The sequence below is a fragment of the Pongo abelii genome, chromosome 1 (genome assembly GCF_028885655.2).
Source record: "Pongo abelii isolate AG06213 chromosome 1, NHGRI_mPonAbe1-v2.0_pri, whole genome shotgun sequence".
NCBI classification, from domain to species: Eukaryota; Metazoa; Chordata; class Mammalia; order Primates; family Hominidae; genus Pongo; species Pongo abelii.
Window position 1 is genome coordinate 85,851,957 of NC_071985.2, and position 72,089 is coordinate 85,924,045.

At 39.2% G+C, this 72,089-nt stretch overlaps 2 pseudogenes; both read right to left on the minus strand.

Moving 5' to 3' along the window:
• Positions 1 to 10,721: 10,721 nt before the first annotated feature.
• On the minus strand, positions 10,722 to 11,416 carry LOC100940078 (high mobility group protein B3-like; annotated as a pseudogene).
• Positions 11,417 to 27,477: 16,061 nt separating this feature from the next.
• On the minus strand, positions 27,478 to 28,347 carry LOC100444165 (nicotinamide/nicotinic acid mononucleotide adenylyltransferase 1-like; annotated as a pseudogene).
• Positions 28,348 to 72,089: the final 43,742 nt, after the last annotated feature.

Genomic DNA, 72,089 nt, shown 5'->3' on the forward strand with positions numbered 1-72,089 from the left:
GTGAATGCACCAATCGACACTATATCTAGCTGCTCTGGTTGGGCCTTGGAGAACCTGTGTGTTGAAACTCTGTATCTAACTAATCTGATGGGGAGGTAGAGAACCTTTGTATCTAGCTCAGGGATTGTAAACGCACCAATCAGCGCCCTGTCAAAACAGGCCACTCTGCTGTACCAATCAGCAGGATGTGGGTGGGGCCAGATAAGAGAATAAAAGCAGGCTGCCCCAGCCAGCATTGGCAACCCACTGGGGTCCCCTTCCACACTGTGGAAGCTTTGTTCTTTTGCTCTTTGCAATAAATCTTGCTACTGCTCACTCTTTGGGTCCACACTGCTTTTATAAGCTGTAACACTCACCACGAAGATCTGCAGCTTCACTCCTGAAGCCAGCGAGACCACGAGCCCACCGAGAGGAACGAACAACTCCAGACGCGCTGACTTAAGAGCTGTAACACTCACCGCGAAGGTCTGCAGCTTCACTCCTGAGCCAGCAAGACTACGAACCCACCAGAAGGAAGAAACTCCGAATATATCCGAACATCAGAAGGAACAAACTCCAGCAGCGCCACCTTAAGAGCTGTAACACTCACCGCGAGGGTCTGCGGCTTCATTCTTGAAGTCAGTGAGACCAAGAACCCACCAATTCCGGACACGCTATTTACATTCAGTGTAAGGCCCAGAGATTTTAGACGAATTGCTTTGCTCTCAGGCCTCAGTAGGGTCTGTATGCTCTTCTCTCCCTTTCCCAGCTCTTCTACAGCAGCTGCTGCACATATTCCATGTGAGGTCAGGAGTCCCTGGAGACTTTCACTTGATTCTCCTGCCCTGTCCTAAGACTTCAGAAGACTCCCTTTGGACTTTTTTTTTTTTTTTTTTTTTTTTTTGAGACAGATTCTCACTCTGTCGCCCAGGCTGGAGTGCAGTGGCAAAATCTCGGCTCACTGCAAGCTCCACCTCCCGGGTTCACGCCATTCTCCTGCCTCAGCCTTTCAAGTAGCTGGGACTACAGGCGCCCGCCACCACACCCAGCTAATTTTTTTTTTTTCGTGTTTTTAGTAGAGATGGGGTTTCACCGTGTTAGCCAGGATGGTCTCGAACTCCTGACCTCGTGATCCGCCCGCCTCGGCCTCCCAAAGTGCTGAGATTACAGGCGTGAGCCACCGTGCCCGGCCCCCTTTGGATTTTTAACAGTTTGAAACTATTCATTCTGTCTTTACCTTTCTGATATCCTTCAGTACAACTTCACTGCTCCCCATAGTAACCCCTTACATCATTTATTTTAAAATTGACAAACCATTTCATGTTCTCTCCAAATAGGGCAAGGAGAGTACAGGAAAACTATTTTGAATATCCTGGGCATTGTGCTGAGCACTTCACACACAAGCGCGCGCACACACACACACACCTTATTTTATTTTTATAATGACAGTATTGTAATAACTGGTAATATTACCAGTGTTGTACTGATAATAATAACTATTATTTTCATCATTGTGCAGATAAAAATATCTAGAACTCAAAAAGGTGAGTTCATATATTTATTCAAACATAATTTTGAAGGCTTAATACAGTATTTTTAATGCCAAGATGGCCATTTAAACATTTTTTAAAATTGCAACAAATTTCACAATAGATTTAATGTGGTAGTAGCTCTCCACTACCAGAATGCTGTTATTGAATAATATCTAAATGTTGGGTTGGGAGAATAGGATATAGTGGTGAAAATGCCTCATGCAGACTTGTTGTCTTTATGGAGATGACAGACCAGCAATCACACAGATCATGGATAGCGGAAAAGGGATTCAAATATATACAAGTCTACTTCCAAAATTCCATCTTGACATTAAGCTATGACGCCCCCTTGGTTGCAGTACCCTAGTTGCCTGCATTGATTACATATCAATAGCTTCTGACTTCACGTTGAGTGCTGAGGTACTGAGTACACTTTTATTAATTTATTGACTTAAATTTTTTGTCTCAATCTCATCTAGCTTCAACTACTTCAATTATTCACGATTTCTACTCTTTTTTCTTGCTTCACTATGTTCCTAACTTAGCTTTTCCATCCTTGGGAAACATTCCTCACCCTAGGTACTATTTATTGTCTGTTTTTGGTGCAGCTATGCTCAGATCCTCTCCTCTCTTTCTAGTAGGAGACTGACTGTGACTCTGTGAGCAGGTACTGTCCATTAAATACTTTTTTAGTCTTTGTTTTTGGCTCATTGACTATTTTGTCCTGGTGGAGCCACTCAGCCCTAATCAGGCTTCTCTTTTGATATGTGGTTTATGCTGGAAAATTTGGCTTGAGCTCTGGCTTCCAGGAAGTTTGCCTAGTTGGCTATTGGAGGTAGCGCCAACCTCATTACATGTGATCTGCGCACATGCCTATGATCTGCCTCTTTTGTGTATTACCTGTATCTACAATTCTCCTACCATAACAGGTTAGGAGTAATAAATACGGTCACAACAACTGTACAATAAATACTCCTAGGTATTGTCTTTTGGGAGTGGTGACTTTAATGCATGGTGAATTCTTGGCAGTTTTTTTTTTCTTTTTAGAGTCTTCCAAAAGAGAAGGTACAAGATTGTTATTTCACATGTGCTGGAAACATGTACGTTCAGCCATCGTGTGCCTATGATTGTTCTTTTCCATTGCTTTGCCTTTTTGCTCTTTTTCACCTCCTTTTGTATCTGTAATACCTAACAAGGGTGCTTTACAGCTCGGATGCCTGCCACTGATGTCAAAGTTGTACTGTATCAATGACACATTGAGTTCTAATGTGGCCAAACACCGTGTTTAAGTTTAAAAGTACTTCTGACATGAATAAGGAGATGGTGTCCTTTAAACATGCCCACTGATAAAAGGGAAAATTCTACCTATCTTTGTGCTTCAAAACAAATTACATGACAAGGATGCTAAAGCAGTGCTGTCTTGTGATGCTGCATAATCTAGTACAGTTCTCATGAAGAATGTTGCAGTTTCAGCTGTCTTTTTCTGTGACTCGCATGATTCCATAGGCCCAGGCTGAAGGACAAACTAGCTGACAGGTATCATGTCGGTCAGAAAATCATGTCCTCTTAGGTATACCTGGATATCATAATTGTCCCAAATTTATGTACCTTACTCTCTCCTTTGGGGAAGGTTTTTCCCAGTTGATTTTTTGGGAGCTCATGCACTGCATACAAATTCTAGAAATACTCAATCCTATAGAGAGGCCACCATATGCGCGAATTCCAGAGTGAACATAGTTTAGACACAAAGTGAAACTCTGTCAACCTCCCTCCTCCACCTTTATAACTCTTTTAGTTGGTCAGAAGCTAATCAAGCCTTTTGTCTTCAAGTTTTGCCTTTTATCCAATGGGATAAGAAGAGCACAATATCTTTTTTAACGGAAGAAATGAGAAAATCTGCAAAGTAGACCAATAAGTTCTTTGCTGTAACTTCTTTGTGTCACTCCAAGTTACTTTGTGGGACTCTTATAACACTGGCTTTGTATTAGGTGATTACCATTCACATGTAGTGATCTGTATGTATTTGGAATTCATTAGTATCACATTTGGTGTGTATGTAGTGATCTGTACGTATTTGGAATTCATTAGTATCACATTTGGTGTGTTTGTAGTTCGTAGTTGGTCTTTATTTGTGCTATTTTCAGAAGCAGAACATCACTATATCCCCAGCATCTTGTAATGAGTTGCTTGCAAAAACAAGTGCCTTTTTTGTTGTGTATCTTCAAAAAAATCAATTAAGATGACTAGAATATAGATTAAAAGGATAAAGTCAGAGTTAATGTATTATGAGGCTAATATTTTCAACACTAAATGTAAAAAAGTAACCTATGTATAAGGTGTAAGGAAGGGATCCAGTTTCAGCTTTCTACATATGGCTAGCCAGTTTTCCCAGCACCATTTATTAAATAGGGAATCCTTTCCCCATTGCTTGTTTTTCTCAGGTTTGTCAAAGATCAGATAGTTGTAGATATGCGGCATTATTTCTGAGGGCTCTGTTCTGTTCCATTGATCTATATCTCTGTTTTGGTACCAGTACCATGCTGTTTTGGTTACTGTAGCCTTGTAGTACAGTTTGAAGTCAGGTAGTGTGATGCCTCCAGCTTTGTCCTTTTGGCTTAGGATTGACTTGGCGATGTGGGCTCTTTTTGGTTCCATATGAACTTTAAAGTAGTTTTTTCCAATTCTGTGAGGAAAGTCATTGGTAGCTTGATGGGGATGGCATTGAATCTGTAAATTACCTTGGGCAGTATGGCCATTTTCACGATATTGATTCTTCCTACCCATGAGTGTGGAATGTTCTTCCGTTTGTTTGTATCCTCTTTTATTTCCTTGAGCAGTGGTTTGTAGTTCTCCTTGAAGAGGTCCTTCACGTCCCTTGTAAGTTGGATTCCTAGCTATTTTATTCTCTTTGAAGGAATTGTGAATGGGATTTCACTCATGATTTGGCTCTCTGTTTGTCTGTTGTTGGTGTATAAGAATGCTTCTGATTTTTGTACATTGATTTCAAGATGGATTAAAGACTTAAACGTTAGACCTAAAACCATAAAAACCCTAGAAGAAAACCTAGGCATTACCATTCAGGACATAGGCATGGGCAAGGACATCATGTTGAAAACACCAAAAGCAATGGCAACAAAAGCCAAAATTGACAAATGGGATCTAATTAAACTCAAGAGCTTCTGCACAGCAAAAGAAACTACCATCAGAGTGAACAGGCAACCTACAAAATGGGAGAAAATTTTCGCAACCTACTCATCTGACAGAGGGCTTATATCCAGAATCTACAATGAACTCAAACAAATTTACAAGATAAAAACAAACAACCCCATCAAAAAGTGGGCGAAGGACATGAACAGACACTTCTCAAAAGAAGACATTTATGCAGCCAAAAGACACATGAAAAAATGCTCACCATCACTGGCCATCAGAGAAATGCAAATCAAAACCACAATGAGATACCATCTCACACCAGTTAGAATGGCACTCATTAAAAAGTCAGGAAACAACAGGTGCTGGAGAGGATGTGGAGAAATAGGAACACTTTTACACTGTTGGTGGGACTGTAAACTAGTTCAACCCTTGTGGAAGTCAGTGTGGCAATTCCTCAGGTATCTAGAACTAGAAATTCCATTTGACCCAGCCATCCCATTACTGGGTATATACCCAAAGGACTATAAATCATGCTGCTATAAAGACACATGCACACGTATGTTTATTGTGGCATTATTCACAATAGCAAAGACTTGGAACCAACCCAAATGTCCAACAATGATAGACTGGATTAAGAAAATGTGGCACATATACACCATGGAATACTATGCAGCCATAAAAAATGATGAGTTCATGTCCTTTGTAGGGACATGGATGAAATTGGAAATCATCATTCTCAGTAAACTATCGCAAGAACAAAAAACCAAACACCGCATATTCTCACTCATAGGTGGGAATTGAACAATGAGAACAGATGGACACAGGAAGGGGAACATCACACTCTGGGGCCTGTTGCAGGGTGGGGGGAGAGGGGAGGGATAGCATTGGGAGATATATCTAATGCTAGATGACGAGTTAATGGGTGCAGCGCACCAGCATGGCACATGTATACATATGTAACTAACCTGCACATTGCACACATGTACCCTAAAACCTAATGTATAATAGTAATAAATAAATAAATAAATAAATTAATTAAAAAAAAAGTAACGTATGGTTCGAAAGGCCAAGTAGTATGAAAAAATTGAGATAAGTTTAATGCTCATTGAATCAGAAACATTTGAAAAATGTGTTAACCGTATATATGAAAAAAATACATGAAATAAATATATAAAAATGAGAGAGAGAAATAATGGCATGATTTACAAAATAGCATTGCTACACACACTGTGGAATACAATGTACTCATTAAACTTTACTAGAGAATAGTCATAATGAAATCCGACCTTTTTATTCATAGGCAATAGAATCAATAAGCACCATTTTGTTAAAAAAATATACTAATGGTCCTATTAAAAATAATGACTTTATGCTTAAGTGCCCATTGATTACTTAAAAACTCACATATAAGCTAGAAGAATAATTAATAGAAGAATCATTTCAAAGTTCAATTTCCCAATTACAAAGTTTGTTTCTATATTTACCATAAGAGATAATATTGTCACAAGACACACAGCTGTAGTGTTCAATGTTTTTACTACCTCTGCTCTTCAGATCTTCCTGAGGTCGCTGCCTCTCACTGCTTCTGCACAAGTGTTTTGGGCCCCACATGCCAAGACAGAGCTGTGCCCTGTGACGCCACTGAAAGCCAGATTCTGCAGGACATGTCCTCATGTGCCCTTGGGAACATTTGCTTCTCAAATGGAATTAATGTTGCAGAGAGCTGTGTTTAACTCTTCCCAAATATGATCTGCCTTGACAGTCTAAAATTATTGTTGGGGGGATCCTGGATCATGCCCAATCGACTCATTCATAGCTATCAAGAGTTTCAGAGAAGGTATAAAAATGGAGGCAAACAGTTTAGCCCTACTAAGCAGTCTGCTTATAGTCAGTTTTTACTAAAAGGCCAAATAGCCTGTATCTGTTGTGACCCTTTATCTTGGGTGACAAGAAATGCCTAACACCCCAAAGATTACATTTTGCTACTATGTGCTATGTTGCTAATTTGAGGAAGAGTGAGAATCAAAATGCTTTGGATAATAAAATATCATTGTGTTGGCTTTGCTACTTTACATTCTGCACTTCCAAGAAATATCTGTCTTCGTTTTACCATTCTGAAAGTAAACAGGGAGATTCTCCCTTTGCCATCTTCTAAATGGAGATTGCATGCCTACATAATAGCTGTGCATGTGCTTCTATTAAAGGATATTGGCCGTGCCTGTGGCACACTGTAAGCACCAGGCTCACCAAGAATCTGTGAACCAGGAAATTTCATTTACCCTTAGATATCCAAAACACACATCATGAATGAGATTAGTCATCTGTGGTTCTAAACCTAAAATTGTCAGAAAATATGTGATAGTAACTTTTGGGATGCCCCAAATTCCAATCAAATCTCCCAGGAATCATTTAAGGGAGGCAGGGCTGAATGTAATTATAGTTGGTAAGGGAAGGCCTAATCCATTTTATTGCAGTCAATCTGGAAAAACAAAAGACAGCAACCAGACTTAAAGCATAAACACAGAATCCCAGAGCCAGAAATTGGCAACATTTGCCTGGGATTGTGTAAAGGAGAAAAACACACCATGAAAGACATCAACTTTCTCTTCACTGTAAAGGAGTTCTCTGTTGTGGCATAGGAATGTTTCATTAGGCCTATGGCTAGCTCTAGATATTACATTTGGCAACTCTTTTTTCTGAAACAAAACAAAAGGAACTATATAAATATTATTTCTACCTGTGAAAACCATTTTTTTAAAAAGGTTGATTTGATACAGACTTTCCCATTATAGTAATAAAAAATGATAAAATAAGCCATTTTATAAATAGATACACCTGAAATTATATTGCCACTAATTCTTTTCTTTGGAACATTGTAAAAATTCTTGTGGTTTATACTTCTGTATACACAAATTACATATTTCATACAGAATATGTAAAAATATTGTATCTTTTTATAATAATTATCTTTTATTCAACAAGGCTTTATGAATACTTACATGTACCTCTCAGTAAAGCACTAGAGACAAAGTAATGATCTTAAGAAGCTTAATAGAAATATGTGTTCCAATGGTTATAGAAAAGGTACCATAAAAGGAGGCAGGGATGTGCTACAAGTACGAAGCCACACACACACACACACACACACACACTCACCCCACCCAGGGTATGAATCTCATGAGACATCAGCGGACAGTGATCATTTCGGCAGGTGACTGCTAGCCAAACAATGTAAACTCTAACAGGAATTCAAGAGGAAAAGGTTCTTTCCTCATCCAATGATTCATCCATTTCCTCATTTATTCATATATTCAACAAGTGTTTTTGATGGCCTACAGTATGTGAGATACTGTGCTGATTTCACTGTTTCTACTGGGTGGCGGACATGCAATTAGGCACACTATCAAGAGGAAGAGAACAATTTTTTAAAGGTTTATTGTCCTCAAACTTCTTTTTGGTCAGTCTAAATTTCTCTCTCATCTTGGTTTTCCTCCCATGATAATGTTCAGTGAGATGTCTTGAAAGTATCTCATGCCCCAATCAAAAGCTGAGGTGAAGCCTTGTTAACTATCGTTAGCTTGGCCTAAGCCCTTAGGGAGGGCTGTTTGTTTGTTTATTGTTTATTGTTGTTATTCTAGCTCATTTTCTGCTTCCATTATTTCAGTGTTAATATAAATAAGGTAAGCAGTGCAAAGGGCTGGACTAAGAGCAGCCATTTGCTCAGGCTCTAAAATAAGCCTTCAGCTAAAGGAACAAAGAAGAATAGCAGATCATAGTGAAGACTGGGAGAGGCTACCCCCGCAAATGTCATTTAAGTTCAAACTTGTCCAAAGGAAGAACAGAAGAAACTTGGGTAAAGAGTGGAGAAGAGGAAAGGGTATACTGAAGAAAAGGTTGTTTGAGAAGGGAAAATATGGCACAACTAAAAAACTGAAGGAAGTTTTGTATGGATGAAACTCAGGGTAGGGTGCAGAAGCAGGTGGAAGATTTTAAGGAGGGAAGTGTCATTATCTAATTTTATTTTGCAAAGATAAGATTGGACACAAATAACCGAAAAAAGGTAAAACAATTTTCTAGGGAGAAATGACAGCTACCCAGCTTAGCGTTGTTGCAGTAGAGATGAAAAGATATGGACGTATTGAAGAGCTACCTCAGAAAATCTGCAGAAATTTATATTGTGAATTGTTTTATTTAATTTCTCATAAGGCAGAACCAGAATAGGTGTTGGACTAGGCAGGATAATCATTTGTCTACATGTTGTAAGTTAGACATTCCTAAAGAAATTCTATCCCCGAATATGATACTTGTAATCTGCAAACCAATGCCTGAAATACTATCATTAATGATTTATTCCTTTCGATAATTGCTACATATTATCTGTTGTCAGTTAGACTTATCACCACGCCCTTCTAAGCTTTACGTGCATTGCAGAAACAACTAGAAGTTACAGGTCCCAGGATCCTTTCCCTTTGTAGTTCTAGGTTAGATTTTTTTTTTTTTCCAATAAGAATAACTCACATGTCATTTAGAAGGTGAAAAAGGAGAAGCCGTTATTCTCAGGACACAATTGTGCCAGATGCAAGGGCAAAGGTGAGATTCACAGTGTCTTTCCAGTGAGCTCTTAAGAATCATTCTCATCACTGCTGCAGGCTGACAGTGCAAACTTCTTAGCAGTTTCCTGGCAAGTTTTAAGAGTCACCCACATTGATGCTTGAGTCTAATATCATCAGTGCTGGCTTCCCTGACCTTTGCTTCTGTAGCTTTTCCAAAGATCACACAAACCCATAATTCTGATATTAAACTTTTTATATCCCAGGTACTTTAAATGGCTTCTGTTTTTCTGATGGAAGTCTGATTGAAACAGGTTTCTGTACTAGAAGCGTCCCCAAGGGAACAGAACATTTAAAGTGGGAATCTCCAATTAGTTATTTGATCTGATTAGCTTTCAATCATGATTGACCATGTCATGCAATGATGAAACAGTTGCCTAAATTATCTCCTTCCCCTACCTGAAGTCAAGTGTCTACAGAAGGTGAGGCTTGAAATCACCAAGTTCTTGTACTAATAGAACTTTATGGTGCATAAAGAGTAGTGTGGATGTGATGACTGGTTCTTCCTGAACTGCAGAATTTAGAGAACGAAAATCATAAGCTTAAAACCTTATTTATTTATTTATTTTTTTCAGCTTTACTGAGGTATAGTTGACAAATAATTGTATATATTTATTTATTTATTTAAATGTAATACTGTTTATTTAACTTCCAAACCATTTCAGCATTCTAAACATACAAAAAAATAACAGAACGTTGCAAATTGTGTTTAAGTACACGAGGTTCTTGAACTTTCATTGATGCAGTGGCTCTTTGCTTTGCTGACAATGAAGAGTTCTACAGTTTGTTTAAAAACAGTTTAAAAACTACCGCACTTAAAAAAAGAAATTCTCATGCCAGCTGACCCACCTTTGTCCACAACTAAGATGGCAGCAGAATGCTATGTCACTATATACAGAAACAAGACAACCTGAAGCTAAATGGATGCCCCCTGCAGAGTCAACAGGTCCAGCCTCACAGTGCACGCCCTGAGCTACAGCCTCTCCAAAAGGCATCTTCCCCACAGCCTCAACGCCGAGCAAGGAGCATCAAGAGTTTGTCTCGGTTGCTTTGTTCTTTTTACAAACTATAGATATATGCAGTTGAAAACTCAGGATTTCTAGCCAATAACCATAGTTAACACCAACTCACAAATAAAAAAAAATGCCAGAAACATCTTAAATGCCTTGTCACACCAACAGCAAACTGCGCAGAGTGAGGAGAACACGAAGAGTGCCTTTTCATTTTAAAAATGTTTGGAAATATGTACAACTTTGATACAGTTTCAGGGTGCGCCAGACACCCATGGCCACTTCATGTAAACCACTGACAATTTCTAGAGCACTTTGAGAGACTGCAGTATGATCGTGATCAAATTTTGTAATTAAACCTAATGAGGGCAACAGACACTTCTCAAATGAGAGATGTGTCAATTACGGTGCTCCCCTACTCTACGTATTCACAAGGAGCCAGATAAACAGTTTCTTTATTCATCCTCCTCCTCCTCTTCTTCCTCCTCTTCTTCATCTTCCTCTTCCACCTTTTTCCGGGCAACTTTAGCAGGACCCTTTGCACCATCAAACTTTCCTTTCGACTTATAGTCAGCAACATCCTTCTCATACTTCTCCTTTAGCTTTGCCGCCTTAGTGATGTAAGGCTGCTTTTCACTGTCAGTTAAAGTATTCCACATCTCACCCAGCTTTTTTGCCACGTCTCCAATAGAGATGCCGCGGTTTGTGGATTTGATCTTGGGGCGGAATTCTGAACAGAACAGAAGAATCCAGACGGTGGCCTTTTGGGAGCATTGGGATCCTTCTTCTTCTTGCCTCCCTTAGCTGGTCCATAATCCTTCATTTCCCGATCATAGCGCACTTTATCTGCCTTTGCCATTTCATCAAATTTAGATTTCTGTTTCCCGGACATGTCTTCCACCTCTCAGAGCACTTCTTGGAAAATTCCACAAAATTGACAGGGACCTCTGGGTTTTTCTTCTTATGTTTTTCTATACGTGTCTGCACAAAGAAGGCATAAGCAGACATCCTGCCCTTTGGTTTCTTGGGGTCACCTTTAGCCATCCTGACTGTATTGTTCGCTAGTCTGGGCAGCGCAGGGCACGACGCGCGGCTCAGCGCTCCCCAGCCTCGCGCTAGCTGCCTCCACGAGAGCCGCCTCAATTGTATATATTTAAATAAACGGTTAAGATGGTAAAATTTTATAAGTATATTTTACCTCAATAAAAATGTTTCAACAAACGTATTGAAGACGTACAACATGATGTTTTGACATACATATACATTGTGAAATGATTGCCACAATCAGACTAATTAACATATCTCTCTCCTCGCATAGTTACTTTTTTATTTTTGTGATGAGAATACTGCTTCCTTTCCCAAATGGATGGCTTTTCTTTTCTTACCTATTTCAGATTTACTGTTCTAGGAAATTTTAATTTTATAATACAGTATTATTAACTATAATCACTATGCTGTATATTAGATTTCTAGAACTTAGTCATTCTGCATACCTGAAACTTTGTTCCTTTTGACCAATGTCTCTCCATTTTCCTTACTCCAAGTCCCTGGCAACCACCATATTATTCTTCGCTTCTGTGATTTGACATTTTTAGATTCCATACAGAAGTATGATCACGTAGTATTTGTCTTTGTGCCTGGATTATTTTGTTTAGCATAATATCCTCCAGGTTCACCCATGTTATCACAACTGACAGATTTTCTTCTTTGTTAAAGCTGGATAGTTTTCTGCTACATATTTATGTGTGTGTATGTGTGTGTGTGTGTGTATTTGCCACATTTTCTTTATTCATTCATCCGTCGATAAACATTCAAGTTGATTCTATATTTTGGGTATTGTGAATAATGCTACAATGAACAAGATTGTGCGGCTATTTCTTGAAGTTACTGATTTTATTTCCTTTGAATATATACCCAGAAGTAGGATTGGTGGATCATAGAGTTGTTTTATTTTTAGTTTTTTGAAGAACCTCTGTACTGTTTTTCAAAATGGTTGCACCAATTTATTATACATTCCCACCAACAGCGTATAAGAGTTTCCCTTTCTCCACATCCTGGCCAACACTTAGTTCTTGTTTTTTTGATAATAGCCATTCTAACAGATGTGAGGTGTTATCTCATTGCACTTTTGATTTGCATTTCCCTGTTGAGTAGTGATATGAAACATTTTTTCATATACCCATAAATGACCATTTGTATGTCTTCTTTTGAGAAATGTCTATCAGGTCCTTTGCTCATTCTTTAATTAGGTTTTTTGTCTTTTTGCTATTGAGTTGAGTTCCTAATATATTTTGGATATTAACTCTTTATCAAATTTATGGTTTGAAAATATCATTTCCCCTTCCATAGGTTGTCTCTTTAATCTGTTTTTTTCTTTCCTGTGAAGAAGCTTCTAAATTTGATGTAATCATATTTGTATAATTTTGCATTTGTCTCCTGTGCTTTTAGGGTTATATATTTTTAAAAAATTATTTACCAGGTCAATATCAAGAAACTTTTCTTCTATGTTTATTTCAAGGAATATTATAGTTTTATGTCTTACATTGAAATCTTTAATGTATTTTGAGTTTATTTTTGTACATGGTATAAGATAAGTGTTTACTTTCATTCTTCTGTATGTGTATATCTAGTTTTCCCAATAACATTTATTGAGGAGACCATCCTTTCTGTATTGTGTAATCTTGGCACCTTTATATGAAGGGCAATTGACTGTAAATGTGTGGATTTACTTCTGGGCTCTCTATTCTGTTCCATTGGTGTATATGTCTATTTTTATGTCAGTCGCATAGTGTTCTAATTACTATAGCTTTGTACTATATTTTGAAATTAGGTAGTTTAATGCCTCCAGCTGTGTTCTTTTTACTCAAGATTGCTTTGGCTATAACAGTTTTTTTTTTTTGTGCTTTCATATGAATTTTAAGATTACTATTTTTTCTGTTTCTGTAAAAAATGCCATTTTAAACTTTAATAGGGGTTGTATTAAATCACTTTGGATATTATGAACATTTTAATACTATTAATGGTTCCTATCTATAAATATGGACTCTTTTTTCATTTATTTGTGTCTTCATTATTTTTTTCATCAGTGTCTTACAGCTTTTACCTTCTTGATGAAATTTATACCTAAATATTTTACTCTTTTTGATGCTATTGTAAATGGATTATTTTCTTAATTTCTTTTCTGGGACAGTTCACTGTGAGTATATAGAAATGCTACTGGTTTTTGCATGTTGATTTTGTATCCTGCACCTTTACTGAATTTGTTTATAAGTTATAACTTTTTTTAGTGGGGTGTTTAGGATTTTCTATTTATAAAATCTGGTCATCTGTGCACAGAGATAATTTTACTTCTTTCCCAATTGGATGCCTCCCCTCTCCTCTCCTCTCCTCCCTTCCCCTCCCTTCCCCTCCCCTCCCTTCCCCTCCCTTTCCCTCCCCTCCCCTCCCTTCCCCTCCCCTTCCGTCCCCTCCCCTCTCCTCTCCTGATTGTTCTAGCTAGGACTTCCAGTACTGTATTGAATAAAAGTGGTCAGAATACATATCCTTGTCTTGTTTCTGATCTTAGAGAGAAAAAATTTAGCTTTTCACCATTGAGTATGATTGTTGGCTGTGGGCTTGTCACATGTAGTTAATGGGCTTGTTACATATAGTTTTTATTACGTCAAAGTGCTTTCCCAGTATACTTAATTTGTTGAGAGTTCTTATCATGGAAGGATGTTGAATTTTATCAAATGCTTTCTCTGCATCTGTTGAAATGATCATATCATTTTTATTCTTCCTTCTGTTAGTGTGGTGTATCACATTTATAGATTTGTGTATGTTGAACTATCCTTACATCTCAGGAATAAATCCCACTCAGTCATGGTGTATGAATGTGCTGATAATTTCAGTTTGGTAGTATTTTGTTGACCATTTTTGTATCTTTGTTCATCAAAGTTATTGGCCTGTAATTTTCTTTTATTATAGTGTCCTTTGGTATCAGGGTAATGCTGGGCTTGTAAAATGAGTATGGAAGAATTCCTTTGCTTTAATTTTTTGGAAGAATTTGAGAAAGATTGGCATTAATTGTTCTTTAAACGCTTGGTAGAATTCATTAGTGACACACTCAGTTACTGAATTTTTTTGGGGGGGAGGTTTTAAACTACTGATTCAATATTCTCACTCATTATTGATTAGTTTAGATTATATATTTCCTCATGATTCAGTCTTGGTAGGTTTTATGTTTCAAGGAATCTATCCATTTCTCTAGGTTATCCAATTTGGTGGTGTATAATTGTTCATAGTAGTCTCTTGTATCCTTCGTATTCATGTGGCATCAGTTGCAATGTCTTCTCTTTCATTTATAATTTTATTCATTTGAGTCTTACCTCTTTTTTTCTTAATCTTGCTAAACATTTGTCATTTTTGTTTGCTTTTTCAAGAAAACAATTCTTAGTTTCATTTCCATTTTTTTTTATTTTCTTATTTATTTCTGTTTGATCTTCATTATTTTCTTTTTTTTTTCTAGTAACTCTAGGCTTAGTTTGTTCTTTTTCATTCTGTGAAATGTAATTTTAGGTTTTCTTATTTGAGATCTTTCTTTTTCCTTATTGCAGGCACTATTTATGTAAACTTTCCCCTTTAAACTGTTTTTAGTGCATCCCCTAAAGTTTATGGTGTCTTTCCAATTTTATTTGTCCCAAAATATATTTTTTTTCATTTTAAGGATTTTTTATTTATTTTAAGAGTTTAAGGAAGTCATTATAAAGTGTTAAGTAGAGAAGGTAGAGTACAGTGAAGGTGGAGGAGGAGGAGGAGAAGTTAAGGGGCAAAGGGTGACATGATTTGGGATTGAAAATCATCATTCTAATTATGATAAGAGGAATAATTTATTTATTTTTTATTTTTCTTTTAATTTATTTATTATTATTATACTTTAGGTTTTAGGGTATATGTGCGCAATGTGCAGGTTAGTTACATATGTATACATGTGCCATGCTGGTGCGCTGCACCCATTAACTTGTCATCTAGCATTAGGTATATCTCCCAGTGCTATCCCTCCCCCCTCCCCCCAACCCGCAACAGGCCCCAGAGTGTGATGTTCCCCTTCCTGTGTCCATCTGTTCTCATTGTTCAATTCCCACCTATGAGTAAGAATATGCGGTGTTTGCTTTTTTGTTCTTGCGATAGTTTACTGAGAATGATGATTTCCAATTTCATCTATGTCCCTACAAAGGACATGAACTCATCATTTTTTATGGCTGCATAGTATTCCATGGTGTATATGTGCCACATTTTCTTAATCCAGTCTATCATTGTTGGACATTTGGGTTGGTTCCAAGTCTTTGCTATTGTGAATAATGCCACAATAAACATACGTGTGCATGTGTCTTTATAGCAGCATGATTTATAGTCCTTTGGGTATATACCCAGTAATGGGATGGCTGGGTCAAATGGAATTTCTAGTTCTAGATCCCTGAGGAATCGCCACACTGACTTCCACAAGGGTTGAACTAGTTTACAGTCCCACCAACAGTGTCAAAGTGTTCCTATTTCTCCACATCCTCTCCAGCACCTGTTGTTTCCTGACTTTTTAATGATTGCCATTCTAACTGGTGTGAGACGGTATCTCATTGTGGTTTTGATTTGCATTTCTCTGATGGCCAGTGATGGTGAGCATTTTTTCATGTGTTTTTTGGCTGCATAAATGTCTTCTTTTGAGAAGTGTCTGTTCATGTCCTTTGCCCACTTTTTGATGGGGTTGTTTGTTTTTTCCTTGTAAATTTGTTTGAGTTCATTGTAGATTCTGGATATTAGCCCTCTGTCAGATGAGTAGGTTGCGAAAATTTTCTCCCATTTTGTAGGTTGCCTGTTCACTCTGATGGTAGTTTCTTTTGCTGTGCAGAAGCTCTTGAGTTTAATTAGATCCCATTTATCAATTTTGGCTTTTGTTGCCATTGCTTTTGGTGTTTTCAACATGAAGTCCTTGCCCATGCCTATGTCCTGAATGGTAATGCCTAGGTTTTCTTCTAGGGTTTTTATGGTTTTAGGTCTAACGTTTAAGTTTTTAATCCATCTTGAATTAATTTTTGTATAAGGTGTAAGGAAGGGATCCAGTTTCAGCTTTCTACATATGGCTAGCCAGTTTTCCCAGCACCATTTATTAAATAGGGAATCCTTTCCCCATTGCTTGTTTTTCTCAGGTTTGTCAAAGATCAGATAGTTGTAGATACGCGGCGTTATTTCTGAGGGCTCTGTTCTGTTCTGTTGAACTATATCTCTGTTTTGGTACCAGTACCATGCTGTTTTGGTTACTGTAGCCTTGTAGTATAGTTTGAAGTCATGTAGTGTGATGCCTCCAGCTTTGTTCTTTTGGCTTAGGATTGACTTGATGATGCGGGCTCTTTTTTGGTTTCATATGAACTTTAAAGTAGTTTTTTCCAATTCTGTGAAGAAAGTCATTGGTAGCTTGATGAGGACGGCATTGAATCTGTAAATTACCTTGGGCAGTATGGCCATTTTCACGATATTGATTCTTCCTACCCATGAGCATGGAATGTTCTTCCATTTGTTTGTATCCTCTTTTATTTCATTGAGCAGTGGTTTGTAGTTCTCCTTGAAGAGGTCCTTCACATCCCTTGTAAGCTGGATTCCTAGGTATTCTATTCTCTTTGAAGCAATTGTGAATGGGAGTTCACTCATGATTTGGCTCTCTGTCTGTTATTGGTGTATAAGAATGCTTGTGATTTTTGTACATTGATTTTGTATCCTGAGACTTTGCTGAAGTTGCTTATCAGCTTAAGGAGATTTTGGGCTGAGATGATGGGGTTTTCTAGATATACAATCATGTCATCTGCAAACAGGGACAATTTGACTTCCTCTTTTCCTAACTGAATACCCTTTATTTCCTTCTCCTGCCTAATTGCCCTGGCCAGAACTTCCAACACTATGTTGAATACGAGTGGTGAGAGAGGGCATCCCTGTCTTGTGCCAGTTTTTGAAGGGAATGCTTCCAGTTTTTGCCCATTCAGTATGATATTGGCTGTGAGTTTGTCATAGATAGCTCTTATTATTTTGAGATATGTCCCATCAATACCTAATTTATTGAGAGTTTTTAGCATGAAGGGTTGTTGAATTTTGTCAAAGGCCTTTTCTGCATCTATTGAGATAATCATGTGGTTTTTGTCTTTGGTTCTGTTTATATGCTGGATTACATTTATTGATTTGCATATATTGAACCAGCCTTGCATCCCAGGGATGAAGCACACTTGATCATGGTGGATAAGCTTTTTGATGTGCTGCTGGATTCGGTTTGCCAGTATTTTATTGAGGATTTTTGCATCAATGTTCATCAAGGATATTGGTCTAAAATTCTCTTTTTTGGTTGTGTCTCTGCCCGGCTTTGGTATCAGGATGATGCTGGCCTCATCAAATGAGTTAGGGAGGATTCCCTCTTTTTCTATTGATTGGAATAGTTTCAGAAGGAATGGTACCAGTTCCTCCTTGTACCTCTGGTAGAATTCGGCTGTGAATCCATCTGGTCCTGGACGCTTTTTGGTTGGTAAGCTATTGATTATTGCCACAATTTCAGCTCCTGTTATTGGTCTATTCAGAGATTCAACTTCTTCCTTGTTTAGTCTTGGGAGAGTGTATGTGTCGAGGAATTTATCCATTTCCTCTAGATTTTCTAGTTTATTTGCGTAGAGGTGTTTGTGGTATTCTCTGATGGTAGTTAGTATTTCTGTGGGATCGGTGGTGATATCCCCTTTATCATTTTTTATTGCATCTATTTGATTCTTCTCTCTTTTTTTCTTTATTAGTCTTGCTAGCGGTCTATCAATTTTGTTGATCCTTTCAAAAAACCAGCTCCTGGATTCATTTATTTTTTGAAGGGTTTTTTGTGTCTCTATTTCCTTCAGTTCTGCTCTGATGTTAGTTATTTCTTGCCTTCTGCTAGCTTTTGAATGTGTTTGCTCTTGCTTTTCTAGTTCTTTTAGTTGTGATGTTAGGGTGTCAATTTTAGATCTTTCCTGCTTTCTCTTGTGGGCATTTAGTGCTATCAATTTCCCTCTACACACTGCTTTGAATGCATCCCAGAGATTCTGGTATGTTGTGTCTTTGTTCTCGTTGGTTTTAAAGAACATCTTTATTTCTGCCTTCATTTTGTTATGTACCCAGTAGTCATTCAGGAGCAGGTTGTTCAGTTTCCATGTAGTTGAGTGGTTTTGAGTGAGATTCTTAATCCTGAGTTCTAGCTTGATTGCACTGTGATCTGAGAGATAGTTTGTTATAATTTCTGTTCTTTTACATTTGCTGAGGAGAGCTTTACTTCCAAGTATGTGGTCAATTTTGGAATAGGTGTGGTGTGGTGCTGAAAAAAGTGTATATTCTGTTGATTTGGGGTGGAGAGTTCTATAGATGTCTATTAGGTCTGCTTGGTGCAGAGCTGAGTTCAATTCCTGGGTATCTTTGTTGACTTTCTGTCTCCTTGATCTGTCTAATGTTGACAGTGGGGTGTTAATGTCTGCCATTATTAATGTATGGGAGTCTAAGTCTCTGTGTAGGTCACTCAGGACTTGCTTTATGAATCTGGGTCCTCCTGTATTGGGTGCATATATATTTAGGATAGCTAGCTCTTCTTGTTGAATTGATCCCTTTACCATTATGTAATGGCCTTCTTTGTCTCTTTTGATCTTTGTTGGTTTAAAGTCTGTTTTATCAGAGACTAGGATTGCAACCCCTGCCTTTTTTTGCTTTCCATTTGCTTGGTAGATCTTCCTCCATCCTTTTATTTTGAGCCTATGTGTGTCTCTGTATGTGAGATGGGTTTCCTGAATACAGCACACTGATGGGTCATGACTCTTTATCCAATTTGCCAGTCTGTGTCTTTTAATTGGAGCATTTAGTCCATTTACATTTAAAGTTAATATTGTTATGTGTGAATTTGATCCTGTCATTATGACGTTAGCTGGTTATTTTGCTCGTTAGTTGATGCAGTCTCTTCCTAGTCTTGATGGCCTTTACATTTTGGCATGATTTTGCAGTGGCTGGTACTGGTTGTGCCTTTCCACGTTTAATGCCTCCTTCAGGAGCTCTTTTTAGGGCAGGCCTGTTGGTGACAAAATCTCTCAGTATTTACTTGTCTGTAAAGTATTTTATTTCTCCTTCACGTATGAAGCTTAGTTTGGCTGGATATGAAATTCTGGGTTGAAAATTCTTTTCTTTAAGAATGTTGAATATTGGCCCCCACTCTCTTCTGGCTTGTAGAGTTTCTGCCGAGAGATCCGCTGTTAGTCTGATGGGCTTCCCTTTGAGGGTAACCCGACCTTTCTCTCTGGCTGCCCTTAACATTTTTTCCTTCATTTCAACTTTGGTGAATCTGACAATTATGTGTCTTGGAGTTGCTATTCTCGAGGAGTATCTTTGTGGTGTTCTCTGTATTTCCTGAATCTGAATGTTGGCCTGCCTTGCTAGATTGGGGAAGTTCTCCTGGATAATATCCTGTGGAGTGTTTTCCAACTTGTTTCCATTCTCCCCGTCACTTTCAGGTACACCAATCAGATGCAGATTTGGTCCTTTCACATAGTCCCATATTTCTTGGAGGCTTTGTTCATTTCTTTTTATTCTTTTTTCTCTAAACTTCCCTTCTCGTTTCATTTTGTTCATTTCATCTTCCATCACTGATACCCTTTCTTCCAATTGATCGCATCGGCTCCTGAGGCTTCTGCATTCTTCACGTAGTTCTTGAGCCTTGGTTTGCAGCTCCATCAGCTCCTTTAAGCATTTCTCTTTATTGGTTATTCTAGTTATACATTCGTCTAATGTTTTTTCAAAGTTTTCAACTTGTTTGCCTTTGGTTTGAATATCCTCCTGTAGCTCAGAGTAGTTTGATCATCTGAAGCCTTCTTCTCTCAACTCGTCAAAGTCATTCTCTGTCCAGCTTTGTTCCGTTGCTGGTGAGGAACTGCATTCCTTTGGAGGAGGAGAGGCACTCTGCTTTTCAGAGTTTCCAGTTTTTCTGCTCTGTTTTTTCCCCATCTTTGTGGTTCTATCTACTTTTGGTCTTTGATGATGGTGATGTACAGATGGGTTTTTGGTGTGGATGTGCTTTCTGTTTGTTAGTTTTCCTTCTAACAGACAGGACCCTCAGCTGCAGGTCTGTTGGAGTTTGCTAGAGGTCCACTGCAGACCCTGTTTGCCTGGGTATCAGCAGCGGTGTCTGCAGAACCATGGAATTTCATGATCCGTGAATGCTGCTGTCTGATTGTTCCTCTGGAAGTTTTGTCTCAGAGGAGTACCCGTCCATGTGGGGTGTCATTCTGCCCCCACTGGGGGGTGCCTCCTAGTTAGGCTGCTTGGGGATCCGGGGTCATGGACCCACTTGAGTAGGCAGTCTGCCTGTTCTCAGATCTCCAGCTGCGTGCTGGGAGAACCACTGGTCTCCTCAAAACTGTCAGACAGGGTCATTTAAGTCTGCAGAGGTTACTGGTGTCTTTTTCTTTGTCTGTGCCCTGCCCACAGAGGTGGAGCCTACAGAGGCAGGCAGGCCTCCTTGAGCTGTGGTGGGCTCCACCCAGTTGGAGCTTCCCGGCTGCTTTGTTTACCTAAGCAAGCCTGGGCAATGGCGGGCACCTCTCCCCCAGCCTTGCTGCCGCCTTGCAGTTTATTCTCAGACTGCTGTGCTAGCAATCAGTGAGACTCCATGGGCATAGGACCCTCTGAGCTGTTGCAGGCTATAATCTCCTGGTGAGCCGTTTCCTAAGCCCGTCGGAAAAGTGTAGTATTCGGGTGGGAGTGGCCCGATTTTCCAGGTGCTGTCTGTCACCCCTGGAAAGGGAACTTCCTGATCCCTTGCGCTTCCCGAGGTAGGCAATGGCTCGCCCTGCTTCGGCTGGTGCACGGTGCGCTGCACCTACTGTCCTGCGCCCACTGTCTGGCACTCCCTAGTGAGATGAACCCGGTACCTCAGATGGAAATGCAGAAATCACCCATCTTCTGCACTGCCCACGCTGGGAGCTGTAGACCGGAGCTGTTCCTGTTTGGCCATCTTGGCTTCTCCCCCTGATTTGCCTATGTTGAACCAACCTTGCATTCCAGGGCTAAAGCTTACTTGATCATGGTGTGTTTTTGATATGTTGCTGGATTTGATTTGCTAGTATTTTGTTGAGGATTTTAGCATGTATGTTCATTAAGAATATTGACTTAAAGTTTTCTATTTTGTTGTGTCTTTGCCGGGTTTTGGTATCAGAATGATGCTGGCCTCATAGAATGAGTTAGGCAGGAGTCCCTCTGCCTCAATTTTTTGGAATAGTTTCAGTAGGATTGGTATCAGCTCTTTTTTGTACATCTGCTAGAATTCAGTTTTGCATCTGTCTGGTCCTGAACGTTTTTCAGTTGGTAAGCTTTTTATTTCGTTTTAATATCAGAAATCATTATTAATCTGTTCAGGATTCCCATCTTTTTTCCTGGTTCAATCTTGTGAGGTTGTATGTTTCAAGGAATTTATCAATTTCTTCTAGATTTTCTAGTTTGTGTGCTCAGATGTGCTTACAATAGTTTATGAAGATTTAAAACATTTCTGTGGGATTGGTGATAGTGTCCCTTTTGTCATTCCTGACTGCATTTTTTTGAATCTTCTCTTTTCCTTTATTAGTCTAGATAGAGGTCTATCAATCTTATTTATTCTTTCAAAGAACAAATTTTGGTTTTATTGATCTTTTGTATTTTTTTTGTGGTCTCAGTTTCATTCAGTTCAGCTCTGGTGTTGGTTATTCCTTTTCTTCTGTTAGTTTTGAGGTTGGTTTCTTCTTTTTCTAATTCCTCTAGATGTGATGTTAGGTTGTTAATTTGAGATCTTTCTAGCTTTTTGATATGGGTGTTTATCACATAAACTTCTATCTGAATGCTACGTTAGTTGTATCCTAGAGATTCTGGTATATTGTACCTTTCTTTTCATTAGTTTCAAGAAATTTCTTGATTACTGCCTTAATTTCATTGTTTGCTGAAAAGTCATTCAGGAGCAGTTTGTTAAATTTCCACGTAATTGTATGGTTTTGAGAGATCTTCTTATATTAACTTCTATTTTTATTGTGCTGTGGTCCAAGGGTGTGATTGGCATGACTTTGATTTTTAAAAAATTTGTTGAGAATTGCTTTATCGCTGAGCATATGGTCAATTTTAGAGTATGTGCCATGTGCAGATGAGAAGAATGTATATTCTGCTGTTGTTGGGTAGTGTGTTCTGTAGATATCTGTTAGGTTTATTTGGTCAAATGTTGAGTTTAGGTACCAAATGTCATTGTTAGTTTTCTGTCTCAATTATCTGTCTAATACTGTCAGTGGGGTGTTGAAGTCTCCCATCATTATCGTGTGGTTATCTAAGTCTCTTTGTAGGTATCTAATAACTTGTTTTATGAATCTGGGTGCTCCAGTGTTGGGTGCTTATATATTGGGATAGTTAAGTCTTCTTTTTGAATTGAACCCTTTCCCATTATGAAATGCCCTTCTTTGACCTGTTTGATCATTACTGGTTTAAAGTCTGTTTTGTGTGAAATGAAATAGCAACCCCAGCTCTTTTTAGTTTTCTATTTGCTTGGTAGATTTTCTCTGTCCCTTTACTTTGAGCCTATGGGTGTCACTGAATGCGAGACAGGTTTCTTCAAGACAGTATACAGTTGGGTCTTGTTTCTTTGTCCAATTTGCCACCCTGTGCCTTTTAAGTGGGCCATTTAGCATATTTACATTCAAGATTCATATTCATGTATGCAGATTTGATCCTGTAATCATGTTTTTATGTTTTTAGCTGGTTGTTATATAGACTTGATTGTGTAGTTGCTTTACAATGTTAATGATCTGTGCACTTACATCTGTTTTTGTGGTCTTTTGTTTCCATGTTTAGCATTCCTTTAGTCTTTTGTTTCCATGTTTAGCATTCCTTTAGTCTTTTGTTTCCATGTTTAGCATTCCTTTAATGACCTCTTGTAAGACAGTTCAGATGGTAATAAATTCCCTTAACATTTGCTTGTCTAGAAGGAATTTTATTTCTCCTTTGTTTATGAAGTTTAGTTTGGCTGGATATAACATTCTTGGTTGAAATTTCTTTTCTTTAAGGATGCTGAATATAGGTCCCCAATTTCTTTTGGGTTGTAGGGTTTCTTCTGAAAGGTCTGTTGTTAGCCTGATGGTGTTCCCATTTTGGGTGACCTTCCCCTTCAGTGTAGCAGTCTTTAATATTTTTTTCTTTCATTTTGATCTTGGACAACCTGATAACTATGTGTCTTGGGGATGGTTGTCTTATATAGTATCTTACAGAGGTTCTCTGAATTCTCTGAACTTGAATGTCAACCTTTCTAGTGAGGTTGGGGAAATTTTTGTGAACAATATCCTCAAATATGTTTTCCAAGTTGTTGCTCTCTCTCCCTCTCTTTCAGGTATACCAATGAGTAGTAGGTTTTGTTTCTTTACATAATCCCATCTTTCTCAAAGTTTTTGTTCATTCTTTTTTATTCTTTTTGTTTGTTTGTTTTTGACTGACTGAATTGATTCAAAATGGTCTTCAAGCTCTGAAATTCTTTTCTTAGCTTGGTCTATTCTGCTTTTAATACTTCTGATTGTATTGTGAAAACCAAGCTGCATAAGATCAGCTTGGTTCTTTCTTAAAGGGCTATTTTGTCTTTCACTCCTGTATCCTTTCACTGGATGCCTTAGAGTCTTTGAATTAGGTTTCAACTTTCTCCTGAATCTGGATGATCTTCATTGTCATTCAGATTTTGAATTCCATGTCTGTCATTTCAGCTCTTTTAGCCTGATTAAAAGCCATTGCTAGGGAGCTAGTGCAGTTATTCGGAGGTAAGAAGAGAGTCTGGCTGTTTGAGTTGCCAGAGTTCTTGTACTGATATTTTCTCATCTGGGTGGGCTGATGTTCCTCTAATTTTTTTTTTTTCTGTTGAAAGCTTTATTTGTACACACTTAGGGTAAATGAAAATTTTATGACTTGGGGAAAACTTCACTCTTTGGAAAGTAATATTTTACACAAGGAGAAGTTAAGGGTACTGGCTCCCAAGACAAAGCTTAGATTGAAGCCCAGTTTCACCATTTACACCAGTCCCCTGATTTTGCTCAGTTTCCTTATGATATAAGGCACTCAGTAGCACATGCCCAGCACACAGTAAGTGCTCAATAAGTTTTGGCACTATGAAGTTCAAACAGCACCACTGGTAAACTGAGTGCAGATATCAGAGGTGGACACTGTTTATACATCTTCACAGCTGAGGTGATGCCATGGTGAAATTTTTAAATCAAGAGGCCTTTGGGAAAAATGATGAGAATAGCAGGGAATGGACTTCCTGTGGCACCCAGAAATAAATGTTAAAGGAACCTATTTTATGATATAGTAACTTCTGGACTTCCAGAACAGTGAAAAAAGAGGCTGAGGTAAGGAAGATAAAAGCCCTCCCACCACCCTGCATGCTGACCTAGGGGATGCTTCCTTCTACTCTGTGGCTAGACCCTACAGATGGCAAAAAAAAAAGCGTTCTTTATTCTTTAACCTAAATTATCGTCATGGCTCAATCTCTACACCTTCATCACCAAAGAGAACCCACTTCTCTTATCTAAAAGTTCTGCTGTTCACATAGATAAACACTACCACAAAGTCTCTCCATTCATCTGAATGAAGATGCCAAAGAAGGACTTTCACTGCAGGTTTGTTTGTTGCATTCAAATTACACAATGTAAGGAGTAAAGTGTACAATACACAAAATCCCCAGCATCAAACAAACAAGTGAAACAAAACACCAGCATCACATATTTCCTCTAAATTCACAGTACATACAAGCAAATTATGGAAATGATGTGGTAGGGAATAAACAATGGCACATTTTCTTCTTCCTTAAAGAAAGTCACATCAGTCATCAATATTTATTTCCCTGTGAAGTTCATTGTTCTAATTTTACAGGGCTCCTTCAACTCTTTTTTTGTTTTTTGAGACAAGGTCTGACTATCACCCAGATTAGAGTGCAGTGGCACAATCAGACCTCACTGCAACCTCTGCCTCTCAGGTTTAAGCAATTCTCCAGCCTCAACCTCCCAAGTAGCTAGGACTACAGGCCCCTGCCACCACACCTGGCTATATATATATATATATTTTTTTTTTGTTGTTGTTGTTGTTGTTTTGTTTTGTTTTTTGTTTTTTGTTTTTGTTTTTGCATTTTTTGGTAGAGAGGGGATTTCACTATGTTGGCCAGGCTGGTCTTGAACTCCTCACCTCAAGTGATCTGCCTGCTTCGGCCTCCCAAAGTGCTGGGATTACAGGTGTGAGCCAGTGAACCTGGCCCCTTGTTTCAACTCATAAACTCCAGAAAGGTAAGGAAGAGAAAAATGACTCTCATCCGTAGGATTTGACATTCCAATCTTTCATTCACTTGGTGGATGGATACTGAAACCTGCTGCATGTCAGGCTTTGCACCCTCTCTCTCTTTGAGAGTTGGCCGATGGCTTTAGCAGGAGTAAGCTGGGAACTGTAACACATACATTTACTTAACTTTATTTAACATTTCCCTTTTTTAAACTATAGATTCAGCTCTGACTATACAATTGTACATTTCTAAGTATTTTTTTCTTCAGCAGTTACAAACCCTTCATCCAGGATGGTGTAAGTATAAAATAGAAATTGCAAAAAGGCAAATTATTCTATCTTCATTAGAAATTTAACTTTAGTCTGGTTTCTATCATAGGATTATTTTCACAAACCCTAAAACTAATCTACAAAAAGCTATTACTGATCTTTTTCCTTACCAATTGGTAAAACTTCCACAAAATTTTAATCAGTAGCAAACCATGTAACAAGCTTGTGTTTTAACATAAAGCTATGACTATTTGAGAATACTACTTTGGTTAAATGTCACACGCAAAAAAAAAGAAGAGAAAAAGTATAGGAAAACAGATCCTTTTTCTGCTTAAACTCACAAATGGCAGCTTCACAATGGGCTGGAACAGAAACAGCAGGGCTCTTCAGAAACTCCAGGATTTTTAAAGACAAATTCTCACTATTTTGCCCAGGCTGGTCTCAAACTTCTAGACTCAAGCTATCCTCCTGTTCCTGCCTCCAAAGCAGATGGGATTACAGATCATGCACCACTGTGCCTCACTCAGGTCTTTTGATTAAGCTACCAATAAAGGCTAAGAGCATTCAGACTTATAAAATCCTTGCATAAGACCCTGCGTTTCCTGTGATTCTCTCAATTCAAGGTAGCATGGTGTCATCGCTGAAGTTGTTCCTGAAGATAAAGAGAGGGCGGATGGCCAGGGTTAGAGCATGATCCATAACAAGGCTAAGTGAATGGTTATAAAGTATAAGGCAGCAGCTCTCTATCTCTGGGGGGCTTCAGAAATAGCTGCATCTTTCTTTCTCTTTTTTTTTTTTTTTTTTTTTTCTGAGATGGAGTGTTGCTCTGTCACCAGGCTAGGGTGCAGTGGCACAATCTCAGCTCACTGCAACCTCCGCCTCCCAGGTTCAAACGATTCTCCTGCCCCAGCCTCCCGAGTAGCTGGTACCTGCATCTTTCTAAACATATGAGGGCTTGGACCTCACTCCCTACCTTCAAAGGTGGAGCTCCAGGCAGGTAGGTCTTGCCAAAGTTTAGTCAGCAATTCTGATGTGTATCACAGAGAGCTAACTATTGGTGCAGTGTTTCTGCCATGCATGTGCACAACCTTTATTTGGCATAAGTGAAGATGATTTGTCAATGGTTCATTTTATAAGATCACCACTGTAAGAATTCCTTCCTTTGTCTACCCTGGCTGCAGATTACCCAGCAACAATCATGGATAAAATGTCAATTCCCTTCATAACCAAAGTTAGAATTTTAAGTGAATGTTTGCTTTACACACTTTGCTTCTTTTATGTGGTAGAGCTAGGATGTACTTTTTGACTTCTTATTTGTAACTAGTTTCACTGAAAATTCTTCAGTTTTAGTGTGCTGCTAAATCTCTTGTTTTAAAGATAAAGAGATTTGTACATTCTTAAAAAAAGAAGAACATGAGGAAAACATTAATCTTAGCAATTTCTGATAAAAAGAAAAAAAAAAACCCTGTTTTTAACTTACCACTGATTTTTACTAAACTTTTAAGCTTTAGTTTATGCAACAGGATCACAATTTATTTCCCCAGTTACTCACACCCAGATTGTTTCAAATCCCCAACAGGGAAGTCCAAATCATCATGCTCTAGATTCCGATGCCTTAGCTTCTGCAGTGTTTCTCTCAAAGGGGCCAGAATGATCCCAGCATTCCTGTCTTCACCCTCAGAAGACAGATTATGCTTTTCAATAATTACAAATTATGCTTTTTGATTTATTCTTGGACAAGTTCTCATAACAAGTAGCGAATGCTCTGTCCCCTTCTGAGGGCTCTCCAGATTGTTGTAGATGAGATATCATTAGTGATCCATTCATTCACTATGTGAATGTTGCTCCAGTGTTTTCACAGCACGTCAGATCATGGATGAATTTTTGAGCATCATTTCCTGCCTGAGTATACATGTGAACTCATAGTCTGCCACAATCTGGGTGATGTCTTCTGTCTTCTACAAATTGGGAATACCAAAGGACTCCAATAATCTGTCCCACACAACAGCTTGACCTTTGTTGTACCTTTTGGTTTGGACTCCAGGGATTTCTTTCAACTAGAATCCTGTCTTTGTTCAGTCCACTTCCTCTTTTGTCCAGGCCTTTCTAACATATGCAAGTTCTGCTGGTTATCACAGTTACTAGCCTCCAGTTTCTCCTGATGGTGTATAAGCACTTTAACAGTTTCTATCTGCTCCTTTTGAAGACTTTTTCATGTATCAACTTCCACCCATTTGGCATTCTTGGTGGGAGGTTTTGACGTGATGACCCAGTGATGGGCAGGAATGAGTCCATTCTCCTGGTATTGCCAACAGGAGAGATTATGTCTTCGACAACTCTGTATCTTCCTGTTCCACTCATGTAGTCCTTGGCCAGCTCAAACAGCCTGAGGTGCATGTTGGTGATAGGATTAAAAGAACCACAAGCAAGGAGAACCACTTCAGTCTTCTCTGAATTTTCCATGGTAAGAAGTTGAAGTTGTTGATTTCAGTAGAAAACTGTGATGCCTCCCTTGTCTTTTCCATGCTTCTGGATTTGACGCCTTCCCTCAAGGCATATCCAGATGCAGCGTTTTCCTTAAAGACCCTCTCAGCCTCACTAGGAAAAAACCTTAGAAAGGCTGCAGTAGGCTCAGTCAAGGGAGAAAATATTTCCTCAATCTTTACAGTTGCTATTCTTTGGATGGGGCCTTTTGCTTTTATTTTCTTTGATGCCCTTGAGAATTTGCCTATGGTATAATTTGGGTTCAGTTGACTGGCTTCATTTCTGGATGATTTCAGGGGAACAAGGCTCAGCTCAGCACTCCTGAGCCATGTGCTCTAACCCTGGGGGCTGAAACAAGGCCCACAGCTTTGTTCCGTGGCCTGTCAAGGTTAAATACCTGGTGTGCCAGAGGGGCTGAAGTGTTCCTGGTTTGCTGGCAACAACACTCCAATGGGAGGTGCTGGCAAAATCACTTCACTGGAGTAGTGGCAGAGCAGTTTGTGCATGTGCACTGGTGGCAGTGGGATGGTAAAGTCCACCCATGCATGCTGGCAAAGCAGTGGGAGGAGGGTTCACTTGGGTGCATACTGACAGGGGCCAGTCTGCAGAAGCTCTTCTACAGATAGCGGGGTCTGCCAGCAAAGAGGCTATCGCAGTGGCCACTGCGAGGAACCCTGGTTGGGCATCCGAGGCTGCACTGCCAGTGGCACAGTGCAGGCAAGTGGGCACAGCCAGGCAGGGACCTCGAGAGAGATTGGCAGACAGGGTGGCACTCAGATCAGAGTGGCCCTGTCTTATGGGCAAGAGAGCCCTGCTCTGTCCAGCTCCAACAGTCAACAAAGGCCAAACCTTCTTGAGGAATGTGGCAAGCCTTGGGGGATTGGCACTCCTGGTCATGCTCCACTGCAGCGATTCCTATGCCAACGTTTCTGGGCTCCACACAGGTTGGAGTCCTGCCCCTGCCGACCCTAAAAGCAGCTCTCTCTGCCAGCTCAAATGTTTGTGGGGGTCATGGGATCTCCTGCAGCTAGCATTCTGGGGTCCGTGGTGAGAGTAGGACACTCCATGCCTACTTAACTAATCCCTTCCCCAGGAGCCACTGGGGGCCAGGAATGAGTCCTGGTGCTTGACAACCTCATTGAGAGTTCTCAACTTCCTCCCCCTTCAGCCTAATTTCTGCATCCTCCCTTCATCCACTCTCAATGCCTACCTTCTAAAGATCTGCTTGGGCTGTGCTGTCTTCTTGATGGCCTGGTTTTTCAGTGGGGGATACTCTTCCTGGCTGCATCTAATCAGCCATCTTGACTCTCCTCCTTTGCTTACAGTGAATTTTGTACTTTCATACGTTTTTATGTTGTTAGTGTCCTTTTGTTTCAAGTTGAAAAACTTTCTTTAACATTTCTTTTAAGGGAGGTCTAGTGGTAATGAACTCCCACAGTTTTTGTTGGTCTGGAAAAGTCTTTATCTCTCTTTCATTGCTAAAAGATAGTTTCACCGAGTATAGTATTCTTGGTTGACAAAGTCCCTCCCCCATCCCCTAGCCATCACTTTAAATATATCATCCCAAGCTCTGCTAGCCTACTTTCTGCTGTGAAATCTGCTGATAGCCTTTGGAGGTTTCCTTGTATATAAATGAGTCACTTTCTTCCTGCTACTTTCAAAATGATCTGAAATTCCAGAATGGAAGCAGGGGTGCATACTTAAACATTGGAAATAAGGTGGGGAAACTCAGTTTAATGGTCATCAAGGACCACTATTTCTTGAGCTGTATAATAAAATATTAAGCATGAAACCTTCTAGGCCTACCTCTTTCCTAGCAATGGATTTCTTTTCTTTTCTTTTTCTTTTTCTTTTTGTTTTTTTGAGATGGAGTTTTTGCTCTGTTGCCCAGGCTGGAGTGCAATGGTGTGATCTCAGCTCAGTGCAACCTCCGTCTCCTGGGATCGAGTGATTCTCCTGACTCAGCCTCCTCAGTAGCTAAGATTACAGGTGCCTGCCACTGCACCCAGCTAATTTTTGTATTTTTAGTAGAGACAAGGTTTCACCATGTTGGCCAGGCTGGTCTCGAACTCTTGACCTCAGGTGATCCACCTGCCTCGGCCTCCCAAAGTACTGGGATTACAGGCATGAGCCCCCGCATCTGGCCTAGCAATGGATTTCTTTTACTGAGTCACTTGCGCTTTGGTTCCAATAATGACTTATAATTTCCCTGTGTTGTGAGATATGACAGCAGTTTGGCACACACAGAATTAACATTATTGTCATCTCTGTGTCTAGGTTTATGAGCAAGACCCTTTGGCTAGCTCATGGGATCCTTGAGAAATGAGAATTAGACAAGGCTCAGTGGAAGAATGAAAGCTGTTGTCACTATGGAACCATCTCGTATATTTATTCTTCCTATTTGCTAATTATATTTTGTTTTCCTTTTCATAGCCTCTGTGACAAACTCATGACCTTGTTGCTTTGCATTAAAAACTCTGAGCTTTTTTTTTTGTGGTTCACTGAGTTCACAGGCACTGTCTGAGTGGCGCCAAGCATTAAATTTATCTGAGCAATTAATTGGGCTTTTTGTCTATGAGACTACCAGAAAATTTAGCAAAGCAAAAAAAAAAAAAAAAAAAGACATTATTAACTGATGCCTATAGACTATTCTCTTGCTCAATAAATAACATTGAGCTCAAGTCAATATGGCTGCTACAGACCTAGTCTATGATATACCCCAAGGCTAAAATTATCAGAGCTAAATGGAAAGAATCTGGATATGAAAATTTGGGGCAGGTACTTGAAGCTGGACTCAACTACTAATGGTAGAAAAAACAACCAGGCAAGTAAATCTTGGTGTCCAAAAAGCACAGTGATAGATTATTTCTGAACCTTGCCCATCGTATTGGGAGTACAGGGGCACCTGGTGCTATCTTTACGGGGTGTTGGGTGTCATTGTCTGAGACTGAGAATGCAGAACAATGGGTATATGAATGCTGAGGAAGTCAGAAAGATTACCAGGTCTTAAAAGCAAGAGGAAAAGCTCATTTGGGATATGGAAGTAGGAGTTCAGAGTTTGAGGGAGAAGTTTCCGTAAGAGCAAAATAAGAAAAATGGAGTGGAGCATGAGAAACTTACATTTAACATCCAGGAAGAGTAGAAGTCATTCCACCATTGTTCTGCTGGAAGCTGGATTAAAGATCAAGGAATTTGAGGGCAGCGGATGAAGAATAGTTGGTGAGCAGATATTATTGCCTCAACCTTGGGTTCTGTCTTCAGAGGTAGGGCTTCAATTTTTGAAGAGAATTTCTGGGAGCTATGTATAGTTTTTTTTTGGAGTAAATGAGGGAAATAGGATGCTGGAATAGGGTTTCAGCCACAGTGAAATTATGGAAGTTCAAAGCTTGGATACAGGATACTTTTTCTTTTTCTTTTCAAACTCATGTTTTTGAAAAGCAGAAATGTTTTCACAAAAATCACAGTATTCTAGATACCAAAACCAGCATAATAATTTCAATTACAAATTCATTACTTACTAAAGTTCATGAAGTCTTCCTGTGGAATAGAATAGATTCCAAGACCTGGGGTATAATTGGACAGAGGTATTCCCAGCAATGAATAGTGGAGAGTGCTAGACAGTTCAGAACAGTTTATACAAGAACCATAATCAAACGGGAAACAAATAATTGATGGGCACCCACCATACACAAAGAACTAGTCATTGAAAAAATCAGGTATGTAAATGTGTGTATGTGTGTGTATTGCATGTACATTTATGTGTCTGTGTGCATGTGTGTGTTTGCCTGGGAGGTGAGGGATAAGTTGCAAAAAATAAAACATATAAAACTTGGCACAGCTTTTGTTTAGCTCTAAATCTGGTTGAGAAAATAAGTCATAACAAACATTCACATAAAAAATAATAAACATTGTGATAGAATAAGTGAAAAGAAGGTCAAGGTCACTGGGACTATGGTGTTCAGAGAAGCACTAACCAGAGAGATGTATTCGAAACTTGACTCAATTGGAAATGTAGGATTTGGGTAGGTAGAGAAGAGGAGAGAGAACATATGTAGTGAGAGGGACAGCATTAGAAAAGAGTGTGGAGGGGTAGGTGTGTGGACACTCCAGTGAAGATGCCACTATGACTGGCATGGAAGGTTTTTGTAGGACAGTAGTATAGCTTAAGCCAAAAGGAAGATAGTTCATATTCTTAATTTAAACCATTATTTTTGACTCTTTTATTACAGTTTGATGTTTATCCCATCACAGCTACTTCTCTGTTGTTGTTCTATTCATTTTGACTTCAACTAGGAATTATATGCGATAAGGAGGTTTTAGGCAATAAATAGCTAACATTTCAGTGTATTGATTCTTGGAGGTATTTTTAAAATTTCTTAATTTTAGTGCGACAAAAAAGTGTTTGCTTTGTTTGGTTTGTAGTACAACTAATAAGCTAATAAGAGTTCAAGATTTGAACCCAGGCGGCCTTTTCTAAATCCTGTGTTCCATCCAATATACGCTGACCCTCTAAATATCCATTCCACCCCTGCTTGAACCCCTCTTGGTTAGAGATATATGTGTATATATATATATACTCAGTACGTGGCATATATAAGCACCATGCCAGGTATTTTCTACATTAGAATATACAAAACCACATAAGGAATATGTGTTTTTTTGATCTGCATTTAACTGTACAAGAGTATAAAGCCTTGTTTTCTTTTGTAAGAAGTCATCAACGAGTGAATGGCATTGTGTGTACACAAACTTCCAGCAGGGTGACAGGTGACAGTGATTGACTATGTGGGTGGGTATTCCAATGAATGCTGAAATGGGAATGATGCATGCAGAAGGTATGTGAGAGGGAATGTGGTTGTCTTTGACCAAAGTCAGTTAGTCAATTGGGTCTACATTAAGGATAACGGTGTGGCAGGATATGAGGGCACAGCACTTGGAAGCTTGGTTTCCATTTGGAGGGTAGGGGATTCAATCAGAGTATATAGGCATGGCCTACTCTCTTAAAATTATTGCTAAAGGCCACAGCTATTGTTCTATATGATAAGCTTGGGATAGCCTTCTCTCAGAAGCAAAAAAATCCCTAGTCAAATCTGCAAAAGAGTTGTTATGCTTTTTGTGTGTTGTCTGTGTGTGTGTGTGTGTGTGTGTGTGTCTTTCAAAGCCAGCAGTGAAAGGCCAAGTAAAGCGCTACAAGGCAACATAAATGATTTAAGACCCAACGATTTTGCCAGGGAAACATTCAAGACAGAGTCTAATCCTTTAATCTAACCCCAGTCCCTTTAAAAGCTTTGAGCTAGGAGTTGACTCAGCATGTCAGTGCCAAGAAGATCCATTGACCCTGAGTTCAGTGCTGAGAAATTGAGAAATGTTCTTTTTAATGTCTATTCAATAAATACAGCATCCACCTTGCAAGGGGCTGCACAATCCACTTCAAATCCATTATGGGATGTTCTTGTGGGCTGACAAGTTGTCCTGAGACAACAGTGGCCATGAGATGAGGTTAACCCTTCCTGTGGAATGTAAATCATCACAGCCACTGCCATTGCTGGCTCTCCTAAGACCTTGGAAAGAAGACTCTTGAGTTGATAGAACCCTGTGGTGTTCCTTTCCCTTCAGACTAAGGCTATCTTTTACAGAATGCATAAACTCATACACAGAGATCTACATATAACCTAAAAAATAGTATTTTAAAAAACAAAAACAATGACATAAAAGACATTATATGTTTCCTTGTTGTCACACTTGGAGATAGAGATCAGATTTCTTTCACCTCATTTGGCATGGAAAATCTCTATCATGTTGCTTGTGAATACTGTGGCTATACTTTATAAATTCCTCATAAAAACATGTGAAAATGATGTGTCATAAGGAATAGTTGTAATAACAGGTGAATGGAGAAATCTGAGAAATGTAGTTTGGGTGCTGAGGTATTAGATTTTTGTGCACATTTCAGTGGTTTATGAGACAAATGGGAGACAATATATAAAAATCAGGACAATTCCAAAAAAATGTTTAATGGAGGCTAACTGTCCTCCTATGAGGCCATAGAGACAAGTGACCTAGAAATAAACACACTGACAAATGTCTCCAGAGTTGGACCAAGTCAAGGCTGAGGCTCAGTGCTTTGGATTCTTGGCATTATAATAACACATTCTATGGCATGAAATTTTTCACTTCATAGCAAAGTGTGTATGTGTTGAATAAATATTTGTGGATTGCTAGATTAGCTGGTTTGCTGTATGTGTTATCACATTAGCCAAGATAGACTAAGTCTATCGTTTGCCAAATTGCTCACCACTGTGGGATCCATTCATTTAGCAAGTTCTTATTGAACATCTTCTATCTATCAAGGACTGATTAAAACTTAAAGTAGAGTTTTGGATAATTGGGAGAACAAAGACTATTTGCAGGGTTGCCAAAAGTGCTTTCCTTGAAGCCAGTCTTACAGAATTTTATAGGTATTTTGTGGAAAATAGTTTCTATTGTCAAGTTAGTTTGGGACACACTAATCAAAATATAGAAGTGGTTTTACCAGAATCCCTCTCCAATAATAAGCTTATCTTAACTGTCAGTCTCAAGAAGGGGGGATACAACATGTAATGTTTAGCCAACTTTTGACCATAAAGTAGTCCTTTTTCAAAAAAAAATATTTCTTAGAAATAGCGTTCTGTAGAGCATACCTTGAAGAATGCTTTCCATTGAATTCAAGTAGGATGACTTTCTCAAAGCAACTAGAAGAATTTGGCAGTCAACCTTGATTTTCTCCTTTGTGTCTGAGAAGTTGCTAGCAATTTGCTTCAGTGGACTCTGAGGGGGCCAGATTTATGCCTCCCAACAGAGTAAAGTGACTTCAATGTACGGATTGTTGGTGTTGAGAAATGTAAGCTCTGGGGATAAGGGAGGGTTTAAGCAGCCAGGGAATATCTCAGCAGAAAAAAATGACTATATGGTTCTGCCCTTCTCCATCCCTGCCATGTTCCCCCTGGGTCTATTTAGATCAGGGATAGAGCACTATGCCCAGAGCTGGGCTGCCTGTTTGCAGGGTTAAGAGTGATTTCTTCTCCCTTTTTGCACTTTCATGTGCCTCTCACTGCACACCCTCACACCCAAGAATAGATGTCATATTAATACTTGTTTAAACTGACTTTGTCTCCCTTTTTGCAGAGGGAAAAGGTATCCCCGTTATCCTAATCAGTATTACCCAGTGAGCAGGTGTGGGGGAGAATGGACATTTATTATATTCCATGGCCCAGGTAAGGTGCTAGCATTTTATACATTGACTTTTGGGGCAGGTATTATTTTTCTCATTTTAGAACCAGGGTTAACATAAGTAACTTACTGTAGGTTATGAAACTAATGAATGGTAAAAATGGAATTGAATCTGGTTCTGCCCGATTCCAAAGTGCACTGCACTGCACTGTATGATAGATGCATGTACAGTGCTTTACAGGAGGCAAAAAGTTCCACATGAGTTATTTCATTTGAATTCTGATCAGTTTTATTAAATCAGCTTGAAGATTAAAATAAAAATAGAAGAGATTCCCACTTACCCAAGGTCACACAGCAAGTCAAAGCCTCAATGAAAAAGATCCCTATCTAAGCTTGGGCTAGACATCCAGTCTCAAAACAGAGGATGACTTAGGTTGCGTTTATTATAATCATGACTATCATTTGTAAATTCATAATGATTCATAAATAATATCCTCTCATTTCATCCTTGAACATTCTAAAGGTAGAATTTTATTATTTTCTGTTTATTTCAAAGAAGGAATATAGGGACAGAAAAAGCACTAAGAGATGTGATCATCATCAATGCTAGATACAATGCTAACAATTTGGCAGTTACTATTTAATCTTCAATGATCTTAATCCGCATTTTACAGAAGAGGAAAGTGATGTTTCAAAAGCTTCAGGCTTCTTCAGATTCTAGAGCTTCAATTGTCACCCACTGCCTGCCTGCCTCCCAAATTAGGATTCATCCTTAAGACTTCTGTTTCTGATTCACATTCTCTTTCCAATATAGTCATAAACTGTCAAAAGATATGGCTGTAAAGTGAGAGTAAATCAATAACCCAAGTACCTTCTGCATGAGAGAAATCACGTGTGTGCATGTCAAAATATGTGCATGCGTAAGGTCATAAATGGAAACCCAGCACACTGTGTCTTAAACAGTTCATTTGTTTTAGAACTGAGAGGTCGAGATTCTTTGTATGTCCCATCTCCATGGCTTTTGCTCATGTTTTAGTGAAATCCTGTCGTGAGTCAATCTCTATATCCAAGTTCTGGTGAGTTTTTCCTGATTGATTAGGATGGAGTATCTGTGACTCGATCAGAACTGCATATTGTGAATAGTGTGACAGCCCCGTGTATCACCCTGGGACTCCAACATTGCAGTAGCTGGAGTCCCAGATTGGATTGCGTCTGGGCACTGACAATCCAGTATTGATGTTCATGTGACACTGGGAGCTACCGTAACAATCTTTATTTTATCTGTGCCTTTTGCTCTCGGGCTTGGGTTGAGCCCCCATAGGCCTACCACGATAATCAACACCTCTAATTAGCACTTAGAAATGTCTGGCTCCCAAGGCTGTCATTAGAAGACAAGCTTGGTGTGCAAAATACTGAAGCTCTTACATTTCCCAAGCAAAATCTTCCTCCCAGGCCTATGTCATGGATCGTGTTTTCAACACTCTGCCAGCAGGAGAACTCCCTCCTTGCCCCTCTCATTTAGGAAGAGCTGAATTCAGGAGGTCTGCCTAGGAAATTGGGAGGCTGGAAATTAGACATTGTATCTCATACCTGATTCTTCCGCTCACAAAGGCGGGTCCCCGACTTGGGTCTCCACCAACTCTCCACTGCAGTGATTGGGATGATGATGTGTGCAGTGAGCAATGCAAAAGAAAGTAACAGGAAAATCTTTCCTCTGTTCCACCCTCTCTTTTTCCTTTTATGAATGAGATGGTGGAGAAAGAGCTAAGCAGTCTCATACCTCAGTATTCAACAGGCCAAGGGGACTACTACAAAAGATGTTTCCATTCTACTCACTTCCACCCTTCCTCCAGCAGGGAGAGGCAGCAAGATAGCTGCACGGAGGAGGTTTTATATGGGGAGGGAAATGATCCGTTGGCCAAGGGTACCACGGTGTACTCGAGAATGGGCTGGCAGTTTATTTTCCACAAGCCATCACCAAGTCAAGTTTAAGCTAATGCTGATAACAATTTATTGCCGTTATCATTGTTGCACAGCAATGAGAGAGCATTAGGACACCCAGCTGCAGCGGATGTCTTTGACTCCCTCCTCTAAATGCATTAGCCTCTTTAATCAGATGATGTCATATCACGTCCCCCATGCAATTTTTAGAGAGTCATCCTTAGATGACTTTATTTATTTTGAAGGGCAAGTCAAATGTAGGAAATAGTAAAATAATGGAATGAGGGATGGTAAGACTGGCCTAGACCACCATTAAAAGGGCTCTGCTGCCCTTCATTCTTACCTCCATCCCCATCCCCTACCCAGTTCTTGCAACCATGGTGGATGGATTTCTCCAGAACCAGATCCAGGGAAAAGTTTTGTGAATAGAAGAGAGGCTGGAAAAGCCCATTGAACCTTCCTAACATTGCCAGGGATAGATGTAGAGGACTTGCTTTGTGGTCTTCTCTGATCTGCTCACTGGCAAAGTGTTCTGGTCATTATTTTGGTTTCATCTGTAGGAAACAACAGTATTTACTTCCTGAAGACTGGAGGCAAAGACCTCCGGAAACTCCTTCCTGTTTAAGGATTTAGGAAAATAAGCTTTTGTACCATCTTTTCTTTTTCTTTTTTTTTTTGAGACAGAGTCTCACTCTGTCACCCAAGCTGGAGTGCAGTGGTGTCATCTCTGCTCACTGCAACCTCTGCCTCCCGAGTTCAAGTAGTTTTCCTGCCTCAGCCTCCTGAGTAGCTGGGATTACAGGTGCATGCCACCATGGCCAGCTAATTTTTGTATTTTTAGTAGAGACAGGATTTCACCATGTTGGCTAGGCTAGTCTCGAACTCCTGACCTCAGGTGATCTGCCCACCTCGGCCTCCCAAAGTGCTGAGATTACAGGCATAAGCCACAGTTCCCAGACCATCTTTTCATTTTTTTAAAAACAAATTTGACATCATTACCCTCATTTGTAGAATAAAGCTTCAGGCTGGTGTCTACTTTCTCTTATGAATATACCTGTGCAGCCCTCAGCTAGTTATCAAGATTGAAAAGTGAGCAGGTGCTACTCACAAATAACCAGTTTATTTTGTTACCTTTCCACACACACACACACACACACACGCGCGCGCGCGTGCGCACACATTTTAATTGAGATCTATTACCCTGACAATATTTTAAGTCAAAAAACTGCTTATAGCAGTATTTCAGTTCTCCTCTTATGAAGGGAGTATGATTCCTATTCAAATTCAGTTCTTAAGCACCTAATATTTTTTAGGAATTGTTCTAGGCATCTTTTTGTGTACACTATCTCTTAAAGCTACTTTAGCACTCAAAATGAAAACTTGAGGTTCTTATTCTTTGTATTTTACACATTAGGAAACTGAATTATGAAGAGATTGTAATTTACCCAACGAAACACAGGCATGGATTTTGGATTAAAGTACCTTTCGAATTTTCTTCAAATTGAACAACATGAAGGTAGGTTATTTTCATTTTCCCACAATGTTTAATCAGGCGCCACTTTGCTAAGAGCAGAAGAAGCAGTCCGGCAAGTGGCTGCTCACTGTGGAGTAGCAGGTGTGGTGTGGTAAGATGGGGATGCTGCCTAATCTTGAGCTCACAGGTGGTGTAACTAGGAACAGGCACCCAACCACTTGAACCTCAATATTCTCTGTAATATAGGGATTAGTATAACTTCCTTAAAATTGATGGTAGTTGATAATGAAGTAAAGCACCTGCCAAATAGTAGTTACTCAACACAAATGATTTCCCTTCTTTTGGACAATGATAAAATTGTACTTCTTCTGATAATAACAGCTAGTATTTCTGGGACAGGTTATATTTTGCAACACACTTTCAGATTTTTTTTTTTTTTTTGAGATGGAGTCTTGCTCTGTTGCCCAGGCTGGAGTGCAGTGGTGCAATCTCGGCTTACTGCAACCTCCACCTCCCGGGTTCAAACGACTCTTCTGCTTCAGCCTTGTGAGTAGCTGGGACTACAGGTGCACATCACCATGCCCAGCTAAATTTTTTGTATTTTTAGTAAAGATGGGGTTTCACCATGTTGGCCAGGCTGGTCTCAAACTTCTCTCCTCATGTGATCTGCCTACCTCGGCCTCCCAAAGTGCTGGGATTACAGGCATGAGCCACCGCACCCAGCCCAGATATTCTTTACTCTGTCACCCCACCCCTCTAAACAAGTAAATATCAGAGGTAGTCACAGACTAAGTATTTTTGTATTGTTACCTATCAAGTAGTTTATTCTAAAAGAATAAAACATAGAACCAGTGGGTAAGGCAGACTTGGAAATGGGGGATGTGATGTTGTTTTCTTGAATGAGTACCTGGGAAAAGTAGGAGGTGGGAAATTAGCTTTCTACTTTTTATATCCAATTGAAGCATTCATGTTTGTTTCCACACCTGCCTTGTCAATATGACCAGGATGAATCCTGTTTTGTCTGTTTACTTGATATTTACCCAAGTCTGCCATCAACAAGAAAACACATCTCAGCATCTCACTTGGCAAGAGGAAGAATTGAGGCAGCAGAGCAGCTGTCATATTTATTTCAGTGGCAAAGCAGGTCAGGAAAATTGATAAAATTAATCATACAAACTAGCAAACATCAGGAGTGAGAACGTGAAGGAACAGATGAGTTCTTGCTTCACTCCAGGCTGCACCTGCCTTTAGTTCTAATGGAATCTGTGCAATCAGCTGATGAAAGCAAGGAAGGAGGGAGTTGTGGCAATGGAAATAAAGGCCTGAGGAGAAATGGGAACATGAGCAATTATTGGGACAGGTCTTAGTCTGTGGACCTGTGGTGTCTGCGAAACTCTATTAAATTGTCTGAGGCTGTGGGAAATCCATCTTTTGGTGTCCCATGAAGAGAATAAGTTCAGGACCTAATATTGGCTTGGATCTATGCAGGTGATCCTAACTTATTTGGGCAGCATTTCTTTCCTGTTATAAGAGGAAGCACGGCCATTACTGCAGTAGCTTTTGACTCTAGATATGCTTCAGTGTCACCTAGCGAGCTTTTAAAAATACTGATGCCCCCCACTCAACCCCAGATGAATTGAATCACAGCCCAGGCATTGATGATTTTTATAAACTTTCCAGGTGAATTCTAAGAGGAGGCCAGTGCTGAGAGCTCCTGGCCTATAGCAGTGGTCCACAAACATTAGCATTCATCAGAATCATCTGGAAGCCTTGTTAAAACTGAGTTTGCTGGGCCCCATTTCTGTGGTTTTTGATTCAGTAGGTCTGGTTTGGGGCTTAAGAAATTTTATTCCTAATAGACTCTAGGGGATGCTTGCATTGCTGATCAGGGGACTATGCTTTCAAAGCCACTGACTAGAGGAAATGGCACGAGGTTCTTTTTCTGATCCTATATTAATCTGTTCTCCCACTGCTGACAAAGACATACCCAAGACTGGATAATTTATAAAGAAAAAGAGGTTTAATGGACTCACAGTTTCACGTGGCTGGGAGGCCTCACAGTGGAAGGCAAAAGGCATGTCTTACATGGTGGCAGGCAAGAGATAAAGGATAGCCAAGCAAAACCGCCTTATGAAATCATCAGATCTCCTGAAACTTATTCACTACCAGGAGAACAGCATGGGGGAAACTGCCTCCATGATTCAATTATCTCCTACCTGGTTCCTCCCACAACACATGGGAAGTAGGGGAGCTACAATTCAAGATGAGATTTGGGTGGGGACACAGCCAAACCAACATTTATTAGCTGTATTATCTTAGGAAATCATTTAGTTTCTTAAACTCACAATTATAATAATTATCATCTTTCTTATCTCAAAGATTTTGGTAGATCAACTGAGATAATGTATATGGTAATACTTTGTAAATTATAAAGCATAGGATAAAAATCAGGTTTTACTAATTTCTATTCAAATTCCCATTATGCTTTGGGCTTGTAGATCAAACTATGATTGTGACAACTTAAAGCAAGAGTCATTCATTCACTAAAAAGGTAATTAATAAGTAACATTATATACCCGGCCCTGGATTGAATGCTGGAGATAACAATGACCATGACAAATGTATCTCTTCCCTCATGAAGCTTATTTTCTGGTGCAGGGCCAAATTCATCTTTTTGTATGGCCCGTGGACTAGCTATGGTTTTCACGTTTTTATAATTGTTTTAAAAAAAACTGGAAAATTATTTTTTGATGCACATAAACTACATGGCATTCAAATTTCAGTGTCCATAAGTAAAGTTTTATTGGAACACAGATACAATCATTCATTTTTGTATTTTTAACAGCTGCTTTCACATTATAATGGCCAAGTAGAGAAGTTCAACAAAGACTGTATGGCCCACAAGGCCTAAAATATCTACTATCTGGTCCTTTACAGAAAGTTTGTGAACTCCTGTTCTAGTGGAAGAGTTAAACTCCACTGCAGCAAAAGCTGGATGGGAAGCAAACAAAATGCAGGATTGAATAACAGGAGTGGGATGTACTTCAGACAGGGGGCTCTGGAGGGACCTCTCTGAAGAGATGACCAGGTTTTTAGGTCCTGGTAAAATAAAAGGAGTTAACCAGGCAACACTTCAAAGGACAGAATAGCATATATAAAGGCCCTGAACTTAGCTTTTTTAAGGCAGTGTAAGAAGACTAGTGTCACTGAAATCAGATTCAAGGGGGCATGGTAGTTACTGGTTTAAGATGAGGGCACATACTGTCAGGGGCAGATCAGGAAGGACCTTGTATGCCTTATGAGCTTGATTTTATTCTATGTACAATGGGCACTATTTTAAGGAAGGAAGGAAGGTGATGGTAAAAATAGCTAATTTTTTTTTTTTTTTTTTGAGACAGAGTCTCACTCTGTCACCCAGGCTGGAGTGTAATGGTGCAGTCTTGGCTCACTGCAACCTCTGCCTCCCAGGTTCAAGCCATTCTCCTGCCTCAGCCTCCCAAGTAGCTGGGACTACAGGAATGTGCCACTACGCCTGGCTAATTTTTGTATTTTCAGTAAAGATGGGGTTTCAACATGTTGGCCAGGCTGGTCTTGAACTTCTCTCCTCATGTGATCTGCCTACCTCAGCCTCCCAAAGTGCTGAGATTCAGGCATGAGTCACTGCGCCCAGCCAAAAATAGCTAACTCTTATTGAGCACTTACCATGTGCCAAGTGTTGTTCTAAGGATGGTACAATCTTCAAAACAATGTTATTAGATATTATTATTATCCTCATTTTACTGATGACAAAAGTAAGTTACAGAGATGTTAATCACCTAATGTCATGCAGCTGGGAAAGTCAGACCTGGGATTTGAACCATAGAGTGTGACTTCTCAATTGTTTCATTTATTTATTTTTAACTTTTATTTTAGGTTCGGGGTACATGTGGAAGTCTGTTATATAGGTAAATTGCATGTCATGGGGTTGGTATACAGATTATTTCATCGCCAAGATAATAAGCCTAGTACTTGATAGGTACTTTTTCAATCCTCGCCCTCCTCCCACCCTTCAAGTAGGCCCCAGCATCTGCTGTTCGCTTCTTTGTGTTCATGTGTACTCAATGTTTAACTCCCACTTATAAGTGAGAACATGTGGTATTTGGTCTTCTGTCCCAGTGTTAGTTTGCTTAGGATAATGGCCTCTAGTTACATCCACATTGCTACAAATGTCATGATCTCATTCTTTTTTATGGCTGTGTAGTATTCCATGGTGTAATATTCCAAATTTTCTTTATTCAATCTACTGTTGATGGGCATTTGAGTGGATTCCAAGTATTTGCTATTGTGAATAGTGCTGTGAAAAATATATGCATGCTAGTGTCTTTATGGTAGAATGATTTATATTCCTTTGGGTATTTACCCACCAATGAGATTGCTGGGTCAAATGTTACTTCTGTTTTAAGTTCTATGAAAAATTGCCATACTGCTTTCCACAGTGGCTAAACTAATTTACCTCCCACTAGGAGTGTATACATATTTCCTTTTCTTTGCAACCTCACCAGCATCTGTTATTTTTTGACTTTTTAATAATAGCAATTCTGATTGGTGTGAGATGGTATCTCATTGTGGTTTTGATTTGCATTTCTCTAATGATTAGTGATGCTGAGCATTTTTTCATATGCTTTTTGGCCATATGTATGTCTTTTTTTGAAAAGTGTCTGTCCATGTCCTTTGCCCACTTTTTAATGTTTTTTTTCTTGTAAATTTGTTGAAGTTCCTTATAGTTACAGGATATTAGACCTTTGTTGAATGCATAGTTTGCAAATAGTTTTTCCCATTTAGTAGATTGTCCCTTTACTCTGTTTATAGTATCTTTTGCTGTGCAGAAGCTCTTCAGTTTAGTTAGATCCCACTGGTCAATTTTTGGTTTTGTTGCAATTGCTTTTGGCATCTTCGTCATGAGATTGTTGCTAGTTTCTATGTCCAGAACGGTATTTCCTAGGTTATCTTCCAGGATTTACAGTTTTACATTCAAGTCTTTAATCCACCTTGAGTTGATTTTTGTACATGGTATAAGGAAAGGGTTCAACTTTAATCTTCTGCATATGGCTAACCAGTTATCCCAGCACCATTTATTGAATAGGGAGTCCTTTCCCCATTGCTTGTTTTTGTCGACTTTGTCAAAGATCAGATGGCAGTAGGTGTGTGGTTTTCATTTCTGAGCTGGCTATTCTGTTCCATTGATCTATGTGTCTGCTTTTGTACCAGTACCATGCTGTTTTGGTTACTGTACCCATGTAGTATAGTTTGAAGTCAGGTAATGTGATGCCTCCAGCTTTGTTCTTTCCACTTAAGATTGCCTTTCTGTATTGTTTTGAAGGTGTAGTAAGAGAAGAAACAGGCCAGTGGGGAAGCTATTCCTCAAGTCTAAGCAAGAGGTAGTATGGACCGGTCTGAGAAGTTAGCAGAGGAGATGGACAGGAATGGACAAGGCTGAGATATGAGAGGACCTGTGATTGTCTAGCTATGAGGAGAAAGAGAGAAGGGCCAAGGACACTGTAAAAGTTTCAGGTGGATGGTTGGTGTATTAATTGACAATACTATGGCCAGAAACCTTGTCAGATGATATACTTTGATTTGGGACAGTAATTGCAAATGCATGCAAATATATATTTATCTCTTACTCCCCTCAGGACTATAGTAACCCTTTGAGAGCAGATATAATGCCCCCTCCATCTATCTCTAGCCTGCAATACAGTGTATGGTATATTGCAGTTGTCCAATATAATTTACAGAAAATTGAAAAAATTTTAATATTTTATTCATGTTGCACAAATATAGGTTGACTAGGCTAAGCCAAACTAAATTTTGACTAGCACACTGATATTTCAATGTTTGAACATTAGTATTCAGGTGGATTCATTTATTTTGGGAAATTATTTTGGCTTCATTATGTCTAAAACTCTTGCCTGACCAGTTCTTGAAATTGTCTGTGTATTCCTCAAGGTACTTATAACTCTTAAACTTAAAGATAAACATAGAAAGGTGAGAAGAGCACATAGAAATGTGTGGACCGACATACAGATCCTTCAATTGCAGCTCACAGATGAGGATCAGGTCCATTTGAAACAATTAATGTAAGATCAGTTGAGACCATTGTGGATCGTCAGTGACCCTTCCGTTCCCTCGATTCTGATGCCATGACCTCTCCCGACTCACTGGACCCCTTCACATTCTCCAAGATGTCACCCATAGGTTGCCAGGCAACGCTAACAAGGCTGGTCTTTACCCTGCAGTTAGGCATCAGCTGCTGTCATCACATTTTAAGTTATTATTACTATTTAACAAAACAATGGCTAAGGCTTGTGTAGCTCTCAGTGGGGTACCCTCTGCGGAGAAAATGCTCATGTAGATTTCCTGGGAAACTAATTTATTTTCTTTTCTTAAAACAGATCACAGTTAAGTCTGTAAAAGAAAAGGTCTAGGATGGAGTGGAATGGAGTGTGGTGCTGGACTGATGAAAAGACACAACACAGGCAGTCTTGAGCAGATAAATAATCAGTATGTGCAAATTATACATAGGAATGGAGCAGAAGGCACATTTATTTTCTGACAGTTGCTAAGACTACCAGTGTTTTGGTAAATTCCTGAGTATAAGCCTGAACTTGAGTTATAGAAACTGTGTACCCAGGAGCCAAGCTTTCAATATTGAGGTTGGGCTCAACAAGCAGTATTTTCATTTCTTAGAGTTTTAGGGAATTTTTGTTTTTAATTCTTTACCAATGTCTGACTAACACAACCATAGCACAATTCCTTGATCATACTCCTTACTTGGTAAATATCTGTGGATCTGGGTTGTGAATATAACAAACTTTTTTCTTTTTCTTTTTTTTTTTTTTTTTGAGACGGAGTCTTGCTCTGTCGCCCAGCCTGGAGTGCAGTGGCAGGATCTCTCAGCTTACTGCAAGCTCCGCCTCCTGGGTTCATGCCATTCTCCTGCCTCAGCCTCCTGAGTAGTTGGGACTACAGGTGCCCGCCATCAAGCCCGGCTAGTTTTTTGTATTTTTTTTTTTAGTAGAGACAGGGTTTCACCGTGTTAGCCAGGATGATCTCGATCTCTTGACCTCGTGATCCGCCCGCCTCAGGACTCCCAAAGTGCTGGGATTACAGACGTGAGCCACCGCGCCCGGCTGACAAACTTTTTTCATTGTGCTTAGAGCTTGACTGTATCAAACAGTCAAGCATGTATTTAAGCTTCTACTATTTGTCCTTCGATGTGCCAGAGACTCTAAGATACATAAAGAAGTAGAAGACCTGACTGTGTAATGAAGTGCACAACTTATTTGAAACCATAAATAAAACAATAGTTAACATTTATCGAGCACCTACTATGGGTCAGGCAAAGTGATAAACACTGTTAGCCCCTGTCTCTGGTCTTTACAACAGCCCTTCATGGTAGATGTTGTTGCCTGTGTCATCCTGTCCAAGGTCACACAGCTGTTTATTGGGGGAATCAAGTTCTATACCAGGTTGGCCTGGGTCCAAAGCCCTCATATTTTTTCCTGTGCCTGTGGCACTAGCACACATGAATATATATATATATATATATACACCTATGAATATGAATATACCTATATATAGGTATATATATGTGCTAGTGTCACAGGCACAGGAAATATATATATATACACACACATATATATACACATATATATGTATATTCATCTGTTCAGTCATTCATCTAATATCTATAAGAGTTTCACATATACCTGTGAGTGTACTCAAAGCATCAAAGAGAGGGAGAGAAAGACATTGCGCACCTATTGGACAACACAAAGTTCTTGACTTGTTGGAGCTTACATTCCAATGGAAAGGAAGACAAGCAAGTAACCAAGCAAATAGGCACAAGGATGAGCAAGCAAGCAAGAATCTATAATATCTGATAGTAAAACATGCTATGACTAAACTGAAACAGGCTAAGAGGACAGGGAGTTAAAATGACCTGCTCCAGTTTTCATATTATAAACCCAGAATTGCTGACTTCTAGTCCAGGGTACTTTCCACTTCAGGATACCCTGGAAAAAAACAAAATCTCAAAGCATTCCTGATCATGGACATGGGATTTAGACTACATAATTTGCTAATTGTGTTTTCTTTAATATCACAGTATGATATTCCATTTAGAATTAGGACAAATAACTTTGAGAGAGAGAGTCAAACCAAAATCATATCTTTGTGATATATGTAACTTGACCATCTGCCTACTATTAGAAGCCCAATTCTTTGCTAATGTTGATAGCTGTGATAATAGTAGTAATGAAACAATAAACATTTTTGAGTGCATACTATATGATAGGTCCTGTGCTACTAGTAAAAACAACAAGAAACAAAAAACCTTGCTTTCACCCAGTGTATTATGACTGAGAAGCAGCACTAAAGGTCTTTTAAATTCGGTTGCCTATGCCTTATCTCCCACACCCTGCCAAATAATGCAAAATTGAAAGTAGTAAAAAATTGCTGCCAATGCAAAGAGTAATTCTAATATTAAAGAAGAACAACCCAGGAAGACACAATCACTAACAAGCGTTAAAAAAAGGCAGAACAAACCCTTGTATAGAATCTTGCTGACAAGTGCTATTAAATATTAATTCTATAGACCGTGGAGACATCATTAAACAAACATATACACCCTGATGCTGAATGTGCACTGGTCCAAGCATTTGTTTTACATGTGGTTGTTGGCTAGGTGTAGTCTTTTGTGTTGCTTTACCAGGCAGAAGACAATTTTCCCCCTACTTCCATTAATTGTATGCTTACACATCACTGAAATTCTCATCGCCTTTTTGGTTATTTGTCTTGTCTTTGCCTTTCATTTAATTGGAAAGACATTTTTTAGGGAGAATGAAGGCAGTTACCTGTTTTAAGGCTGTCATGCATGGATAAAAACGTTTCATGTTTAGATAGTGATCTAGATTTAAAGAATCAGTGCTACATGCAGGGCATTTAGAGAAATTCAAGCACTGCATGACCTTTGCCAGTTTAATACCTCTTTCCAACTTCTCCTCAAGACTCTTTAATAAAGATCCTAAATATTAGGGAATAAATAAAATTCTAACCCATAGAAACTAGCAAAGTTTACCTATTCAGTTTATTCCTAAAATAGGAATGTAATTTAAATACCATAGATTTGAAGGGATAACTGCACCATATTTGTAATCATAATCACAGAGCTGCAAAGGGCCTTAGCATTTAGTGCAGTGGTTCTCAAACTTTAGTGACGTCAAAACATCCTTGTTAAAGTACAGTTTGTCACCCCCCACCCCCAGAGTTTCTGGTTCAGTAGGACTGAGTAGAGGCTCAAGAACTTGTATTTCTAACAAGTTTCCAGGTGATGCAGATGCCGCTGGTTTGGGACCACAGTTTCAGTATCACTGATCCAGTATAACCCTTACTTTTTACAGATCAGGAAACAGACTTGGAGAAGTTACTACAATTTTCCTAAGGTTACCCCTTCGCTAACAGCTAATTCTCCACTGTAACTTAAGTCTCTGGGTCCTACACCATGCTTTTCCCACTTTGCCGTGGAGAATTTTAGAGATATTATAGAAAGATCATAACCATGTTACTCTATCAGGTTTAGTCATTCTACTGAGGAATCTGAGAACCATTCAGTGGAAGAGTGGGAGGCCATCTAAGGGATCCCCAAGTCTTACTGCTCTCTTGCATGACAATAACCAAGCTTTGGATGTGACATGTCCAGGGCTGCATCACTATCCAGTGACTGAGCTGGAATAAAAATCCAGCTCTCCAGAATCCCAGAGAGGGCTCTCTCTGCCCCTCATCTCACCAGATGAGGCAACCACGGTCAGGCTAATTTCTGTATTTTTAGTAGAGATGGGGTTTCACCATGTTGGCCAGGCTGGTCTCGAACTCCTGACCTCAGGTGATCTGCCCGCCTCGGCCTCCCAAAGTGCTGGGATTACAGGCGTGAGCCACCGTGCCCGGCCCAGGCTGATCTTGAACTCCTGACCTCGTGATCCACCCGCCCTGGCCTCCCATGGAAGAAGAGGTCCATGAAGGCAAAAGGCCCAAGAAGGCCGTAAGGCGGCCTGGAGAGCTCCTGTACATGGTGTACCTTCTAGGTTTTGAAATGTAAATCCAGGCTATGGATCTCCTTGAAGTCTTCCTTGAAAGTGGGCGATAATGGTCACTATTTTGTCAGTTGGTCCCAACATCTTGCACAAGAGGCCGGGGCGGGTGAATTGCCTGAGCTCAGGAGTTTGAGATCAGCGTGGGCAACATGGCAAAGCTCTGCCTCCACTAAAAATACAAAAAATTAGCTGGGCGTGGTGGCGGGTGCCTGTAATCCCAGCTACCTGGGAGGCTGAGGCAGGAGAATCGCTGAACCCAGGAGGCAGAGGTTGCAGTGAGCCGAGATTGCGCCACTGCACTCCAGTCTGGGCGAGAGTGAGACTCCGTCTCAAAAGAAAAAATAAATAAATAAAAACAAAGTAATAAACATGACCTTTTACGACTGCCTTGGCAGAAACACACATGCAGTCCAAGCTGGCTTCATTATTTTCTACCTACTATTATTTCTTCTGATTTTAACATAAATTAAAACGGAAACATTCTCTTGGGCTCCTCAAAGTACCGAAGGCCCCAGGCACGGTGCCACTGGTGCGTAATGGGAAGTGGGCCCTGGGTTGTTGGCGATTCAGCTCCGGGATTTGCATTGAAGACAAGGGCCTTTGGGTCGGATTCTGGTGGCAGCAGCCGCCGCCAGGCCGCCCCGCGCAGCTGTCTCAGGTGGAGCAGCCCAGGCGCCTGCAGAGGCCGGGAGCAGGGCGGCGGCGGCGGCGCGCAGGGGAGCTGCCGTGCCCCGCGATTCCCGTGCTGCCGGGCTGGCCCCGCCGGCTGCGGGTGGCTGGAAGCGCGGCCCCCGGAGCTGGCGGCGGCGCCGGCGACCTGCGTACGCCGAGGAGGCGCGGCCCAGGCTCCCCGGACGCGGCGCACACAACAGAGGGGAACACGACGCAGTTTTTTTTGCATACAATTATAGTGATGGCATCATTTTTTTTGAAACAAACTGTCCATAAATGTCACTGAAAATCCGGGTCTCCTTTTATTAAAACTGAAAAATGTGTATAAATGTAAATAACAAATGACTGATACAGGGATAAGAACACCACAGCGGCTGCTGGCGTCTCTCTTCTTTCTCTCTTTTTTTCTCTCCTCCTCATGTAATTTGCATTAATAAAGAGGCTGTTCCTTGTCGGAATGTGTTTCATCCGGTTTAAAATCCCAGGGCGATCCACTAGGAAGAGCTCTGGGAGAATCCAACTGTCAGAGCCGACAAGACAAATGAATCCCGGTGTCAGGAGCGTGTGGTTCAACGATGACAGATTGAGAAGAACTGTCCCCCTCTCGACAGGCGGGCTTCATTTTCAAATTAATAAATCTGAATAAAATATTTTTCCTTTCATTACGAGCGGAGCCTGTTTGACAGTTCCAGTGACAGGAGGGAGTAGCAGTGTTGATGAGAACAGTTTGCATGAATTCCACCTGGGCTTTTTCTGTTTTATTTTTACCTGCAATCTCTTCCCTGTTTGCCTCTCTCCTTACCCCCTCCCTTACCTCCCATATTTTCCTTTTCCCCTCCCTTCTATTCCAGTCTGTCTTCTGTTTCCCCTCATATTCTTGTCTCATGATCCTTCCCTACATTCTGTTTCCCTCTTCACTATTCTGGCTCTCTGAAATGTCACCCTCTTCTATTGTTTTTTTTTTTTTGGCTATTCTTTTTATTCACCTGCAGGCTATTGCCCTGATTAAAGGCCAGAGCATTATTTCACTTTTAAAAATGTCCACAACTAATTATTATGAAATGTTTTCTTTATTCCTGTGTTTGCTTAGTACTGATCATATTATGATAATAGCTCAAGTCTAGGTTAGAGGAAATAGCCGATTTCTGTAATTTATAATTCCACCTTAGGAAGCAATCCTTATCATTTTCTCTTCACACAAAAATAAAAGCAACCCTTCCAAACAAACAGACAAAAAAAAAAAAAAAAATCCCTTTGTTGTCGGTTTCCCTCCCAAAGCCAAAGGGATGAGATCGCATATACCTTAGGAATTGTATCTGCATTGGCAAATTTTAATGCATGGGGTGACAGGCTGTTCCTCTTAAATAATTTAGGAGCACTTTCTGGGAAACAATATGGGATCATTAGAGAAATACTATTGAGAAAAGTGACTTCTTGATAACAGAGGGGCTTTTGTTTTTGCACTTGGTAGAGAATCCAGTCACAGCAGGCAACTTTCAATGTCCTGGTTCTGCTGCCTAAGATCCACAGTGTTGGAGGAATATTAATCTGAGTGCAGTAGTCAATAACTCCCAAATCCCCCACCTTAAATGCAGAACTCTCTCCTCTCCTCCCTCCTCAACCTGGAAGGAAGGAAGGAGATCTGTCAAAACCACCACAAGAAAACGGTAGGGGTGCCAGGAGATCCTGAGGTTTTAGCTCAAGGGTCTGGTCTCTAACCCTGATTTGTTCTATTCTGCCCATCTGTTGTTCCTACTTCTTCCCATCCCTCCACAAGGTGATGGCTTTGTTGTATAATTTTATGGGACAAACTTAGGTCCCAGGGTTGCACATCTGATGTATATCATGGAACATCTGCTGCCTTAACTCCCAGTAGTCTCTGAGAACACAGGCCATAAAGGTACCAAGCTTGTGTTTGGGTAAATGTATGTAGGTGGACTCTTCAAGCAACAATGTGAGATCATATAAGCTTAGAGGAGAAATATATGTATACATATATGTGTGCATATATATGTATTCATATATAAAATATGTAAATATATACCATTTTGGATATGATACTTAGATTATTCGAGTCATAGGAATTAAAACAAGGCAAAAAATTAGCAGTGCTTTCTAATAACCATGTTTAATCAAGTATGGAAAACTGCACTAGATAGGAAGACAGAGTATAATACTCAAATATCTCAGAGAGATGCCTTCTAGCTTTAATTTTGTTGAAATCTTAGCTTAATTACTATTATAAATGGAAGAGCCGTCTATACTAAAAGGTCCAAAGCACGTCATTACTGGTAGGATGGGAAGAAGTTTGATGGTCAGCGTCAAGATTCTAGAAATTGTTACATAAATTGTTATGGTTGCTTTATCATTCATTTCCTCATCTGCACTTTTTCCACATAGATAAAAAATATCATTCTGCTAATACTGTCTACCAGTGACTTCAAAACACAGTTTCAGGCTGGGCATGGTGACTCATGCCTGTAATCCCAGCACTTTGGGAGGCCAAGGCGGGTGGATCACTTGAGGTCAGGAGTTCGAGACCACCTTGGCCAAAATGGCAAAACCCTGTTTCTACTAAAAATACAAAAATTAGCCAGGTGTGATGGTGGGCATGTATAATCCCAACTACTCAGGAGGCTGAGGCAGGAGAATCTCTTGAACCCGGGGGACAGAGGTTGAAGTGACCTGAGGTCATACCACTTCACTCCAGGCGAGGCGAAAGAGTGAAACTCTGTCTCAAACAAAAAACAAAAATAAAAACACAAAAACGGGCCAGGTGTGGTGGCTAACGCTTGTAATCCCAGCACTTTGGGAGGCTGAGGTGAGTGGATCATGAGATCAGGAGATCGAGACCATCCGGGCTAACATGGTGAAACCCTCTCTCTACTAAAAATACAAAAAATTAGCCGGGTGTGGTGGTGGGCGCCTGTAGTCCCAGCTACTCGGGAGGCTGAGGCAGGAGAATGGCCTGAACCCGGAAGGCGGAGCTTGCAGTCAGCCAAGATGGCGCCACTGTACTCCAGCATGGGCAACAGAGTGAGACTCTGTCTCAAAAAACAAAAACACCCCCCAAAAACCCCCACAGTTTCATATCATCTAAATTTGAATGTTTAAATGGTTATTATAAAGATATAGAAATGTGAATATTCCAATATTTTTTACATATATTAATTCATTTGATTTTCACAATAACCTGGGTAGACAAGAGGAGTATTGTAATCTGCGTTTTAGAGTTTACAGTTTACAGGAAACTGAGTGTCAGAATTAAGTGACTTAAATGAAATCATTTGGCCCACAAATAGAAAAGGAGGAATTGATTTTTTTCCCTTACTCCACGTGCTATTACCTTTTCACTAAATTATGCTGCACTCTGCAGTGTGTGTATGCAAAGAAGTCTTCATGTATATCACACAATAGTAGAACTGATTACTATTAATTCACCAATGGTTGAAAATTGCTGCTCTCGAGTTTTGGCAATCCACATTCCAGTATGCGGATTGATTTGTATCTGCCTCTCAAAATCTTTTTTGTTCAGATTTTTTCTTCCATTTTATTTCTGGATAATATTTAGGTGGCTAAGAAATAGTCATATGAAGACCGTCACTTCTCTCAGTCAAGTGTTGTTATTGACTACTGTATAGAAAAAAAGCTGACAACAATGTGAAATCCTTCATCGTATTGAAAGAGGATAAGATCATAATAGATACAGTGATTTATATATTTATTCTTTTAAGATGTAGTTTACTTTTAAATTGTGTGAGGACAGGGAATTATACCCTATCATTGTGATTCAGTAAGCTGGTTACTTATTGAGTATTGGATTTTTTTAAAACAATCTCGCTTGCTTCAGGGTTTATTAATAAAAATGGGTGATAATTACTTTTATAGAAAAACTTTTAAGAATCTTGAATGTAATATCTTACATTTACATCTTAAAATTTTCAAACTATCACAAAAACATTGCTACTTTTTCTTCATGAATCAGACAGAAAATGAATGAATAAATGAGTGAAAACCACACAGATAAACAAAAGTCTTCATCTCTGTGACAGCCCCGTAAGGTGGGCATGATTATTCTTTCACTGGTAAGGACAATCTGAGAGATGAATGGCTTAGGATGGCCAAAGAACTAACATGAGACAGAGCCAAATTCAAATCCAGGTTGTTTCAGTCTAGGGTTCTTTCTACTGTATCATAGGTATGCTTTGAATCAAATTTCTAAAATGATAGAAAACCTATTTATGCTGGGGTTGGGTCTTTCATGTTACTAGAGCAATCAGCTTGGCTTACTATGTAATGCACTCAAGTAGCAATGGTATTTGGCACTAGCCCATGCTGGGTAATGCAGAGGCAGTGAAAAGATAAAATGGGGTCACTTCATTCCATAGGTCCCCTTTCCATTTAGAGTTCATTAAATGTAGCTCAATAGTTTACTAAGCAAATATGGCCCCAGGCTTAGCATATAGTTGTAACTCCATGAGCCCAAGGCCGCTATGAACACCAAGGACACCAGGAGCATAAGAGTTCATGGCAAGCACAAGTCAGCCCAGGCCAGTGCAAGACCTTCCTCCTTCCAGGTCTCCTGAGTGGTGCTGCTGAAAGTCAAATGATGACATTTCTTTTGCCTCCTTATATAAAGGAAGCACTAAAGGAAGCTGGAAGTGAAGAGCAAGGTCATTCACTTAACAAACATTTTCTGAGCATTGTGCTAGGATATGAGGCTAGAAAACTCAACAAGACTCATTCCTGCCCTCATGTAGCTGACAGTCATGCAAAAATACATAATTCTCTGTGCTAAGTTCTTTAACAGACGCATGTTCACCATGCTCTGGGAGCAGAGGATGAAGCAACTAACTTCGTGTGGGGGATTCACGGAATTTCTTTTTGACGCAGAGAAATAGGAGAATTTCATTGTAAGGCACATGCAACATATGGAGGTGTGTAAAGGCCCGTATTAACCTTATTTTTCCATTATTCTTTTATATACATTCAATTTCCCACTTAAGTTGAATTGCTTTCATTTTTATAGTAATAATAACTGTCATTAGTGTTATCACTATACCATCTATTAGGCATCTACTGAGTGCCAGGCACTGTGCTATGCTTTCTATACACTTCTCATTAATCCTGACAATAGCTTTGTAAAAGTAAGGTTTTTTTTTTTTTGTTTATTTTTGTTTTTTCTGTTCTATAGATGAGTACATTGAGGTTTAGAAATCAAGGACTTATCCTAGGCAATGTGACTAATACGCAGCAGAGCTAAGATTCAAATAATAAATTTCTTAACTTCAAAGTCTGAATCGTTGATTATGAGGCATAGTATCACTTATCCCATATACACAATGTCTCAATGCCTTTGTTCATTTGCCTAGAATTGCCTTTCTCTGTATTTCCCCTTGTCAAATCTCACTCGGGCTCAGTTCAGATGTTTATTTCATTGTGAAATCTTTCCTGATTTTGTATTGCTAGAGTGATGGCTCCACATCACGGAGATCCTTGAACCTGGAAATCAAGGCAATCATTTTAGAATAACTGCAAATCATGACCTAAGAGCTCGCAGTCCTGCCTTCAGATAGACTTGGTCCATTGTGTCCCTCCCTCAGGAGATGTGAATCACCATTCTTCCTTAAACATCTCCAAAAATAGAACTTCCGCAGTCTCTCTAAGTAGTCCATTTCTTTTGGCAAATCAACATTTCCTTTGCTTAATCTAAATGCATTCCCTCTTGTTTGGTATTCTGCAGTGGTAGAGGCTACCTGTTCATAGATAATGCACCATCTGAAAACCATCCCTAGGCTGAAAAACAGTAACCAAGCAACCCTTTGCCTTCTCCTCTCTGACTAACCTTTTGCAATTCTTGTGACCTTTCCTCCAAAGTCTATTTTTCATCCCTTTAATCTTTTTGTCACTGCCCTTTCTCACCTTTAACGTCAACAGCAAGTAGACCAGGTTCTGACACACAAAAATGCCACTAGCAGGTGGCAGGCAAATTGGCATGCTTAGCACAGCCCCATGCACCCTCCAGGGATTAATAATAAATACTATTTGATGATGAAATCTGAGTGCATTTTCTTTTCAATGAGACAGTGTCAACTGTTTTCTTCTAAAATAGAAATGAGCAGAATACAAAATTCAACAGCCTTCATTTTTCCCCACTCAGGAGGCTGTTATTACTGATCTGGTTGGCATTCCTACTGGTTCAGCCCAGACGGGAAGAATCTTAGTGGTGCCATTGCCTGTTCCCTTGATAACTAGCTATGATTTATGAAAAATTGGTGATGAGTACTTTGAATACTTTGTTTTCTTTATTTCCTGGTCTGACTGGTATATCTTGAATTTATTGAAGTAAATGCTTTTAAACATAAACTAGACTCCAAGTAGAAAAATCAAAGTACAAAAATCATATATATATATATGTGTGTATGGTGTGTGTGTGTGTATACACTATGTTTCTTTTTTTTTTTAAGGTGGACAACTGTGCCAAGGTTAGCAGGATGTATCCTTTTGACATTTACTGAGCACTTTTTGCATTCTCAGGTTAGAGTGGCCTTGGGGAGATGAGTGTGAGGAGAGAAGAGAGGGTAGATATCTTCAGGGTAATCTAATCCAAATCCTTTATTTCCCAAATAAGCAATCTGAGGCTCTGAGAGGCTGAGTTACATGTACATAATTACCCAGGTGTTTGTTGGTGGAATTTGGGTCAAGATTTCATGTCTCACTATGCTTACTTCAGGTCTATTTCTAGTATTACCCTGCTACCTCTGTTTTCACTTAAAAAGCACTAAGTCAGTGCTATGGCAGAAAGAAGTATACAATGGTGGTTAAGACATTCAAGGAGTACCAACTCCAAAATATGGATTAAGTAAACTTGGCATTGATCTCTCTAGATTTGGAATGGAGGCCAGGAGTAGTGCTCACTGTGCCTCCCTTTTTTTTTCCACTTCTAGAACCTGGAACTTTGAAGAGCACATAACAAAATTATTTTTTCATTGAGATGCAAAGCAAAATATGATACTCTTTCTTTCCGTGTCAAGGAAAGTCGACATTAGTTAATGCTGAATGTCAGAAAAATGCTGAGTTAAATAATAATGCCAGATATAAACAAGCCAATAACATATACACTAAAAGTATGAGCACCTGATTAATTGCCAAATGAATAATACTATAAATGCTGTAAGACTGTAGATATGGGAGAAAAACTCTGGATAAGGAAGAGAGCCATTTTGGCCACCTCTGCGAGAATGTATAATCTGAATATATAAAAAAGAAAGGGAAAAAGCCTTTAGGGAGATATGGGGGAGATTTTGAATCAAGAAAATGTAAAGTGCATTTGGATAATAATGAATAAATCATTTATTCTACTGGAGTTTTGATAAAGTGAGTTGTTAGAGATAATACTGAAAAGGCAAGTTTGGGTCAGACAGTGAAAAGTGCTGAAAGTCAAGCCAAGGAAAATGGAATTTATTTAAACTCCTTAGAAGAGGATTGTTTCAGTATTACGCAGTGAGGCAGCCCATAATAACAAATCCACACAAGCTTCCAGGGTTGACTTTAAATTTTTAAATGACTTTCACACAATCTCTAATTTATGAACCGACAGTGACATCTACCACTTGTTCTAGTTCAGTTTGGCAAGAATTTTTTAAGGGTGTGCACTTCCCCCCATCTCATTTTCAAGGTGTGGCAGACATTGTTTTCCAATCCTATCCCAGCAACTGACCACAAAATACTTCTTTACACTGTGCTGCCTCCATTCACTAGGGAATGACATGTGGCATAAAACCAATTTGTTCATCTGACTTTAGTTGCGTAGCCAAAATACGATTTCCTGAGCAATATTAGCTGCATCTTCCTATCTATAAAATGGGGTTGGTATTCAGATTTTATGCTCCTTATTGGTAGGCATGTGGTTATTCTAATTCACAAAATATTAAATGTAAATACCACATATAAAATAATCAGTGGAGATTTTATGGGTCTATTGAAAAATCTAGGACCTATGGGCAATGTGAAAAGAGACTAACATGTATTACTGCCATGTGATGGGGGGTAACTAACAGACATAAAAAATCAGAAATTGTTAGGAATGTATCTATTAATATAATTAGGGTACACTATTTAGAAAGACAGCAGACTGGAGAATTACTTGGTTCAGAATTATTTGATTGTATTTAGTAGTCCATATGACGTTCACGAATGTTATCTGCTTTGTGGTCAAAGATAAAAAACAGTGTTGTCACTAGACACAGAGTAAAATATTTTCAAAAGGGGGATCAGTTTCTAATGATGAAAAGCAAGTTATTGGAAGAAACATAAACAATAGGACAGAGAGACAATAAAGGAAATTCCTAGCTACCATCATATTATGGAAATATGGTAAATCTTTGAATAGAATAGCTTAGAAGCTTCCCTTATATACTTACTGAAAATGTAAAAAATCCTGGAAAAACATTTTAAGTGCCCATATGAGAGAGATAATGTGCTAAATTTGGGACCTTTTACTAAGAGTGTGATTTAGAGTAAGTCACTTGCTGAGGACCAAGTGATTTTCTGAAGATGATATAACATGTAATATAAGAAAACTATTCAATTTACCATATAATACTGAAAAAGTTGTGAAGTGTTTGAGACTAATCTCAGCCTGAACTTCCAAATTTTGTAACTTTGGAATTTCCTGTCACACAAACCAGAGCGTTTTTTTTTCCCTCAGTAATTCTCCACAGAACCTTTACAAGATGGCCTTCAGGAACGCCTTTTGTGTGGTGGTTTTGATTTTCTACTGCACTGTTCAAAAGACAGGTTAGCAGTTTGTCTGTATAGTATATAGTTTTTAAATGATGGCATCTAAATTATAATAACTGACAAATGTTTGAATTATTTTACCATTTATCAAATGTTTTCACATACATTTATCATAAATTTAAAAATAAAACTTTATGAGATAAACAATAAATCTATAACCTATAATGGCCATAGCCAGAACTTGAACCTAAATTCCTGGCTCCAAATTCTATGTGCTTTCTAATCTATCACGCATCCAATGTATCATATATAATTTACTGTCCAATGCAAGAAACCTGGAAATTTTTAGTTGAGATTCTTAGCTTATTTCACTCCCTGAGAGTAAATGAAAGAGAGTCAACACCTAAGTAAAGTTCACAATATTTATACTCAGCTTTAGTGCCAGAAAAATAAAATATTAAAGTCCTTAAGGAATCAGTGATGACAAATTAAAATCAATGACTCCTATGGACAAATCCATGTTAAATAAAAATTATTCTTTGTGTTTTAAAATGCCTAAAACACGTTGTTTAAAAAAGTGTCACCATCATTTATGACTCCTAAGTTGGTTGGGTGACCCCAGCAACGTAGAGATTCGATCTCGCCTTTCCCGTCTGTGAAATGGAGTTAATGGTACCTGCCGTCTCTATTTGCAAAGAGGCTGTCAAGATAAGTGATCCTATGGATGCATGGCTCCTTGGAGTAGGGAAGTTGTATAAATCCAAAGTATTATCATCAAGACGCTGACTGATATTTACATAGCTCTCTTCTCCAGGGCATAGCAGGCTTTTATTGCTTTACAGAGCTCTAGGAAATAGAACAGTAATGCTCTCCCCAGACTGGAAGCTGACCAATAGAGTGGATAGGTGGCTGACCTCCGCATGGCACAGTGAGGTGATAGCCTTATTGTCGAGTGATGTTGATTAATATTTGTCTGTTCAACAATTAGTCGGGTGAGTCCAGCTTGCTGCTGCCTATCACTACCGTAATGAAAGACCTCCTGTTATAGAAAAGTTCATAGTTTCCAGAACGAAATTTAAACTAAACTTTTTTATTTTTCTTGCTGCTCTTAAATTTTCAGATAACTTTCTCCTATACTTACTTTCTGGTTTCAATAGAAACAGCAGAAAAATGCTGACTGTGGAATTCCTGGCCATCAGAACAGGAGAGGGCTTGAATGTCGCAAGAAATATTGGTTTCCTTGAGGCTTTCAGACATTTTTTTCTAACTACATAAATAGCTTAGGGGTGAAAGAAAGAGAAGGCAAGTGATGGGGACGGAGTTGACAAGTGGTTAAAAATGTTACATTTTCAAAAGAGAGGTAGGTAGGATAAATGTGCTCTTTCTCATTAAAAAAAAAGGTGTGTGTGTTAAGTAGGAAAAACAGGAATGGTGATGTAAAATAGTGGGTATCAGGAAATTAGCAGGTCTGGGTCCTATTCTCAATTCTGCTACTGAATTTGATCTTGAACTAGTTATTTAATCAAACTTGGCTTTAATGTTTGACTCTAAAATTAGAAAGATATACTAGAAGATCTTTAAGCGATGTTTTAGCTCTAAAATTTGCTTTGTTTCCCAAACATCACAAAATCACCTACTGCATTGGCTGGATGTAATTAACTCCACCCTCTGTGCCATGAGAGGACTTTTGCATATGAAAAAGTTACCACGAGAAAAGGTCCAAATCTGGAAGCCCCACATTCCTCATTTGGCTTTTTTTTTTTTTTCTTTCTTAAGTTGTGAAGTGTTCCATGAGGCTCCAGTATCCTTTTTCAAGGTTGAATTTCTCTTGATGACAGAAGGAAGCCTCTTATACGGACTTGGAAATCCAAGGGTATCTGTGTAAACCAAAGAACTTAGGAGAGAGTTTGTTTTATTCACAGCCTCCAAGAATGAGTTCCTATCTCTATCAGCTTTGTATTCCAGTAGCTTTGAATACTGGGTTTGCTAATTCATTTACATAAGTATCTCAGCATTTAACCCCAACACAAAGCTCTGGAAAAACAACAAGAAATACAGAAAGAAGAGATAAAACTGCTAATTAATATGCTGAAGTTCTAAGATAATAAGTCAACATAACTGGAAATCTGGATGCCTGAAGATTTTGGTTGATCTAGATAATTTATCTTAAATGGCCAGAAATCTTTCAACGAGTGGAAAAATTTATCTGATTGGGTCTAGGCAGATACTGATTCACTGAGTTAACATTGTTATCGAATGGCTCATTATTCATTCAATGCAATTCATTTTAATAATGATAATTCAAACATACGCTGTTAGATAAACAGGGCTCTTGAATCACCCACTTTTGAACTGTACTCTATGTCTTCCTAACAGTACTCAGTTCCTGACTAACCTACTAAATATTCTTAGGCAAATATCTGAGGTCATTTTCCTGCCAGAAATAGTTGAAATTCTATTTTTCCACCTTAAACAAGTAGTTAATACTGCCACTGTGATGTTGTAATAAAATCCATTAAATTTACAGGTGCTTTTTATTTTACAAATTAGTTCAAGAGCATCCCTGATTCTTCAGAGGGATAAATTGAGCACCAAGAAATTCAAGCTTTCTCTTCTCTCTAGTTGTGATCTTTTCCTTTTGATTGTGTCTTGAGATCTTGGTGCTATTTCATAGTGCACTTTCCATAGGACATTTCTCTTGTGATCTTCCTGGTAGTGGCTACAAAGAAATATCAACTAAATATCAATATTGTACCCAAAAGTTTTAATTTACTTTTTCAGACTACTTTACCTTGGATAGGAATAGTTATTGCTTTCTTAGTGAATTCAATTGCAACCTCCAGTTTATATACACTTCATAGTTTGAACCTAGGTAGTATGACCACAAAAAGTGGAAAATCTCAGCTCTGATTTAAACTAAAGGTTATGTGTAGGTATTATTTTCATTCTACAAATGAACAGTTGTTTTAATTTGCTAGATGATTATGGAATTATCCCTCTGTGGCTAGCCAGCTCAGGACCAAAGCTTAGAATATTAATCAAATGGAATTGAAGAATTCTCTGGTCCAGCTTCACATTTTGAAGTATGGAGACTTTACTTATAGAAGCTGTAGGTGTCCCCCATCCATTTTTGTCTGTTAATCCAGTGTATTGACCACTGAGCATTCGCACAAATATCACCCAGGTGATGTCACATGTTTCAAGAACCTCTTTGGCCAAAGGCTCTCCAGCCCCCTGGGTTGGACTACAAGGAGGCTCAAATTCTTTTTTTTTTTTTTTGAGAAGGAGTCTCACTCTTGTCACCCAGGCTGGAGTGCAGTGGCACGATCTCGGCTTGCTGCAACCTCTGCCTCCCAAGTTCAAGTGATAATCCTGCCTCAGCCTCTCCAGTAGCTGGGATTACAGGCATGCGCCACCATGCCCAGGTCATTTTTATATTTTTAGTAGAGACGGGGTTTCTCCATGTTGGCCAGGCTGGTCTCGTACTCCTGACCTCAAGTGATCTGCCTGCCTCGGTCTCCCAAAGTGTTGGGATTACAGGTGTGAGTCAAGGCGCCTGTCCGGGAGGCTCAGATTCTTACATGAGGGACACATGCTCTTTGTCCTAGGATAGTGTCTGGTACAATCAAAATGGTAAAAAATATTCTTCTTAAATGGTTACATTCAAAGCATTTACATCAGACTAAAGGTAGTAGAGAGGTGGTAGCCAGTTAGAATAGACGAGACCAGATGCCAACAGGGTGATGCCAGAGTGACTCTGCTGCATAGAGGGCCTAGTTTACCTCAATTCAGTGGGATCATTTGGGCCCACAAGAAGCAGAGGACACTGCAGAGCTTTCTCCTTACATGTCAAAAAGAAAACTTTATGGCTCGTATAATTTTTATTTTGAGGAAATGCGACATGATATATTTAGTCAATGTTGGTTATTAGGGCCTTACTATGTGCCAGTCACTGTACTAATATCCAAGGCAAACAAGACTCCCAAAATCTTTCCCAATAAAAAATTTATCAGGTGGTTATAAACTAAGCAATTATAATGAAATATGACAAGTACATGGACAGGAGAAGAACAGGATGCAATAGGAGTACATAGGAGGAATGTCAGTCCCAGAATATGGAGGGTCAAGGAAGCCTTTTCAGAAAAAATGGAAAGAGGCATTCAATTTGGATTAGACCTAGGTTTGAAACCCTGTCCAGTCGTTTCATAGTTGTAAGACCAAAGTTGTTTAATCCATCAAAGCTTCAGTTTTCCCATCTATAAAGCAGAGAAAATTAAAATTAACTGTTCATATTTATTTCAATGATCATGTGAATTAAAGTACTTAAAATACCAAGCATGGTGCTTGACACGAAACAGATGCTCCAGGAAATAGTCATCCTTTCCCCTTTTCCTCATTCCTGTTGTAATACTAACATGCAGTAGTGGCCAGGCTGGCATATAGTACACATTCAACAAATGTTTCTTGAATTGATTTGAATTTCAGCAAAACCACATAACAGTCAGCTTGTGCCAACTTTTCTGGAATATTTGTATTTGTAACATCATGTAGAGTCTATACTCATGAGGTCATTTCTTACAATGACAACATCCAGATAATACTTCTCATCCATCAAAATATATTCAACTCTTATGAAAATGCAGAATATTATAGAGTTTTAGATAATGTCTAGCATGTGTAAATAATTTATGGGTCTTCAGTTTTTCAGAATGGGTGTCCATATTTTGGTAAAATTTACTTCTCTTGGGCAAGTGTTCAGGATCTGGAAATACTGAATAGAGGAGTGGGAGAGTTTACGGACTAAAGACAATCCTTCTTAATTTTAGCTTCATAGAAATTGCATCATAAAGTGAAATAAGAGTAGAAAATTCAGCAGAGATGCTAACAGGAGTACCCTGAAAGTGATTACAATATTTGTATCTCTTTGTTCCAGAAATATGCACAGATTTGGAATGCATACAACTAATATTGTAGCAAAGCAGGCACAAGTCCCAGCCATGCCATCACTGTGGAGACTTGGCATAAAAGTTTTAGGCTTCTATGCACAAACCTACAAAACTCTATCCCTCTTGACTTTCACACACCAACAATAACAGAAACACAAGGGAGCAACACTTCTGCAATCAGGAGCTCCACGAGAGCTGCATTCACTGCTTCCTGGGAGAGACCTCGGGCCCTTTGCGGGATTGGACCACAGCATCTTCTGAACTGCAATTCTAAAAACACTTAAGAATTCCCATTACTGTTTGAGAAAAAGGAAAAATCCTGGGGGCATCTGAAGTTATTTGGCTCAAAATGTGAAGTGTACCAGTGTCCTATAATTTTTTCTTGTTTTGTGGCCATGGGGCTCTTTTGAATAGAATGTTCCATTCATTTCCAAAGGGAAGAAGAACTAGAAATCATGCAGACAGTCCTTGAAGACCAGCATTAGGATAAATGTAACAAGGAGCTATGCAAAAACTGGAGAGGAGAACAGCAGGGTCTGAAATCCAGCTTGGAACCCTTTTCTGAAGGGCTGTGAAAATGTTAATGGGAGAATGAGGGCAAGGAGTCCTCAGAGAGTGTATTCCTTCCTCTCTTTAGGACACGTCAACTCCTTGGTCCAGGAATGTTGTCCTGAGTTGGCTTTGTTTCTCTTCCTGTTACACAGACACACTTACGATGTCTGGTTGTATATTTATAACACTTAGAGTTGTATAAAGTACCTTATTTCATTTAAAAAGAGATAGATACCTTTTTCTCCCATTCCATAGAAGGAGAAATAGATATCAGGGAATTTTTAGAACAGTGGTAGAATTTGGGCTAGGGACTATTATGCAGCCACTTCTGTCCTGGCTCTCACTGAAGTTCAATGTGGGGCCGATTACTCTGTTATTGACTAATGACATGAGGTTGTATCATCAACAGATGCACATAATGAGATTTCTCTTTCTCTTCCCTCCTGGGTCACAGCAAAGCCATTTGTGCATGCTAGAATCAAGTTCCTCCAACTACAAAATAGAGGGAGCAGGCAAAGAACTAGGGAGAGTTATATTCTACCTTTCTTTCTACAGATGATTCCATGACTACATACATACATGAGATAATAATTACCAGGTAAGCAATTCGAGCTTTGACTGAAAAAAAATAGATGTCATATAAATCTGAGGCATTATCACTATTTTTATTGCTTGGATTAATTGGGTCTTAACACACTATAACAATAAAGATGTTATCAAGGTATATTTTAATTATCTGTTTTGAGGCAAAAATATGTCAGGTGTGTAGAAATCTAATATGATGCTAGGGTGTAACAATTCTGCAACTCCTCAGTGTATGTGGAACCATTCTAATCATTGAACTGCCTGACTTTTGTCTAATTCCCTACAACCTCTGTTTTTGTTTCAGCTCCTATAATTATAAGAAATACATTCTTATGAAACATCTTGGCATATGTTATTGGGATATCGCAATTTTTTAAAAATGTCTCTTTTGCAATTCACTATTTTCAAACTGCCAATCTCTGGTTCAGGTCTCATCATGAAGTAACACTCTGCTTCCTGCGGGCTGCCAGGCACATTCTCCTATGGCACATTCTACCTATGGCTGTAGCTGGACATAATATTCACACCCTTGCCTCAGTAAGGAGAGGGACCGAAGAGGATTTGCCTGGGTTTGAATACCAGCTCCAATACTTATTATATGCAGGATGGTCATATTCCTGATTTTCTCCAGGCAATCCAGGGTTTCTCTATTTGGTTAGCATAATTACTGATAGCTTGGCTTTCACTCTCAAAGGGTCCTAGCCACCCTTATATATGCGGCACCCCAGGCAGATCACACCCTCTTTATTCCTTACCTTTTTTACCTGAAAAAATTTTGAAAAATTTAAACTCCTAGCATATAGCAAGTATTCAAGAAATATTAACTAATGGGATTATATTCTACAATAGTATATCTATGGGCCTTTGGAAGATGATGAACTTATCTCTTTGTTTTTCAGTGGCAGTACTGAAGAATGGCTGCTTGATTCCATTCTTTGTAAGATCCCCATCTGACTATCTGTCCACCTCTGGTTTGGGTTGGCAAGACATTTGGAGTTTTGCTATTGGATAACTGCCATTCCTGGTAGAGAATAACTTTTCTCTTACCTAGCTGGACATTTGGGCACTGTTGGCATTGTTTTTCTAGACTGGGCCTGACTCTGATCTTCTTCAATGCATATTAGATAGATTTTTCTGGATACCTGTGTTCTGCCTCTACTCGAAAGTCTTGCGATCTTACCCTGGCATGCCCACTTCCCTTCTCAATAATTGTATGGCATAAGGTGAGTGGAGGTGAACATACGGTACAGCCAAACAGCCTATGAGGAGAGGAGGGAAACTGTGGGTTAAAGATGAAGACCCACGGGGTCAGCGAACACTGAGGCCTTCTAAAGAAAGTTGAAATCAAATGCTGGTTACAGACACCAGGTACAAAGGGCAAAGGCAGAATCAAGGTTAACATATAGAATTGGGAGCTTACCATTTGACAGATACAAGTTCAGAGGAAGAGCAGACAGAGTACAAATGATTCTGGGTGATTTTTGCAGACAACTCAGAGATGTGCTGTACTTGCCTAACTGATTTGAGTGGCGTGTGGCTATCAGGTTGGATTGGTTCATGGGCCATAGTTTGCAAAGCCTGGTCTATAGAAACAAAATCTCCATATTTGTATATTGACATCTAGGCAATAATTATATACTAAGCTAGGGTATTCAAAAATAGGTTCTTGGATTGATTGGGTCTTAAAAGAAAAAGCAAATTCTTACTTAAGTAATTAACCATCTTTATTACTATAGTAGTTTCCCATTTCTTTTATTTTTCTTTCTCAATGTGTCAGTCATTTGAAAGATTTTATTATCTAACAGAAAACTAATACTTATTGATTTAGTCAGCAAACACTTACTGACCTACTTTGTGAAAGGTACTATGTTAGGTGCTAGAAATAGAAAAGTAAATCAAGGAAAACTGTATGCACAATAAGCTTATAGTTTGTAGATAAGATATGTAAATAGAGAAATGTAATTTTTCATAGTGTCTTGTAGTAGAGGTGAATGCTATACCAGCTGAACACATGGCCCTGCCAGCTCTATTTTTTAGTATGAAACTCTTTCCTCTTTTCTCCCCTTAGTAGTTTCATGAGTTTATTAGCATGTTCAAAAGTTTACAATACCATAGATTATCCATAATAAACACTTGGGTAATTTGACTGGCTTTGATGATTCAATTTCTTGGATCCTCTAAATATTTTGGGAAAGACTGTACATTTTTGGAAAAAAGCAAATGTTTTTGGGAAAAGGGCAGAAATTGAAATATTCTTTAGGCATGTTTGCTACATCATTCTTTCTATTCTTTTGTATTTAGCCCACTGCGAGAAAGAAATAGAGAGAGAGCACCTGAGAACCAGCAATATAGTGGCTGACAAATTTTATTTGCAAAATAATGCCATTATAAACAAAATTACCCTATGCTTACACCATTATTGCATAAAACAAAAACTACTTTAGTACCAACTTATTAGGAAAGATATAAGCTATCTGGTATAATATAATGTATCTGAAAAAAATAATATATATGAAAAATATATTTTCTTATTGTCTATTGTCCTGCAGTATAAACTGGTGAAAGTTTCATCACAGATTGATTTCAATCTAGTCATACCAGAATTTGGAATATCCTAGGTTAGATTTCAAACACGGATGCAACCCACATAATCTCTATCAGCAAGCAATGTCTGACAGGCGACTCTGCAACCATTCCTTGCATTAGTTTAGAAGGGGCACCTTTATTATTCTTTCTTGAGTGTCCATGCCTTGTTGACAATAGACATGGTTGGAAGTGGTTAAATGCAATAGGGAAGATATGTCCTTTTAGATGTCCCCATCAGTGTGCAGCTTCCTCTATTTTAATGACAAGATCTGATAAGAATTGCCAAATTCTGTATCAAATGATAAGAATTGCCAAATGATATCATTGCCAGATGATAATAATTGCCACATCTGATCTTGTCAATCCCTTAACTTAAATTCCATTGCCTTTGCTGCTATTACAGGGTGGCTTTTGAAACTAGGTCCTCTTAATTGAATGTGAGCCTTATTTAGGTGTCTACTGCTATGGTGAAAACTTACGCTGCTGTGGACAACATGGTTTCTTTTTTTTTTTTTTTTTTTTCTTTTATTATTATTATTATTATTATTATTATACTTTAGGTTTTATGGTACATGTGTGCAATGTGCAGGTAAGTTACATATGTATACATGTGCCATGCTGGTGCGCTGCACCCACCAACTCGTCATCTAGCATTAGGTATATCTCCCAATGCTATCCCTCCCCCCTCCCCCCACCCCACAACAGTCCCCAGAGTGTGATGTTCCCCTTCCTGTGTCCATGTGTTCTCATTGTTCAATTCCCACCTATGAGTGAGAATATGCGGTGTTTGCTTTTTTGTTCTTGCGATAGTTTACTGAGAATGATGATTTCCAATTTCATCCATGTCCCTACAAAGGACGTGAACTCATCATTTTTTATGGCTGCATAGTATTCCATGGTGTATATGTGCCACATTTTCTTAATCCAGTCTATCATTGTTGGACATTTGGGTTGGTTCCAAGTCTTTGCTATTGTGAAAAATGCCACAATAAACATACGTGTGCATGTGTCTTTATAGCAGCATGATTTATAGTCCTTTGGGTATATACCCAGTAATGGGATGGCTGGGTCGAATGGAATTTCTAGTTCTAGATCCCTGAGGAATCGCCACACTGACTTCCACAATGGTTGAACTAGTTTACAGTCCCACCAACAGTGTAAAAGTGTTCCTATTTCTCCACATCCTCTCCAGCACAACATGGTTTCTTCAAGGGAGGTAGATATGAGTCCATCTTCTTGGCTACAGGTAGTTTTTAGTTTATATTCTCATACTAAGCCATTGTTCTCAAAGTACAGTTCTCCAATGTCAAGGTGGCTGAATTAGAAGGAGCTTTGAGTAGCAGCCACATGTATCAGAACTAACTCTCCCTTTCACAACTGGCTACGCTGTAGTGTTGAGCCTGGAGCCCCTGACAGATCCTCCTCCCATCATGATGGATTCAATTTAGCCACCACTGATCTCTAATTCCAATGTGTCTTGGTCTGAACAATCTCAGTCCATCAGAAGAGGTCTAATGAGATCAGACTTCAAAATGGAAGTGGCCAGGTTCCCTAGCTTTTTCCTTCCACTTGGCTCCCGAATCCCTACATGAAACATGACCACATTCTCCCTAGACAGGGATCTGTACCTCCACTGGCAGTTGTTTCTGAAGACACAAATGGTTCCCTTTACATCCTTCAGCACAACAGTGGTAGGCAAATTAACTTACATTTACATAATGATGACAGGAAATTCATACATGTCATGGAACAATAAGATTTGCTTTAAGATGACTTTCTACCTTTATCTCCTGTTTAGAGGAATCTCAGGCAGCCTTTAAGTGACAACTCTCTCTATGGTCCACTTACGGGTCCCTTATTAAACTGATTTATTTTTCAACTAAAAGGTAAGCCAGTTATTTAAATTTCTCATTTAATGATACCATTTTTAATGAGTGAGTATAATTGTCATTTCATATAAGTATAGCTTAATATTCTTAAATGTGGCTAGGGCTGCATTAAAATTATTACCTACAAGCTGAAACAGTGGTTGATAACTATGCTCGAATATAATTTGCTGAAAGTGCCTTGAGATCTTCAGTGTGACAGGTTAACAGAAATCCAAATGATTATTTCTTTTATTGTTTTAAAAAGTGCCTACACATTCCTTTTGTTTTTATTTAATTGACAAGGTAAAGAGCAATGTTTCTATGGTCGGTGGACACTTCTCTGTGGAATTTGAGCAAATATTTAGGTTGCAGCAGTTTTGCTCTTTCCACTGAAAATTCCATTAACTCTCAAGGCAACGGTATTTCTCAATTCCTTTCTATCGTCATAGGACATTACAACAAGAAAGAAAAAGTGGAAAGATGTGATAACAATTGAATATATGGCTCACAAAACTAAAACCCGCCTACTTTCATAGGATGAGAGAAAGAGAAATAAATAAAATCTCACCAAAAGTTTAAACAGTAATCAGGGAGCAGCTGTTCAGAAGGAAGAGCTAAAAGCAAATGGCAGAAAGGCCAAGGGAAGCTGAGACCTGGAGCAGAGGGGCTCTGAAGGCTTTGAGTGATTGGCTCAAAGAGAGCGAAACATTAAAGGACGCTTTGAAAACACCTCAAACACAGAAGAAGAAAGGCTAGTTATGCAGGGATTACTTTATCTTGAGGAAGGACATGTTTTATTTATGTACATATAAACAGAAGTAAAAAGTTATATCGCTTTGCTTGTTTCTTTTTCTTGTTAGAAACAGTGCTATTTTGTAAAGATGGTCTCTTGGCTTGACTTGAATAGATCAGATGGTTTGACCCTCATTTAGTTGAAAGAAATTCTTGGAGCATAAAGCAAGAAAGATGATATTCAGGGTGCTTGGGAAAGAATGGCAGCTAATCCATTGTTTCATATACTGCAGGGAAAAATAATGCAGGTAAATGAAGGGAATAATATATGTAACCTGAATTTGAGGTAGAAAAATGGGTGAATTGGGAAGAGAAGAGTAATGGGATGCTCCCTCCCTCTTGCAACTTAATTTTTTTAAAAGATCTTTTGCGTGCTTCTATACAGCTCAGCGCTATGTTTTAAATATATTTCCTGAATAGAATAGCCCTCATTCTTCCTGCTCTTAGCTGCATTGCAGGAAGAATTAAGCATTAGGCCTTTAAATACACCTTCCTTGATTACTATTCTTCAAACAAAAGTCTTTAGAAAACTAAGACAGAGAGAGAGAGTGTGTGTGTATGTATAAATTTTCTTTACTTTAGCCTAAAAGCTCCAGCCAACCACTTTCCTTAACTATGGGTCTGTTTTTTCCCAAATGGTCAATTGGTACTGGTATGCTTTTTTTTTTTTTTTTTTTGGTAACCTCAACAGTACTTACAGAAGCCAACTCATAAATTAATATAGTAATTACTAGACCACCACTATCACTACTACCATGAGTATCACTACTTTTAACCACCATCACTACTACTACTTCTTACTATGATGACAACCTTACAACTAGCTAACATTTCTTGAGTGCTTACTATGTGTCAAGCATTATATTCAACTCTTTCTATGCAATATCAAATTTAAACCTTACAATAACTCACTAGGATTGATGCCCACATTCACACGGCAAGAAACTCTCCGAGCTGGGACTTAAACTGTGATATGATCATTCATTATATTATGCTACCCTGTAATTTGATGCCTCTTCCAACTTTGGTATTTGGTCTCTCTGTTGGCACTGTCTGCTTTTGGTTCTCCTACACCATCACTCTCTTATCGTTCCCTCTGCCACAGATTGCCCTCCCTGAGAGGTGCCCTCCACCAAGTGCTGGAGTCTTGGGTGTGGGGGCTTTTATGTAGCTGATGGTATCTGCCTCTGTGGCTGAAAGATAAGTGTTTTGGGCCATCTGTGCAAGACTGTTAGTCCCACTGAAGAACTTGCTGGTCCTCTCTCATTATGGCATGCTGTTAAAGATCACAGTCGATCTCTTGGGGCTCTGTGACTCTGTTGGGTGCACCAGCTGAGCTGGGCTATGTGTGTCTGTAAACCCCTTCCACTCTAGCTAGGCCATCAGTTCATAGAAGACCTGCCTGCCACCTTTTTTGCCAAAATAAAAGTCTCTTCCTGCTGTAGCTGCTTCCTGGTAGAAGACAGCAGTCTCTTCCCATCTTCTTTACCCCAACTCTACCTCAATAAGATGCTCTGACCTTCTATCCTGTTTTTGGGAAAGTGGTGATTGGAGGATAGAGGAGTGAGAAATGTAGTGTTGCACTTCAGACATACTTGAAGGAATTGGACAGTGCCACTGCTACTCTGACACCCCAACCTCACATGGGTGGTTGTCAGTATCAGTGACTAGTGATTTCCTGCCTCCTTCTTCAAAGGTACTGCCCATTCTCTGTAGGCACTATGTATACGGTAACTAATGCTACAGCACCAGCCGTTGGTATTCGTTATCATTGAATCCAGCATTAATTCATCACTTGTTGGATAGAGGACAAAGTTACCCATCTGAATCTTCCTATGGAGTTCTGTTCTCCAAGTACTCGCACAAGTTAAAAGTAATAACATTTTCTCAGGCCATGTGCTTTCTCTCAGGGTAAAGAATGACACTAAAGTTTTTGGTTTCAAACATGTGAAACCCAAGCTTGTAGCAGTTGCAGGGAGAACTGGATAGCTGTGCATCAAATGGATTCCCTCTTCCTGCTGGGGCCATACCTAGACTACTTTGTTGGCCTCCCTTGCAGTTGAGTTCCAGTTAATACAACTGCAGACAGAAGTGATGTGTGTGCCACTTCCAGGTTGACCCACAAAATCCCCAGTGCTATCTTCCATGTGTTCTCTTCCTTCATCTTCCAGTCAGATGTAGACACTGGGGAAGGTTCTGAGAACAATTAGGATAGCAGTGCCAT